Source organism: Suncus etruscus, chromosome 3, assembly GCF_024139225.1.
Source record: "Suncus etruscus isolate mSunEtr1 chromosome 3, mSunEtr1.pri.cur, whole genome shotgun sequence".
In the NCBI taxonomy this organism is placed as follows: domain Eukaryota; kingdom Metazoa; phylum Chordata; class Mammalia; order Eulipotyphla; family Soricidae; genus Suncus; species Suncus etruscus.
Genome location: NC_064850.1, coordinates 99,676,897 through 99,748,985, shown reverse-complemented (window position 1 = coordinate 99,748,985; position 72,089 = coordinate 99,676,897). Strand labels below are relative to the sequence as shown.

Genomic DNA, 72,089 nt, shown 5'->3' with positions numbered 1-72,089 from the left:
GCCATTCACTGAGTTTTTCAGTTGAGCTACCATGTTTTTCAGATCAGTTATTTCAGTTTTGAGTTTTCTGATTTCTGTCTTTGTGGTCTGTTCAGATCAATGTATCCTTTCTTTGAGTTCTATGAACATCCTCAATATTTCTATTCTAAACTCCTTATCTGAGAGATTAATCAGATTGTTGGAATTGTTTGAGTCATCAGGGCTATCATCTTCATTCTCTGCGCATAGTGTTTGCCTGCATGGTTTCCCTATTGTCACGCTTGTAGTGTGATTTTTTTCTACATGTTTTGTTGGGGTTCATTGGTTAAAAAGAGTGCGTGGCCGTAAAGTAAAGTGGAGCGACCATGCTCTTCTAAGGCCTCTAGGTAACAGGTTATTTTTTTTTGGGGGGGGGGGGCTTCTTAGCCCTCTGAGGAGAGCTTGAGGGAATCAGAAAAGAGACACAAGCAAAGCCAACATGTCCCTTCAACTTCTCAGAATCATCCCTGCACAGCAGGGAAGATCCTCCACAGACAAAGGTATCAGCTCTCTGCCTGGTGACCCTCACAGCCAGTCCTTACTCACAGTCTTTCTTGGCTTCTCAGCCTGAGCAGCTCCAGGGCACATTTTTTTTTGGGGGGGCTTCCTAGCCCCCTGAGGAGAGCTTGAGAGAATCAGAAAAGAGACACAAGCAAAGCCAACAGGTCCCTTCAAGTTCTCAGAGTCATCATGTTACTTAAATGAAAAATATATTAAAAAAATAAATAAAAGCTTAATAATATTTTGGAGAAAGGGTGTTCTACAGCAGTGCTAGGGAATCCTGGGACACTCCCAGGAATACTTAGTATAGCACTAAAACTTTCCTGGTTAGGTGCTAATGTCCAGGATTAGTGTGCTGTCCGGGCTCACCTATGCTGGGAATTGTTTGGTGTCAAGGATCAAACATGTATGTGCAGCAGCCCTTTTAGCTATCTCCCCCTACCCTTGCTGATGTTTTGTTGTTGTTGGTTTGGGATTTTGGGCCACACCTGATGACACTCAAAGTTTACTCCTGGCTATGCACTCAGAAATCGCTCTTGGATTAGGGAACTATATAGGATGCCAGCGACCAAATATAGGTCTGTCCCTGTGTCAGCCGCGTGAAAGGCAAGTGCCCTACCACTGCGCTACCATTCTGGCCCCTTCTTGTTGTTTATGTTTTTATAACCAGAAGTTGCTATAATAATTTAACTTGAATTTATATTAATTTGTTATGGTAAAGTTTTCATTCTATATTGTTTTCTTGATCTATCAGTCTCTAAGAACTTAGTGACTTTAATTAAGAATTTACAGATTTTTTCGATAAGTTAATATATGAGAATAACATATGTGTATGGAAAAAAAGTATGGTAATCAGAAGACAATGATATAAATACAAAATGAGAGGCAGAAAAAGAGGTCATAATTTGATCAGTGGTTTCGATAATCAGAAAGAGCTTCCACAATCTACATGGGAAGCTAAACACCATCAAATTGCAAATATTTCAGGATCACCTACTTTCAGCATGTTTGAAGATCATTGACATTGCCAGTAATTTTGACAATGACCTACAGACATAATTAGGTAAAACATGAATGTTCAGTAAAAGATGTCTGATCTAGAGTGAAATAAAAACATAATTTCTTAACCAGAAAGATTTTTTTAATTTTAATATATTAGGAAATGAACATTTTACTTTCCTTGTCTCTTAGTTTGTCTTCTTTACTGTAAATGATATTTGGGATGACACTCACCTTTTAAGAGTCAAGATGTAGAGATCCCTAAATTAGAAATAAGACATTTTTTCATTATTTATTTAAATAGAACATGAAGTACATGATAAATTTGAATTTCAAACTGGGTTTCCTTGGAAACTATATTATATAAAAGTATCCCTGTCTAGGTTGTAGATTTCTAATGCCAACAGTAGCACAGGAAGGTTTACAAATCCCATCATCTTGATCAAAGAGTAACTTGATTAGTGAATTTTGTGGTGGTTCCGGTGAGCTACTCCCATCTGAGCTTGGAGGTTGCTTCCTGCAGTGCTTGAAAATCAAGTGGTGCTAGGGAGATCAAATTAGGGTCAGTCACATGAGCCCTAGTTCCTGTACTAGTAATCTCTAACTATTCTAGGACCTCTAGGTTAGGAAACATGATGCCCATATGTTTTAGCTCATTTCCAAAAATTTCAAGTTAATTTTCACTTTTACTTTTGGGTTTTCTATTTCATTCCCTAAAACTTGAAATATAAATTTTACTATATATGTCAAACCAAAAATTAATGAGCACAAGCCATTAAAAAGAGACATATTTATATTGGTATTGGCGTTTCCAGTTTCCTGGAACAACATCTCTAAGGATGTTATTTATATTTTGAAAAATAGATAAAAGACTTCACAGAAAACTAATAAAGCTATCTTTTAGATAAGAGCTAACCCTTCTAAAACAAATAGAAATCATGTTATTTTTCACTTGTTATAAATTGGACTCTAAAAACTACTTTTCAAAGATATTTTATGAGACACCTACTCTTGTACACATCTTTATTTTTATTTTTGTAGACAGTAAATGTCTCTTATTTCATTTCACCCTATATTGCTTTGTGAATTTTTTCTTTCACTGGTGTTGAATATACCTTCTAAATGTAAAACTATTTCAAATTTTAACTTAATAGTAAACAGATGAATATGAATTAAAACAAATGATATGTGAAGCCGGAGCGATAACATAGTAGTAGGGCATTTGCCTTGCATGCAGCTGACCCAAGATGGCCCTGGGTTTGATCCCTGGCATCCCATATGGTCCCCCCAAGTCAGGAGCAATTTTTGAGCACATAGCCAGGAGTAACCGTTGAGCATTATGGGGTGTGGCCCAAAACGAACAAAACAAACAAAAACAATCAAAAAAAACCATGGGCATTAAAGGAATCAGAGGGAGATGTGGGTTAGTTTGTTCGTTTTTGCTTTTTTTTGTTCTTGAAGTCATACCTGATGGTTCTCAGGGATTACTATTTGCTCTCCACTCCTGGCTGTGCTCAGGGAAATGTATGTGATGCTGGAGACTGAACCTGTGCTGGCAACATGCAAAATAAACACCCTACCTGCTGTGTGATCACTCTGGCCCAATGTCTGAATTTCTTTGACTGTAAACATGATCATTAAATTAAGAGCTATTTCTGAGAAATTGGAAAGAAAGAGCAGCCTTTTTCTTTCTTCCTTTGCTCAAAAAAAAAAAAAAAGGAGTAAAAGCAATATCCTTATTATCAAAAGTCAATATCCTTATTGACTTTTGATTTGTTTTGGAACCATGTGTCTTGAATCTAACTAGTGATTGGAGCAAAAAAGCTGTGATTAACTAAAAGATCAGAATCTTCCAGTGAAACAAGCCTGCAGTGAAAATCTACCTCAATTTTGGACATGTTAAGATATGTATTAGTCATCTATGTAAAGTGTCAGGCATTCTGAATTTCTGAGTCTGAGTGAAGTCTGAAAAAGAGATGGATACATAATCATGAAAGTCTGGTTCCAGTTGGTACTATGTTAGTAGACTAGAGACTGTTAGTAGACTGGAACACTAGACAAAGCATTAAATTGTTCCTCTTTGTTGAAGTTAATCTTAACTTTCGAAGCAGTAAATTCAGACAAAAATCTCTGAATTACAACAGTTTCAAATTAATCTATTATAAAGATAAAATGCTGACTTTCAGTGTTTATGCAAAAGACATTGCCATAAGTTATTAAAAATATACTATATTTATAAAAAATAAACACATATGCTGTATTTATGATACCATATAGTTACTAGGTTTCTGTACGTCAAATTCATTCTCAATAGTCCAGTCAGTTCCTAAAACTCTATATCCTGAAATGTTAAAATGTCCATTTTTCCAAAATAACTATTTTATCATTTATCTATCACTCTTTTATACTATTTTATTTTCAGTGCAGCAAGCTGAAGCATCTGTCAAAGATATTCTTCCTACTGGTTTATCTGAATAAGGCATTAGAACAATTTTACAGATGGTAAAATGTTTTAGCATGTTCAAAATTAAAGGGCTGGAGAGATAGAACAACAGGTAGGGTGCTTGTTTTGCTTTGTCTAGCATCCCACATAGTCCCTTGTGCCCACCTGGATTGATCTGTGAGTAAAAAGTACCTGCAGAGCACCATTAGTTATAACCCCCCAAAGAATATCAAAATTAAAAATCTTATAAAACATTTGGCAAGAAAATTTGCTCAGTTTTGTGACAATTTCTTAAAATATCTAGAATTAATCAAAATTGAAATTCTCAGGATTTTTCAAATAATTTTAGATTATTCACATTATTATTCACATATAAGTTAACAAGTTTATACATTTTTTATTACGTGACAATGCTTCCTATGTAGCTTTAATGAAAACACTAATTGGACATGATTCAAATTGATCTCTCCATAAGAGGAAAATGTGAATATTATGTGAAGTCTTCACTCTTCCAATACCTTTCATACTTACTTTTCTTTTAAATAAACAAGACCCCTTTTCCTGAGAATTTTTATTTCTGGGAAGTTTTTACTCACTGGTATAAAAAGAATTAAAATAGACATAACTATATTCAATTAAACATTTAAGCAAAGTAGCATATACTTCTAAATTACAAATAAAATTTAGTTATTTTAAAACTTAAACTAAGGGTAGGAGTGATAGTATCATATTTTTCTTGCATGCAACTGACATGGCTTTGATCTTCGGAAATCTATATGGTCCCCAACCCTGCCGGAAGTAACCTGAGTTCAGAGCCATAGGTCAGTCCTGAACCAGGAGTAAGGCCTAAATTCTGGTGGGTGTATCCCAAAAAGAAAAACAGAACAAAACAACAACAACAACAACAACAAAAATGTGGCCAGAACAAAAGCACAGTAAGTAGGGTCCTTGCCTTGCATGCTGTCTCTATCTTGGTTCAGTCCTTCACACAACACATGATTCCTCAAGACCCACCAGAAATGATCCTGAGAGCAGAGCCAGAAGCCCTTATTGGCCCCCTAAAAACAAAAATGTGGAGTGGTAGCACAGCAGTAGCATTTGCATTGCATACTGCTGACCCAGGACTGACGTTGGTTCCATCCCTGGCATCCCATATGGTCCCCCAAGCCAGGAGCGATTTCTGAGCACATAGCTAGGAGTTACCTCTGAGCATTATTGGGTGTTGCCCCACATCCAACAAATAAACAAATAGATAAATAAAAAATATAGACTTAATAAAAGCCTATTAATAGAACTAGCAAAACAATTTTAGTGTTTGATTATTACTTTAGATACTATTATTTATATATATATTTATATTATATTTAATACTATTATTTTAGTATTATAATAGTTGTATTTTATGTAAAAAGCATTCCAGCATCTTAGTTAATACCAGCTAGTCAGATTCCCTCCACCAATTCCCAGTGTCTATATCCCCTCCCACAAACACCATCCTATTCTGACATAAAATAATTTTGATGACTTTCCAAACAAACCAATTAAAGATTATATAATCTGAGGGAAAAAAACTTACTAGTTTTTATAATGCCTTTTATATTTTTAGAAAAGAAAAGTTAAAATTTGATTTTACTTATATATATTCAGCTAGTAAAACTTAATTTTGCATTCAATTTTATAATCCTTATAACAATTTTTTTATTAAAACATAATCCTCAAACATTACTCTACATACATTATTTCCTTTGATTTTTCTTTTTTCTTTACCATTTCACAACCAACTTCTCAAGAGAGAATTCCCTCCTTTTCCCCAACCAAGATATCTCCATCTTACTTAAAATACATATCTATGCTTGACCATTTATTCCAGCAGACAGGGTGCTTGTCTTGCATGTGGCTGATATGGGATAGGTCTCTGGCATCCCACAGGGTCCCCAGAGCAGGAGTGATCTGAGTGCAAAGCCAGGAGTAACACTTGAATACTAGTGATTGTGGCCAAAAAAACAAACAAACAACAAAAATAATATTTATGCTGTATGTAAGTGTATATCCCTTCTTTAGGTTTTTAATATGTTTGCCAGGACTCACTCTTGACTCAGGGATCACTACTGGCAAGGATGGAGCCAAGGACCATATGGATGCTAGAAATCAAATCAAAGTTAGCACTTGCAAAGCAAGTGTTTTACCAGCTGTACTATCTCTCTGAGCACCTAGAATCCTAGTTTTTAACATTCCCATTATTACATTTTGCCAGTGCTATGACTTTAAGTTTATTAAGGTGGATTTAATCTGCTCTGAAATGGTCCATTACTCACTCTCATTAAGTAGCTTTATCTAATTAAGTCACCAAAAATGCAGAAATCATATATTCCTTGATATTTCTATCATTTGCTTTAATTTTTTATTGTTCAAGCTGGTTTACCTGACATTTAATTTATATATTCTTAGAAAAAGTAACTGTTTGATTTCCATATTAGTCAAAACCCCTCAAAACCAAGTTAATTGCTTTCCTTGTTTAGATAATGGAAGATAATTTTAATTAATGAACACAGGTAAGGTAAAAATTTTGCATTCAATTTTATGACTCTTGAGACTTGCATATTTCATACCAAATCATTAGATTATCCATCAGTATTCATTCATTCACCAAATTATCTCAGACCATAAACATTGTGATTTAGATAGTGTAACAATTTAACAATAACATCCCAAAGCAAAACAAAATTAGAGAAGACATTCAGACACAAAAAATTTATTCTCTCAATTTTCATTAAAAGTTTAAGTATCTATAAACAAAATTTAAAGATATCCATATAACCATGGTATTCATGGTTATTCCTGCCTCTGAAATCAGGAATTACTTCAGGGGGCCTCAGGAAAATTATATTGGATGCTAAGGATTGAACCCAGTTGGCCATGCCCTACCAACTATGCTCTAGCCCCTTGTAAAAGAACATATTTTAGCTACTAGTGCTTATAATAAAAATATGAGAATTTTCTTTGATATAATTTCAATAGTCTCATATAATTGTTTCAAGATGTTTTTCTTTAGTGTTGCTAATATCATGCCTTCATCTGTATGACAAAGATAATCTAAATCCAAATGGAATCTGGATCTTGACTTGGAAGATAAGCACTGCAGCTATTCAGTCATTTCATGCACAGAAGACAAATCTCAGGTATATAGAAGAGAGATCTCTTATCTTATTTTCTGTAGTTCCTGGACAAGATAAAGACCATTCCATCTTTTTCCCTTAGCTCTGAGCCTTTAAACTTACTAGCATGATTTTTGAAACTCAAGAGAGCCCTTCATGGCCACTGACATCTTAAGATTTAAACTGATATTAGGTGTCAAACAATTTGCTTTGCTAGCCACACTATTCCTATATTATTTTACTTTTTAATCATCTGCTCGTTTTTGCCAAGAAATTTATATTAAGGACCAGAGAAATAGTACAGAAGTTACAGGGCTTTGCTTTGATTTCCTGCACTACATATGGTCCCCAAAACATAGCAGGGTTAATCTCTGAGCACAGAGACATACATAATCCTTGAGCACTGATAAGAAAGGACCCTGCCCATAACATACAAAAAATTAGATAAAAATCTCCAATTATTTTCTCATAAGCCAAATAAATGTTTAGAAATTTCCCAACTTAATTGTGATCCAACAGAACAGTGAACATTAAAAAAAAAAAGAAGAGGGAGGCATATTTTTAGAAAAGGTTGTGTCATGTTGATCAATAAATTCTTTCACTAACTGATACCTTGAGACAAACGTCTGCTGTCACTGCAAATAAGAGTTCTGATTAAGGTGTCCATCCCCTTATCCTTTAAAGGAAAAGCTCTGGGGTTTTCTTGACATTGTCAACCTTTCCAAACCAGGCAGGTTTTCTGGTTTGAAATAATGAGCTCAACTCCTAATTTCTTCGGACAACTTCAAGCAGACCGTACAGTGATGGATCTCAGGGATTGAACCTGGATCAGCCACATGCAAGGCAAGTGACTGATTTACTTACTCTGATTTACTCTCTGGCCCCCATCACCCACTTTAATCTAGAACTATTATTTCCAGGTTTAAATAGGAGTAATAGTACAGCATTTTATTTCTATGATAATTGATTGAACATATTAGACCAACTGCATTCTTGAAATAAATCTTACATTGCAGAGCTATAAATTATTTTTTTATACTTGCTTTATGAATGTTGCTGATTCACTGTGCTGGTAGTAATTTCAAAAGAGAGGATCTTCCTGTTATTTTCCTTTTTTATGTCTTTTTCAGATTTTGGCAGTAAGTTTATGCTGGTCTCATAAGATTAGGCCATACTTTTATCTATTTCCTGGTAAATTTTATGTGAAATTGCATATTTTTTCAAAATATCACTAATAAAGGTTTTTTTTTGGACTGGAATACTTTCTGTGGAGAGACAGTTTTTCTTTTAATATTATATAACATAAAATTTATGGGGCTGGAGATGTAGTACAGCAGGTAGGACATTTGTTTTGCATGGTCCATCACTGCCCGGAGTAATTCCTGAGTGCATTGCCAGGAGTAATCCCTGGCCATCACCTGATACGAACCCCCCACCAAAAGAAGAGTTAAGAAGATATTCTGATTTTTTACTTATGTTCTTACTGATACCTTCATGATAAATTTTAAAACAAGAGATTTTAACTATCTGAAAAGCAATTCAATTTCCAGCTAATTAATAGGTTGGCAGAATGTTAAGAAGTAATGAAGTATAAAACCTGAATAAAACTCTTGGATTTTCCTTGGCTTAATTATGTAACAATATAGCAATATTATTATGAATATTATGAAAAATTATAAGCAGATACAGAAAATTGTATCATTAATATTGAATCACTTTGTTCAACTGTGTCTCTCTATATTTCTATATCAAGAACATGTAGTTTCTCTAACAGAATTTCTAACAGATTTCTTTAGACAAATTTCTAGCAGAATTTCTGAGCTCTAGGTTCTTTTTCTCCTTCATTCCTTCTTCCTTCCTTCCTTCCTTCCTTCCTTCCTTCCTTCCTTCCTTCCTTCCTTCCTTCCTTCCTTCCTTCCTTCCTTCCTTCCTTCCCTCCTGCCTTCCTTCCTTCCTTCCTTCCTTCCTTCCTTCCTTCCTTCCTTCCTTCCTTCCTTCCTTCCTCCCTCCCTCCCTTCCTCCCTCCCTCCCTTCCTTCCTTTCTTCCTTCCTTCCTTCCCTCCTGCGTCCCTTCCTTCCTGCCTACCTTTCTTCCTGCCTACCTCCCTTCCTTCCTACCACCTCTCTTCCTCCCTCCCTCCCTCCCTCCCTCCCTCCCTCCCTCCCTCCCTCCCTCCCTCCCTCCCTCCCTTCCTTCCTTCCTTCCTTCCTTCCTTCCTTCCTTCCTTCCTTCCTTCCTTCCTTCCTTCCTTCCTTCCTTCCTTCCTATTGAACCTAGGTTCACTGTCTGCAAAGCAAGAAATTGTCTTACTAGTAGTACTATTTCTACAGTCTTTCTAGTTCAATTTTTTTTGTGGGATAAGAACCAGTTTGTGCTCAGGGTTTACTCTTGGTCCTGAGCTTTTGGGGGTCTTCATTTTCAACATTTTGAGCATTTTGAGATTTTCTTTGTTTTTTTTTTTCTTTTTAAGCACAATTCTTTTGTACATTCCAATAAGTCCAACCTTTTTAAATTGTGCGATTTGTCTGAGTCTGTTGAGTAACCTAGCTCTACGAAATGGGATAACATGGTTAATCTCTACAGTTCTCACTTTCTTCTTTGTAAAATGATAATTGTGTTTTCTACCTCACAAAATTACAAAGGTTAAAATCATTTGGTTTCAGCACTCTATGGCATGATCATAAGCAACAGAGTATGGCCCATAATCTCAAATATCAAACAAACAAAAATATTTTAAGACACCATATAAAATATAGCCCTTTTCTCAGATCTTCCCTCAAACTATAAACTAAACTTCCCTTAAACTATAAACCTGAGAGGCATTCCAGATGCCTTCCTTTCTCTATCCTCTTCCCTAGAAAAGTCCTGGAGTTCACTGTCTTCTCCCCATTCAGACATTTATAAATCTTCCTCCTCATTCTCATATACATTAATTTTATTAATAATATTCTTATCTGTCTTTCTCAATGCTGTCCCAGAGAATTCCAACTCATTCACTCGGATAGCTTTATTTCAAAAATAAAAAATAAAGATGTCATTAACCTAGTGAAAAAATACTGATTGAGAATCACTACCAATAATTGAACACAACCTTTCTATTATCTGACCTTAATTCAATTCCTCTCTAGTTTCTGGAGTGGTTTCTGCCATTTCATTACCATAACCTCTATATCCATCATACTTAGATGCTTGCTGGATTCTAAACTCAATGAGCTGCTTTTTATAGTACAAGTTTTTCTCAAACTCATTCCACATTTAACTTTTTCTCTTCTTTCCTTCCTTCCTCTTTTCCCCAGCCTCTCCCTCCCTTCTTCCCTCCTCTCTTTCTTTTATTTATTTAATTTATTTGCATCAAGGATCATCCCTGGTGGTCTCAGGGGCCCACATGTGAGGATCAACCTGATTTAACAACACACATGGCAAATGTACAACCTACTGTACTATTGCTCTGGTCCTTCCTTATTCTTCATTTTCTAAAATTCATTTCCAAAAAACATGTCCTCTGAGTTACTCCCCCTTCTCTCCCTCATGGCACCATAAACAATAAGAGTATCCCCACTAACTCTGTGCAAATACATGCATATAGGTTTTATCTATCCCCTATAAATGGAGATTGCATTATAAGAACTGTATATCTACTACCAAGTGAATAATTAGTAAAATACATTTTGTAGTAAATAAAATGAATGTTCAATGACTTTCTTACTTATAAATCCTCATCATTTTCACTCCCTAAGGCATTAATCAAAAATAAAAACAACAAATTATTAACAGTTCTCATCAGTAACTCAAAGCAAATTAAAGGTTTGTTCCATTATTATTTTATTCATGTTTAGAAGTAAGTTTAACCATAATTTCTTTATCCTGAAACTATTCGTAAAGCAGAAAAAAAAAACCTGAAGGGAAAAACAGTAACGTCTAGAATACTAAGACTTTTCTTCTTATCCATTAGTTTTAAATTCTTTATATACACATATATATCAATTATATTCCCTCTAAGTAGTGCTTAGGATAAATCACATGTATACAATCTTACCTGATACCAATATAGAGATTAAACTTAATCAAAACAAAACTACAGTAACAAAAACTTGGGGGCTTGAGATAATATTAGTGATATGGTGCTTGCCTTGCACATGGCAGACCTGGATACAACCCCAACATACAATATGTCTGCTGAAAGTATTTCCTGAGTTCAGAGCCAGGAGCAACCCCTGAGCATTACAGGTGAGATTTCAAAACAAACAAACCTTTGATATATTATTCTTTAAAACGCGCTTGCACGTGATGTGTGTGTGTGTGTGTGTGTGTGTGTGTGTGTGTGTGTGTGTGTGTGTGTGTAGATAATATAGAAGGTGAGGCACACCTTTTGCAAGTAACTCAACTAGGTTTGATCTCTAGTGTTATACCTGGTTCGCTGAACTCCACCGTTAGTGACCCGTATGACAAAGTCATGTATGAGTCCTGAACACCACCAGGTGCCATTCCAAAACAAAACAAAATTGATAGCCATATTTTGTGATCATCTAAAGTCTAAATTTTTAATCAATTTTCATTAATCCTAAAAAAGACCAATTCTGTTATTTAATACTATAATGGAGAACAGTGAAAATACAGTGGGAAAGTGCTTGCTTTGCACAGGGCTGACTCAAATTCTATCCCAACACCCTCTAGGGTTCCTTGAGAACAACCAGGAGTGACTCAAGGGAAGAGCCACAGTAATCTCTGAACATCACCAATATGTGGCCCAAACACAAAACAAATTAAAAAAAAATTTTGTAAGTACTCTCAAAACTAGTACTTCCCCCAAATAAAAAACTACTTTTTACTTATCTTTAACCCCCTTTTCCAGGGACAATAATCTGAAAAATCCATGCCAAAGTAGACTTTTGATGCTCTGAGAAATATACCCAAGTCATTAAAGTTAAAAAATAATCAACATTAATCTGGAATAAACATATACAAGCTTTGGTTCTAGAAAGTTTCCCACAGGGTCTGGTCAGCAAGAAACACCAGAAACAGGTTCCCTGTCAATGTCGTTTAAATCCCTTTTGTTCTGGAAGTAGTGACAAATGCTGAGAGTGCTGGCTCTCTGGCAGGACAGTTTACTCTAATAAGAAAGTTTGATACAGTCTGTTAAAATAAAATATTTCAGGCATGACCATGATGTCAGTAGAACACAGAAAATTCAGCTCAGTCTTGTGTTCCATTACAGAAATAGAACTTTCCTGTTTTGGTTTTTGTCGGGGAATGAGGTTAGATATTAGGTGCTGGAGACAAGAAAGTAGGTAGTTGTCTGTTATTATTATTTTTTTTTTAGGTGACAAAAACCCCAGGGTTTTTAGGTGATTAAACCCAGGGCGTCATCCACATAAGGCTTGTATTATATCACTCCTCTATTTCCCTGTCTCCCAAATGTAACTTAGTGATTGCAGGGAGAAACACTGTTTTGACACACTAAGAAGTTTTGAACTACTCCCGTTCAGATAGCTTAGTATTTAGTTTGCTAACATTTGAGGAAGCCAAGAATATTAAACTAGTATGATTAAATTATCTTCTGTGATAAGAAAAATTTGTATTCTTTGCTTTCCATAATAAAAACAAACCATGCACCTAAAACTGTTATATACATTTGGGACTGGAGTGATAGCAATGAGTAGGACTTGGGTTGTATGCAGTAGATGTGTGTGTGTGTGTGTGTGTGTGTGTGTGTGTGTGTGTGTGTTTCATCCTCTTGCTCTCTGCCTAGACATGGTGATACCCAAGATATCTAAGGCAACAGAGCATTTTCATTCTAGATAAATGTGTTTACAGTATCAGAAAATTTTCTGGTTCATTTCTGTTTCATATGATTTGTCTTTGTTTTGAGGCCACACTCAGGAATGCTCAGGGATCACTTCTGAAAAGGCTAGAGGCCACATCCACAGTGTTCAGGAAGCTATTGTTCCTGGCTTTGTGCTTAGGGATCACTTACTTCTAGATCACTTACTTCAGGAAACCAGCCATATGCAGTGCTGGGTATGGAACCTAGGTCTGCCACATGCAAGGCCAGTGCCACACTCAATGTACTAATTCTCCAGCCCTCTGTCCTTTCCTTTCATTTGAATTATGTCCTGCTTATCATCTTAGTTATAAATTTCCTAGAGGGCAGACCCTTCATGAGCATTTCTGAAACATTTAAGAATATTAAATGCATATTCCCTTTATATTGATAACAATCATTCAAGTTTCCAATAGTCATTAAAAAAACAAATTGATATGTTTCAATAAATGGAATATGGATATGTCCTGAAATTATAATATTTCTAAAAAATATCGATTAGATTCCCTAGTACTATATGTTCCCAACTTATCTCTGGGGTTCTTATAGGCACTATTAGATGTGGGCCCCAAACAACAACAAATTGAAAACATAAAATAAATTGAAACAGTGTCTTATTTCAGAGATAGAATTTTAGCTTCTTAGCTCAATGTTTCAAAAAAATCATTTGTAAATATGACTTCAGGCTGATTGAAAATATTTCAAATTTGAGAAACATCTGTATGCTATACCTTCTCCAAAAAGATAAACATTACTGATTCTTTTCTCAGTTGCTCTGCTTTTCTCTTCAGATATTTTAAAGCAAGGTGAAAGTGATAGACATTCTCTCCTAAAAGAAACTGTACAACTTTCTCATTTTCTTTGTATCCTAGAGTACAGAGAAAGAAAGCAAAAACCACTCAGCTTGAGAGCCACAAGGTAAATTCCAAACCTAGTACAAAATATGTTAAGATTTCTCCCAGATCCCATGATCAGGTATATGCCTTCTTAGAGCTATCTCTGAGAAATGAGCACTAACATAAATTTCTGCCACCTTATGGTAAAATTTCACAAAGTGGGGCATAAGGGCACAGGGAGAGGTTCTATGAAGAAAAACATTACGTTGGGCTACAGAAATACTACTGAGCTTTTGGTGCTTGTCCTGTATAATACAAACACCAATTCAGTCCTTGGTAGTGATCTTTAAGCAAAGACAGGGAAAAGGCCTAAGCATAGCCAGGTGTGGTCCCAAATCCCTATGCGTACACACACACAGAAACACACATAGACACAAAGTATAATATATTCTATAAAATGCTACATTTTATAACATTTTAACATGTTATATTGAATCATATAAAACTGCCATTTTGTAAACACTTTCACATGCCTTAATAAATTATTGCATATTACTATAATTGATGCTTAGAGATATTTTCTTCTTCCCTTATTTTTCTATCACCTTGCTATAAAGGATAAACTCACTTGAATTATATTGCCAATAAGTATCCAGTTATTATACTTGGTATAATCAAAATGAGGCTGAAGAAAATTAATCATTTGCTTTGGATGTATCAGTAAAAAGACAGCTTGCATAATTGAGCTCAAGAGTGCCAAGGCATATCTGTGTGAAAACACTGCATGATGTCTACTCAAACAAGTATTTGTAGGAGTGGTGGCTGGAGAAGAGAGCAAACCCTTTCGAGTAAGTATTTCTGTATGGTATGGAGAAAAGAGTAAAAGATTTCAAGAGCTATTGTAACAGGCCTATACACTCAATGAAAATATATTATTTATTTTGTTTTGGGGCCCTACCTAGCTCTGTGCTCAAGGATCACTCCTGAAAAAGATCTGGGGACCATAAGTGATGCAGGAGATTGAACATAGGTAAGCCATATCCAAGTACCCTACATGTTGTACTCTTTCAGGCCCTAGAGAGAATATTGTAGAAAATCATCTCGTCCATACAATATTACAGATTACTATCCTCTAGCATATTTTAGTATGAATTCTCTGATAAGCATTAATTCCTCTGCATTAGTAGTACTACTATCAAGTAGGTGGAAACATCCTAGCCTCAACATGACTAAGAAGGCTTTATCACATAAGGTCAGTTTGGTTTTTAGGGCAGTGTTCTCCAATCTTTTTCTGCAGTGGACTGGAACTTCTGTATAGTAGTTCTGCATACTCACAACTATATCCTGTCAGTAGATCAGTGGTTTTAACACTATCTACACTGTGGACTGGCAGTACCCTATAAACCTGTAGCCAAAGAACACAGGCTCAGGAATATTGCTATGAAATGAAATACAAAATAAGCCAATGTTACACTACTTCTCATTTCATCAACCTTATGAATAGAAATAAAATAACTTATGTATGCATGCCAGTTTAAATCTTTCATATGTATGTTTTATATAGTCACCCATGTGAATTAATTTGTGTACATAAATATCAATACATAGTTATATATGTACACACATAAGCATAATTTTTTGCTTGAAGAACAAATTTTGGTATTTTTCATTGGCTATTTTCAAGATTTTATCATTTGATACAAAAATTTGTACTTCCTTTGCAGGATACCAAGTAATTGGGCATGTCTAATCCAGCAATGATAACAATTTAGGTCGAGTACACACAGAATCAGAAAATAAAATGTAATTTCATCGCTGTTTGTAGCTCAAAACAAGCACCTTTGTCTAATAGATGATATTAAAAACATATTTCTCAACTTTAATTTCAGGCACACTATTGTAATTGCTTGGTTTTCTGAAACATAATTGCTGCATAAATTTAGAATTAGATTAGGTGAAAATACATGTGAAGAAAGGCTTTTGAAATATTGGCAATTGGTAAACAATTTGGAAACAAATGTTTCCAAATGTTGCTTTTTCACCCTGAATGCATTAGATCATACTGTTGCTGCAACATTACCTGACAATGAATTCTAATTTTCTTTTTTATTTCCAAGCTTGTATTCTATTAAAAGCAACTAATTTTTTTTATAGTGAGACCTCAGACCTTATTATTTTTACTGATATAAAATGCCAGTTTTTATGAATGCATATTGTGAAAACACATGACAACTGTCACCCTTTCTTAAAAGGATCTAAAATTTGAAACATACTAATCAGTTCTCCCTAACACTTAATTATAAAAGTATATGACTATATGGCTATGCATATAGCTCAAAGGCAGAACATATGTAAAGCCCTAGGTTTGATACCCTGGGCACACACAAAAAAACGATAGCACAGTGGTAGGGCGTTTGCCTGGCATGCGGCTGCCCAGGACAGACTCAGTTCGATACTTGGCATCCCATATAGTCTCCCAAAGCTAGGAGCGAGTTCTGAGCGCGTAGCCAGGAGTAATCCCTAAGCATCACCAGATGTGGCCCCCAAACAAACAAACAAAAAAGTACATGACTACTTTTGAAATAGTCTGAGCATGCAAAGAATGTATCATAAGAATTTTCTCCAGTTTAACTTAGGAACTTTGCCAAATTAATAAGGTTTGGTTGAAAAGGGAAAGTGACAATGCCTTTTCCTCTTCTTAATGTGTCATTGGATGAACTAAGTATCATATCTTTCTACAAAAGAACTAAACAAAAGAGATATTTTGCAAAAGAACAAGAGGCAATAAATAGTTAAATGTTTCCTTGAAAACTTAAGATTAAATGCCAATGCTAACCATTAAATGGAAAATATATAATCAACACACTATGTGATCATGAAGGAACCATATTTTTAAAAAATAAAGACAATAATAAATTTTTTAGTCCTTGGGAATTAAAAGCACTTATAACACCCTTTGTAAGTTATAGGATATTTCAATTCAGATATTATTCATTATCTTACTCATCAAATATTCTGAATGTTTGGACTGTGTTTACTGACTCTAAGGAGCCAAACAAAAATGTAGTTCAAGAGTGGGTATTTGAGGTAAGTACCAACTAAAGAATGGAAGTGAGAACAAAGAGAAAAAAAAATTCCTCATACTCCCAAACAATATTGACCTCTGAACACAGGCCATCATTTCAATGCTTATATGCAATTACCTCTGTGTCTAATGACATTAACAAAGATTTGGAAGTGCAGTTAGCATCTAGTATATTACTGAAAAGATGATATTATATGGCTTAATAACATGATTTTTAAAGAAATGACCTTAATAAATTCTGAAAGTATACATTCTTTCCCAAGTTTCCATCAAAAGATCAATCCAGTTCTTTCAATATCTGTTTTTAATTAGTGGATGATCAAATTATCAGGAATCTTATAATATTATCTGTAAAGACAAGTAGAAAAGACAGAACCTTAATAAAACAAACCCTTTAGCTTAAGAAATAATTTTCACTTCACCACTTTTACAACTGTAGATGCACAAAAGCTTTACCCACAATTATAAACATGTCAACTCTCAGAAGTGAGTAAAATGTTAAATATTCACCTTTATACAGCTGTCAGATAAAAAATTTAAGGCCACACAATTTTTAAAATAAACGTTAAGGTTAGCTAATAAAAATAGTAACATTTTTCTTTTCTAAATCAGACAACTGAATTCTTTTTTTTTAAATTCCAAAAGACATGTAGTTGGCAAAATAAGAGCTGAGAAGTGAGAATCCCTGAATACAAGTTAACTGACCATGGATGGTTACACATTTTTGTCACCCCTATTAGTCCTTTACATCCCCGATACTCCTAACTCCCAGAAATTCCAGAATGAATGACCAAGAATTTGGAATTTATGTGCCTGAAATCTATACAGATTACAAATACTTAACTGCATTTAATTCTATTCTACATTGCAAATAAACTGACAATCTGTGATAAACTTTTATATGTGGCAATTGTTTTCCCAATAATATAGTATTGTGTTAACATCATTTATGTGTCACATTGGGGGGGGTGTTTGGGGACATACCTAGCTAGCAATGCTCAAGGATCATTCCTGTCAGTGATAAAGGGATCAAACTGAGGCTGACTGTGTCTAAGGCAAGGGCCTTAACTATATATTATACTATATCTCCTGCCCCTTTTTATCACACTTTAGATACATACCTTGAATTCGCTTTCCAGATTTCATCTACTGAGTTCAAGTCTTGTTATAAAGTACCAGAACGTGCATTTTAACAAGCTTTGCAAAATTTGAACAATTATGATAGTTAATTTTCTAGGTGCTATGACATTTCTAAAAACCTCTACCAAATATAAAACAAATTGGACTTAAGTATATAGCAACTTACAGAAAGATCAAATGGTGTCATTCAACACTTTCTGTAAACAATATTTACTGTCAATCCAGTGTACTCTAGTACAGAGGTCAATCCAGTGTACTCTAGTACAGAGGTTGAAATGTGATTCTAACAAAAGTGACCTAAAAGTGATTCTAGCAGCTTACTGATACCAGAATTGGATGTAAACATCATACTCAGCACATATTTTAGGAGTAGGAAGTCTCCCTAATGGAGACTATTTGGGCTATCCTAGTAGTGTTCAGAAAGTCACAAAGTGTTGATTAAATAAATATAAGACATATAAGACAGACGCTCAGGATCTTTGAGTTATCTCCTTGGCCTACTCCATGTTTCTGTAGAATTGGAGTCTTTTAGTGCTTTTAATTTCATGTTATTTTGGCAACAACTAAATGTGCTCAGATGTACCTGCTGGCTCTGTATCCAGGGATAATCCTGGCAGTGCTTGCTTGGGAAACCATCTGCATTGCTATTGGATAAAACCAGGATTAACTATCTACAAAGCAAGAACCTTAAACCCTGTGTCAGGCCCCAATTTCAATTATATTTTATTAACCAAAAAGGAATGTACATAATACAAACTATTGAGGCAACTCCTAAAAAGAAGCTGTAAAAAGATAACAAGAAGTAACTTCAAAGGCAACATAATAGTCAAGGGGTGCCAGGGTAAGAGCTTTGCAAATTACTTGCTAGAGTCTCAGTTCATGATGTGATTAAATGGAGCTTTAAGATAATCAGAACCTACAGGCTTGTAATCCTCTGCCAATAGCCCATGGGAGGGTAGAAATAAAACAAGGATTGCTGAATCATTCCCAAGCCTCAGATAGCTAACTGTGGTTCACTGTGAGGACTTAAGAATTCAGTGTTCAGGCCCAAAGAATGCTGTGGATTCCCAGGCTACCAGAATGATGCCTGGGGGACCATGTGGTGCTGAGGATTGAGCCAGTTTGCACACAAGGCATGCTTTTAAAGTCCCATAATATCTCTGTGCTGCCATATACTATTTTCTAGTAGTGTTAAGAAAAGAATTATTCAAAAGCACCAATTTAGGACAAAGTGTGGAATAAAAGAACCCTAACTAAGGGGACTGACTGACTTCACTAGAACTTTAATTTCTCTACATTAGAAAGTGAGAACCAGGGCCTGGAGAGATAGCATAGTGGCATTTGCCTTGCAAGCAGCCGATCCAGGACCAAAGGTGATTGGTTCGAATCCCGGTGTCCCATATGGTCCCCCGTGCCTGCCAGGAGCTATTTCTTAGCAGACAGCCAGGAGTAACCCCTGAGCAATGCTGGGTGTGGCCCAAAAACCAAAAAACCAAAAAACAAACAAACAAAAAAAAGAAAATGAGAACCAGCTTTATGCTATTGATTAAACCTTCCATTTACATCTAACTATGTAAAAATAATAGTTATATACTAGAGAGACGAGAGAGAGTATCATGACCAAGGCATCTGCCTTACAAGAGCTAGACCCTAGTGTGATGCCTGGTATCACAAGGCTAAAGGAACACCAGGAATGACCTGAACACAAAGCCAAGAGGAAGTTCTGCACACTGGTAGAAATGGTTCCAAAACCAAAATAAGAACAAAGCAGAAACCACCACAAAGCACTTCAGTCAGGAATGGGCGGAATTTAGTAAGAGATATGGAAGTGAGTTTGTCTCCTACTATGAAGTTAAATATTTAGTTTTGTGAGCCAACATTTTATTGTCAATTATTCTTGCATCCTCTTAAATGGTTAAAATAGTAGAGTCTACTGAACAGAACCCCAATAATAAAGTCGGCACTGTTAATGGGAAGTTTGCTACAAATAAACAAACTGTATTAACTTTAATTGTAGCTACAGCTTTTGTAATGTATCCCAGCACAGAGCTAGAACTTCTGAGTGACACCATGTATAGCCCCCAAACAAAAGCAAAATTAGGACATTTAAATTCAGTCACAAATAACATTTATTATCAAAATAATCTTCCAAATTATAAGTTTATAAAAATAAGTTTATCTGACTCTACATAAGACTTCAATGTAGGATAATAGGATATTTTTATCCTATTTCAGATATGCTAGGAAGAGAATAATGTACTCAGTATATTTTAACCATTGTAAAAGTGTTGCTCATGATCCTTTAATTATACCAATGTATATTATTTCATTGAACAGAAATGGATCCATAGTTTTAACTATAATATAGTGATCTCTTCCTCCAGGAACTTGAAGTGAAATTCTCACGGAAATACAATTTCACAAATGTTACAAATATATACCAATATACAACTAGAGTAGTCTGTCATTTAGTATTTTAACATTGTTTTTAAAATCTAGCTCCATGCTACTTTCTTAAAAAATAAAAAAGCAAACAAGCCTGTCCCAAATAATATAAAAACTCTACATTTCTCTAGAAATGCATACACAGATCTAATAGTAAGGCCCAAAATGAGAATTACTGTCTCCGGAAGATGGAGGCGGGGGTGGAGGGGGAGGTGGTGGGGGAAGGGAGTAGGATAAAGGAAGCAGCCCATGAGGGGCCAGGTTAGATGAGGGCCAGCCCAGGTTCCCAGATGCAGGTGGATAAGGTGGTGGCACAGGCGGCGGAGGGAAGGGGAAGCTCTGCATGTCGAACACTGGAGGAGGAAAGGGATATTGTGGCAGCAAGGGGTTATCTGGACTTTGAGTCGGATATCCAGCAGTGTCCTGAGATACCATATGTTCCGAGTTATAAAACTGCTGAGGTGGGGGCCGAACACGGCAGGATTGAGGGTATCTGCCTCGGGAAAAGCCTCGTGAGAATTCTCGATTGCGAAATCCTTTTGGAGGCTCTGAAGTTGAGCCATGAGCGTTCCAGTTTTGGTGGACTTCAGAATCATCTTCACCTGGGTGGAGGGGGAGAAAAGCACAAGGTTCATTTTAATACACCTAAATCTGCTGCAAATTTCTATTTTCAACCTCTAGTGTAAGTTTTATGATGTAAAAGGCATAAAATCACTGCTCTTAAGTGAATCTAACAGGTCAGTGGTTCAGGAAAAAGTCTCAATGGACAGAAAACTTGCATATGATAGCCACTAATTCCTGTTAAAACCACAGAGAAAAATCAAGCACAATTCCCAAGGAAGGAGCCTGAAATATTCCGCTTCCCAAGCTGTACCGAAATGCCTCAGGGTAGGTAGTGACAGAGCCTTGCCACATGGGGAATCTCAACTTCTGCTTCCCTCAGGTCAGCAATATTCTTCCAGCTCCCACAAGTAGGGGAAACAGAGGCACTAGTGAAAAGGGGCAAGCCTATCAGCACCAGGGTAGAACTAACCAGGCTCAGGAAAAGAGAAACCTCAAGAAAAACAAACGGCAGTTGGGTATAAGCACACAAGAAACTCACTAAGACTGCAAGGCTCTTCCCTTAAAGTATCAGCTGGGAAACACTCTAAATTACAGAGAAAGCCCCATTAGGAATGGTCTATGAAAAAGCCCTATTAAACCAACTTCAGAGGAAAACAGGGAAGACCTTTTACAAAGAGGATTCAAGATCAATGCTGCCTGGAGCAAGAAAGAGCCCATGAAAACTCAGGAAAGAGCCAAGAGACCAAAAAGAGGCTCTGACTCAGAAAAAGGAGTCTTTGAGTTGACGGGTGCTCTTTTTTGGATCTCTCCTTTCTAAAGAAGTCCACATTCTTTCTGAAACATGGCTTTGCTCTCTCCCTTTTCATGTTTCTCTAAATAAAACTACTTTACTTCTCTATGTAACTCCTCCAGAATGTTATTCTGAGGCCCTGGAAACCAGAGTAGAGAGAGACGAGGACTATACTTTTCCCTCCAAAGAGGGATCATGTGATCCAGCTTAAGCCCAAGGCTCCCTCAGGCCCTGTGAACATGCAGACCTGAGGTGCACCTCAACCATGAATGGTTGGGCAGAGCTGACTGTGCCATGCAGGTGTTCATAATCCCCTAGGCTAAGGTACTTCTAGAAAGACACTCTCCACACTGACTCTACTTCATTGCTCCAGCCACTGCCATTATAAATCACCTAAAACATTTGGGGAGCCATGTCTCCCACCTCCATTAGCTCTAGCAAATAGTCCTCTATGCCAAACAAAGATTCCCAAGTCAATGTAATCCTGGGTTTTATAACATATTACCCAAATGTTCAGGCTTCAATTCAAAAAATAAAAACAAGACTTTTTGTCATTAAAAATAAAAAAAGATTTCAAACTGTATGAAAAAAAAACTATTAAGATGAGATCAAACCTAAGTAACAAAGATACTGAAATTATCTGGGTTCAGAGATTTAACACATTAGATGGTATGCTTGCCTTGCACTCAACCAATCTGGGCTCTATCCCTGGCACTAGATAGTAAAGTCCCGAGCCCCGCTAGGAGTAATTTCTGAATTTAAAGCCAGGAGCAAGACCTCAAAATAACCCCCAAATCTATAAACTACTATAATGATATAAAATCTAAAAATACTTTATAAAAATCTATAAAATATATGCAAAATTCAGCAAAGGAAAAATCAATGACACCTGATCAAAATGAAGACAGACAGATACTTCTACAGAGAATATATAAATGGCCTATAAGCATATGAGAACTTGCTCATCCTCTTTAGAATTAAAAAAACAATGTCATCCTTACCCAGAATAGCACCAGCAACACAGTATGACACCATACATTTTTGTATGGGCACAGTAAAAAAAAAAGAGGGAAACCATAGACACAGAAACAAGATCTTATCTTCTAGGGATAAGAAGTCACTTTTTATAACAGAAGGGTGCCTCCCATCCTGAACATGTGTCATGTGGATACAACCAGATCCCAAGAGATTGGACAGTGTTAGTCCAATTGGAAACCCCAGGTCCCCAACGTAGAAATGATACAGCTCGGGGCAACACCACCAGGAACTAAGCTCCACTGGGAGATTTATAACACTACTCTGGCACCCATTGTGCCAGTTTTGATATGACAACAAGGAAAGGAAAACTTGACCTAAGACCAGGCTGTCCTATCACATCACCTAACACTAAATGGAAATGAGAAGAGATATTGTCCTTTGAATTGTGAAAAATAAGAGTTCCAACAACAGAAAACTGACTTTGACAACCGTGACTGAACAAAGCCTACCTTGGGACTAATAAGAAAAACCCTACCCTAGGCTGTAGTCCAGGACACATAAAAAACAACAACAACAACAACAACAACAAGATGTCTTTTTGCAGAGGTCCAACTTGGACAACAGAGACTGAGCAGAACCTTTGGATCCATAATATCCTAGGCATCGGCTTAGGGACTAAACAAAAACAGGAAGCAAGTGTTACAGAAGACTGAACACCACAACAACGATGGATAGGAACCTCTAGAACCTAGAGACTCTATCCTAGACCCTGACCTATAATCTGCACAAATACCAAGATCGCTAGCTACAGTGCCTTGATTTTCTCACAACCGAGAGGAAACTTTCCTGGCATCACAAAAAAGCCCTTGGGATGGGGTAATGAGTATATATGGAGCCAGGGGTTGATCCCATGATGGTATGCTTCAAAGATGGAGAAACCCTGAATCTCTTAGGCCACGGGAATTCCCTTTCTTCCCCAATGCTTACTGTGCCTATGCAAAAAAAAAAAAAAAAGTGGGGGGAACGCCAAACCCTACCACTCCAGCACCCATACTTTTTCTTGGTTTGTTTTGATTTGTTAGTTTTTTTTTTTTTTTGTTTTTTTTGGGCCACACCCGTTGATGCTCAGGGGTTACTCCTGGCTATGCGCTCAGAAGTTGCTCCTGGCTTGGGGGACCATATGGGACGCCGGGGGATCGAACTGTGGTCCGTCCAAGGCTAGCGCAGGCAAGGCAGGCACCTTACCTCTTGCGCCACCGCCCGGCCCCGATTTGTTAGTTTTTGACTTTATTTTCCTTCCCTTTTTTCTTCCACTTTTCTCATTCTTTTTCACTCTTGTGGTTATTATGTAGAGATTTATTTTTATTTTTATTTGCCGGGTCTTTTTTCTTCCATTTTTCTTTTCTTTTTTTTTTCTCTCTCTCTCTTTTCTTTTTTTGGTAGTTGTCACCAATTTTTTTTCTCCCCTTTTTCTTATCCTTTTTATCTCCAATGATGGTGGAATAGATGCTCAATCTACAACAAGCTGTAAAGTGGAGACCAGTAGCACTAGCATACTGGGGGGTAGAGGAGAGAGATATGGGATGCATACTGGGAACAGGGGCGGGGGAAGGACAGCACTGGTGGTGGGAATGTCCCTCATTCATTGTCATCATGTACCATAAATGATACAGTGAAAGATTTGTAATGCACTTTGGTCACAATAAAAAAAGAAAAGAAAATAATATACCCCCCCCCTCCAAAATGTAAAAGTCTAACAAATAATAGATAATTAGTTGGGTATATATACACAATATTCAATGCAGCCACAAGAACAAAAGGGAAAAAAGGGAATGTAGATCACTTGCGTGGAGGCTACAGAGTGAAATAAGCCAGAGGCAGAATGGCAAATGTCAGGTAATCTTACTCATTTGTATATTCACTAGTATATAGAGAAAAACAAATCAAGTTTCTGGACAGTGCCAATTACTGATCAATCCAGAGCACTGAATTACAGACCCTAGAATACCACATTTGTGTCAAGGGGTGGGAGAATGATAAGGTGGACTGGAAGTTGCACAAGAACATAGATGGGTATAGGGCATAGAGATGTTGGCGAAGTGAGGTAATGGTATGCACCAAAGCCCTACAAATTAACAAAGAGTTGGGGGGTGGGGGGAGGAGACAGGTGGAAGAATTACTCAACCAGAGTGACACTGGGACACTGTAAATACACAGTTAAACTTATTACTGAACTCCAAAATTAAACTTAAGAATAATGTAAAAAAGAAAATGGACCATTATTTCACACCATATAAAAGTGAACTCAAACTAATTTAATGGCCTACTAAATTCATAAGATCTATGTAAGAAAATCATAGGCAGAAGCCTCTCTATTATACTCACTTTAAAGGTGTTTCCCATGATCTGACACCTCTAGCAATAAAAAAAAGCAAAAATTAATTAAACTACATCAAACTATAATGTTTCTGCATAGGGCCTGAGTGACAGTACACTAAATAGGTAGGGTACTTGCCTTGCACATGGCCAGCTTGGATTTAATTTTTGACATCCATTTGGTTTCCTGAGCTCTTCCAAGAGTATTCGCAAGTGTAGAGCCAGTAATAACCCTGAGCATTGCTGGGTTAATTGCAAAAGGCTCTGCATTTAAAAGAAACTGTTCCTTTATTTTAAAGACACTTTTAATGAATGAGAGAAAATATAGCATACATCTAACAAAGGGCTAATAGCTAAGATCCATGAAGAATACACAGAATTCAGCCACAACATCACAACCAATCTTACTAAAACTGGGTAGAACAACTAAGACTTCCCAAAAGATGACCAAAAGGGATATGAAAAAAAAAGTCCATCATCACTAGTTGTCAAAACAATGCAAATTGTACCAGTGCAGATGGCTCAACTCCAAAAAGACAGAAACAAGAACTGGTAGGTGTTGGAACCTCCTTTGATAGGGTTCCTGAACACTGTGGCAGATAGAAGCCCCCTAGAGCTACTGTTCCAGGGATTCTCCTTGAGGAGATAGCATTGGAGTCACCACTCCAGAGTAAGGGAAGGATAGAAGAAAGAGGGATACCTTCTCCATATGGTTTGTCGTTTCTTTCAGGCTTGACTCTCACAGAGCTCAGGTTAAAGAAATGCCTATTGATCCTACAGCCATTACTATCACCCATTGTGATGTTCCCTAGACATCCCTAAGCCCCAGGGTTTATGTTTAACATTTCCCTGATGCCTCACATCACCCTGGCTAACCTTCTTTTATATCTTTTAGATCTCTGTCACCCTGCACATATCCCAGTTTCTCTTGCCCTATATCAACACTGTTAGATTGGGAATAAAGTGTCTCTTTCCCAGTCATCAGATGGAGGAACATTCTCAGTCCCAAATGCACCAGGAGGACAGAAGTTGAGTATCACTGGCTTAATGGGCCAATCCAGATGGGGATTCAAAAGGAAAAAAGGAATTGTAATTCAATGCTGAGACTGCAAACTGGCTGTTTCAAACAATATGGAAAGTTGTTAATAACTTTAAAAATAGAACTACTATAAGATCTAGTAACTCTGCACCTTGTATGAGAAAAGCTATGTGCATACCTGTGTATATTGCAATATACTGTCACCATGCGCCCAATGAGAGGAAATAAATTTTGGGAGGGCTGAGGACAGAATAGAGCCCTCTTCAAAACAGAGTGTAAACCTGTGTGTATTTTACACACAATGACCTGAGTTCAATCCCTGGCAACCCATAAGGGTGTCCCCTCCAGACCTCTTGAACACAGCCTGGTGTGACCTTAAAGACAAATAAATACAGAAATAAAGAAAATTTGGGCTACAAAGATAATATCAAAGCTATAACACTTCCTTGCATGTGGAGGCTGAGTCTGAACCGTGGAATTACAGAGGGCTGATTGCAGCTCTAGTGGCCTACAGGGACCCAAGAGGTGGCCTTGGATGTGCCCAGCAAACTCAGCAGCAAGTATGCTCTACAGGTAGCTCTGGGACACTGAGAATTCCTCAGTAAATACTACAAATACGAAAAAGAGAAACTATTGGCCAATATACTTTGTGATTATAGATGCAAAAGGCCTTAGCAAAATATGAACATAATTGATATATCTAAAACAAATTACCCAGTCTCACTAACTTGATGTATTCCATAAATTCAAGGCTAATACAATATTCTGAAGCCAAAGTATTTTACCTTATTAGCAAACTGATAAAGAAAAATCATGTAGTATTAAAGAGAAAACATAATTTAAAAATACTCATTCATAATTTACCAGATTTAATTTAAAAAGAGAGATGGAAATATCCTCAACCTGATAAGAAATATTTATAAAAATGTTTATTCTAATGGTAAAACATTGTTTTCGCCCACTGTTAGGAACAAAGTATGTTTATTTAACATAGTACTAGGAGTTGTAAGCGAAAGGAAATGGAAATTAAAATTAAAAAAAAACACATAGATTAGATGAGGGGAATATTGGAGGGTTTGGGGTGGGAGAGGAGTAACACTGCCCTTAACAGTAACTAATATGTAATTGTCATTAAGTGTAAAATATCAGGAGGCCTGCTTGAACAGTACAGTAGAAAGAGGTTTGCCTTACAAATGACTGACTCAGTTTTAATCCCCAGCAACCCATTTGGTTCCCTGAGCCTGAAAAGAGAGATACCTGAGTTCAAAACCAGGAGTAGGCAAAACCCCTGAGAATGGTGGCTCAAAAAAAAAAAACAAAAAACAAAAAACAAAACAAAAAAAACCCAAGTCTAAAATATCAGGTGGAAAGCTCTTAGAACGCTAGTATTAGTGGTAAGAACTCCTACAATTATAGACTATAGTAAGATCATAAGATTGAAACTAAGCATAGAAATAACAATTCTATCTCTGTAGTCTAGAAATAAACAAAGATTTAGAATTTTAAGTGCATCATTATTAAGAATAATTTTAATAAAATAATTCGTTGTTTATTTTTACTTATTTACCTGGTTCTTGTTTGAATTTTTTCCTGCCTTGAACCTGAGCTTTTTTCTTCTGTTTGGCTTCTTTTTCCTTTTCATCATCACTAAAATCTAAGGCCTTGCAGGAAGAAAAAAAAAAAAAAAAAGATTTATATGTCATAAATTTTCTAACGCAACAGTATATGTAGCTGGAAGTGTGAATAGAATAAAGCAACTATTTGACACTAACTTTGAAAATAAGATACCTGTTTCAATACTTACTATATTTCATTGTTAACTAAGCTGGATGGTAGAAAAAAAAGGTTTTACTGATATATGTCTCTGATGATTAGATTAACACACATCAGTAATTAAGATAAAAACACAATTTATGGGGAAACTTCAGATAAGTCTAAAATGACAGTATTAACAATGTCAAATACAAATATTTCCTAGTTAAATTTCTAATTTTCAGTTGAAGACTAGTTTATCATACATAAACTTGATGCCAGATGTTAAAAGAAATAGTAGTTAGAACTAAGCAATAAAAAGTGAACCATCAGATCTAACACACAGTAGAAAATTTATGCCTTTCAAAAAATTGCATATACTTATGATATAACTTCACAGTTTTTTATATTACAGGCTTTTAACAAGACTGTATTTTTATTTTTTTGTTTTTTTGAGCCACACTCAGCAATTCTCTAGGGAATACACCATCTCTGTATTTAAGGATCACCCCTGGCAGGTTCAGGGGACCATATGAGATTGCTGATGCTCGAAAATGAATCAACCATGTAGAAGGCCAAGTGCCCTTGATACTGTATACTATCTCTCTGGGCCAGCTATTCATTTTTTTTTAACAATAAAATATCAAATACCATAAGCACCATATTAAAAAAGTAAAGAAAGAATAGAGAAAAACATGGACATATTATCTAAATAAAATTCTAAACAAAAGCTTTCATAAACAGATTGATACAAGATTCAACTGGTAAGGAGAAGAATTACATGTAAAAGACTTGCAATTCAGTGTAATAACCAATTAAATGAAACAAAACTTGTAAGGGGGCAAGCATATGCATAAGTGCACATACATGCAGTTTCTAAAAATTCAGATATATAAAATATTATTAATATTAGAAATTAAAGTTAATTTTCAAAGAAAATTTATCAAACTACTTTGGGGCATAAAAGGAATCATGCTAATGTGGAATTAAGAAAAATATTTCAAATTCAATGATATTTAGAAAATAAAGATGTAGGTAAGATTTTGTTCTGCCTAGATTAAAAGCATTGAAAATTGACCTTGTACTTGCTGCTCCACATTCAGAGGGAAACTTGTCCTGGGCTATTCCAAACCCCATCGGGTAGGTTCCAACAGCCTCCACAGGGGCCTACACCATACTAAGGGCTAGCACTACAGATCCTGCCTAACCTTCTGCTGCTACTTCATCATTCCATCATAGGCAGAGAATAAAAAGAGTCAGCTTTAGCCTAATCCAGCAACATCTTCTAGGAGGAGTAACTACATACATTCACCACCTCCTAACACAGCAAGAACACTAGAGAAACAACAGGAAAAACACAGAGAAGACTCCCAAGTTCAATGACTGAGAACAATGTCATCAAAGGCAAACAACATTAATCAGCTCAGTAAATCCGCAAACACTCTTCAGTGATACTATGATGAAAGTAAGAGTCAAAATGAAAACAAATAACTATAATCAGAAATGAAAAGCAAAGCAGATCATATTTAAAAGAAAAAACTCAGTAGAAGTTCTAAATAGTAGGATAGCAGAAGCTGGTGAAAGATCAAGAGGCTTCAAAGGGATAGGGAGAACATTTCAAGAAAACAACAAAAGGGAAAAATAGTCTGAAAAGAAATGAAGAGAATACCAGAGAATCTGGGATGAGTTGAAGAGAAACAATATGAAAATCATCAGAGTCCCTGAAAAAAATGAAGGTTAATATGGTGAAGAAACAATAATGTAAAAAAATCATCAATACATATATTTCCATGAGTTGATAATTATAGGTATCAAGATACAAGAGGTCTGAAGGACCCTGGTGAAAAGAGACCCAATTAGGAAAACTCCAAGATACACTACTCGAAATGAATATCCAAAGATAAAAACTAAATACTGAAAGCAGCAGGTACAAAAAAGGAACTTACATACAAAGGAAAGCCAGTAAGACAAAAAAGTAGATCTATCAAATGAGACTTAAAAGCTGGAAGGAGATAGAGGGATATAGTCCAAAAACTTCACAAAAAGAACACTCACCAAATTACTCTACCTGGCGAATTTATCATTCAGCTTTAAGGACAGGCAACAATTTAGGGAATTTATAGCCTTGAAACCAGTTTTTCAAAAAGCTTTGAAAGAGCTTCTTAAAGGACAGGAGATTTTCCAACATATGGCACTGTGTATGGCACTTAATAATGGTACATAAGGTTTTCTTCTACTAGACTACAAAAGGCTAAAAACATGTAGCAATCTGGCATCTGAGCAACAATAAAGCAGGGAGGGTGTTTTCTTTGCAAGTGGACAATCACTCCCAGCATCTCATATAGCAGTGAGTACTGCCAGGAGTAAGTCTGAGTGCAGAGGCAGGAGTAACTGCTGAGCACAACCAGATGTGGCCCCAAAACAAAAACCAAAAACCAAAACAACATACATCAATCAAACATCTACTTCTATCAAAAATTCTATTTGTATTCTTTAGGTTTTATTAGAGGAAATAATATGCAATAAAGTTGTTATGTGCCCGTCAAGGGGGGGAAGGCTGGTATGTAAGAGGGAATCTGGAGAGACTGATACAGAAAAGGTGACACTGGTGGTAGGAATGGTGTTGTATCATTGTGTACCCAAACACCTTGGCACCATTAATGTATTTAGGCATCTAAAATAAATCTAATAAGTTGAAAAACAGAGATATTTATAAGATGAGGCCTGTGGAGTGTCAAGTAATTAAGAAATTGGGAAAGAACAGAGTAAATAATAAGTTAATTTAAAAAATAATAGAAATTATGTTTCTATCACAAAATGTTAAGAAACAATTCCTTAACAGATGAACAGAATTTTAATATTCTACTTGTAAAACGTAAGTGCAGAGCATGCATTCATAAAAACATTTATGATTTATCATTAGCTAATCCAGCTAAGACATTATATTCTAGGGGCTGGGAAGGTGGCGCTAGAGGTAAGGTGTCTACCTTACAAGCGCTAGCGTAGGATGGACCGCGGGTTCGATCCCCCGGCATCCCATATGGTCCCCCCAAGCCAGGGGCAATTTCTGAGCACATAGCCAGGAGTAACCCCTGAGCGTCAAACGGGTATGGCCCAAAAACCAAAAAAAAAAAAACAAAAAAAAACCAATGTATTCTAGATAGTATCTTCCATAAATTCGCCATTAATTACTAAATATTTAAGGATATTTATATTTTATTAAAATATTTTATTTAAAATATTAAATATTTTTTATACTTAAGAAAGTTCAAGAGATATAATAGTTCTCTAAGAGAGTGGAATAGAGTATATAGATTTAATACTATAGCAGGCAGTATTACATAACCTCCTATGGTCAAATATGATTTTAAGATTAAGTCCTACAGTCCTTTCTAAAGTATTAACTATCTAAAAAGGCATAATCTTACCTCTGGTGGTGGTTCCTGATCATTCTTCCAAGATGCATCTGATCCTCTATCTCTATGGGAAAAATAAATAAATAAATAAATAACCATTAAGGTTCTGATACACACTTAATAGTAAGAAATAACAATGAGAGAAACTTGATAACTCGTATCAGGAATGAAAAAGGAGAGATCACTACTGATATGACAGAGATTCAAAGGGTAATCAGAAACTACTTTGAAAAACTCTACGCCACTAAAAATGAGAACCTGGAAGAAATGGATAAATTCTTGGACTCTTATAATCTTCCACGGTTGAAGGAAGAGGATGTAGCATATCTAAACACCCCCATCACCATTGATGAAATTAAAACAGTAATCAAATGTCTGCCGAAAAACAAAAGCCCAGGTCCAGATGGATTCACTAATGAATTCTATCAAACTTTCCAAGAGGAACTACTGCCAATCTTGGCAAGACTCTTTCATGAAATTGAACAAACAGAAACACTTCCAAATAGCTATTATGAAGCCAACATCACCTTGATACCTAAACCAGACAGAGATGCTACCAAAAAAGAAAATTACAGACCAATATCACTGATGAATGCAGATGCAAAGATCCTCAACAAAATCCTGGCAAATAGGATTCAATGCCTCGTTAAGAAGATCATCCACTACGATCAAGTAGGTTTCATCCCAGGAATGCAAGGCTGGTTTAACATCCGTAAATCTATCAACATAATACACAACATCAATAACAAGAAAAATAAAAACCACATGATCATATCAATAGATGCAGAGAAAGCATTTGATAAGGTCCAACACCCATTCTTGATCAAAACTCTCAGCAAGATGGGAATGGAGGGAACCTTTCTCAATATAGTGAAGGCCATCTACCACAAGCCAGTGGCAAATATTATCCTCAATGGAGAAAAAATGAAAGCCTTCCCTCTAAATTCTGGCACAAGACAAGGCTGTCCTCTCTCACCACTCCTATTCAACATAGCACTGGAAGTACTTGCTATAGCGATTAGGCAAGAAAAGGATATCAAGGGAATCCAGATAGGAAAGGAAGAAGTCAAGCTCTCACTGTTTGCAGATGACATGATACTCTACTTAGAAAACCCTAAAGACTCTATCAAAAAGCTCCTAGAAACAATAGACTCATATAGCAAGGTGGCAGGCTACAAAATTAACACACAAAAATCAATGGCCTTTCTATACACCAATAGTAATAAGGATGAAATGGACATTAAGAAAACAACCCCATTCACAATAGTGCCACACAAACTCAAATATCTTGGAATCAACTTGACTAAATATGTGAAGGACCTATACAAAGAAAACTATAAAACTCTGCTCCAAGAAACAAGAGAGGACACACGGAAATGGAAACGTATACCCTGCTCATAGATTGGCAGGATTAACATCATCAAAATGGCAATACTCCCCAAGGCATTATACAGATTTAATGCGATCCCTCTAAAGATACCCATGACATTCTTCAAAGAAGTGGATCAGACACTTTTGAAATTCATTTGGAACAATAAACACCCTCGAATAGCTAAAGCAATCATTGGGAAAAAGAATATGGGAGGAATTACTTTCCCCAACTTTAAACTTTACTACAAAGCAACAGTTATCAAAACAGCATGGTATTGGAATAAGGATAGGTCCTCAGATCAGTGGAATAGGCTTGAATACTCAGAAAATGTTCCCCAGATATACAACCACCTAATTTTTGATAAAGGAGCAGGAAATCCTAAATGGAGCAGGGAAAGCCTCTTCAACAAGTGGTGTTGGCACAATTGGATAGCCACTTGCAAAAAATTGAACTTAGACCCCCAGCTAACATCATGTACGAAGGTAAAATCCAAATGGATTAAAGACCTCGATATCAGCCCCCAAACCATAAGATATATAGAACAGCACATAGGCAAAACACTCCAGGACATTACAGGCATCTTCAAGGAGGAAACTGCACTCTCCAAGCAAGTGAAAGCAGAGATTAACAGATGGGAATATATTAAGCTGAGGAGCTTCTGCACCTCAAAGGAAAAAGTGCCCAGGATACAAGAGCCACCCACAGAGTGGGAGAAACTATTCACCCAATACCCATCAGATAAGGGGCTAATCTCCAAAATATACAAGGCACTGACAGAACTTTACAAGAAAAAAACATCTAACCCCATCAAAAAATGGGGAGAAGAAATGAACAGACACTTTGACAAAGAAGAAATACACATGGCCAAAAGACACATGAAAAAATGTTCCACATCACTAATCATCAGGGAGATGCAAATCAAAACAACGATGAGATACCACCTCACACCCCAGAGAATGGCACACATCACAAAGAATGAGAATAAACGGTGTTGGCGGGGATGTGGAGAGAAAGGAACTCTTATCCACTGCTGGTGGGAATGCTGTCTAGTTCAACCTTTATGGAAAGCGATATGGAGATTCCTCCAAAAACTGGAAATCGAGCTCCCATACGATCCAGCTATACCACTCCTAGGAATATACCCTAGGAACACAAAAATACAATACAAAAACCCCTTCCTTACACCTATATTCATTGCAGCACTATTTACCATAGCAAGACTCTGGAAACAACCAAGATGCCCTTCAACAGACGAATGGCTAAAGAAACTGTGGTACATATACACAATGGAATATTATGCAGCTGTCAGGAGAGATGAAGTCATGAAATTTTCCTATACATGGATGTACACGGAATCTATTATGCTGAGTGAAATAAGTCAGAGAGAGAGAGAAAAACGCAGAATGGTCTCACTCATCTATGGGTTTTAAGAAAAATGAAAGACACCCTTGTAATAATAATTTTCAGACACAAAAGAGAAAAGAGCTGGAAGTTCCAGCTCAACTCAGGAAGCTCACCACAAAGAGTGATGAGTTTAGTTAGAGAAATAACCACATTTTGAACTGTCCTAATAATGAGAATGTATGAGGAAAATGGAGAGCCTGTCTAGAGTACAGGCGGGGGTCGGGTGGGGCGAAGGGAGACTTGGGACATTGGTGATGGGAATGTTGCACTGGTGATGGGTGGTGTTCTTTACATGACTGAAACCCAAACACAATCATGTATGTAATTAAGGTGTTTAAATAAATTAAAAAAAAATAAATATAATAATAAAAAAATAAAATAAAAAAAAAGAAATAACAATGGGGAGGAAAAAAAAGAAATAACAATGGAATAATTTAGCATTCTTAAGAGACACAATGGAGGGGCCAGGCAGATAGTGCAGCAGGTAGGGTGGTTGTCTTGTGTGTTACAGATCAAGTTTGTTTCACAGAACAACTTACAGTCTCTGAAGACCACCAAGAGTGTTCCCTAAAACAGAGCCAAGAGTAAGCCCTGAGCACATGGGCCCCCATATGCAAAAGACACATGGGGACAGCAAACTTACTGATTACAACTATGTACCAGAACTTGATACAACAGTTTTCAGGGACACATATTTGCTCCTTCTATAAATTTATTATTAATAAAGAACCTCAAATTTATTTTTTGTTGCTTGTAAATTATAAGTTTTTTTTTAAAAAAGCTGCTAAATCTATAAATGTAATCCAATAAAAAAAAGCAATGAAACTCAATTCAGAAAATTTAATCCCAAAATGTATTATTTGTGGTAATAGCATGTGTTAAATCCAAATGTGCTTATCATGTTATTTTTAGAGAAAAGATAAATAATTGCTATCTATAAAACCTAATAACAAATTATAGCTTTTAGAGATGCTCTTAGGAAAATCAATTCTTTGAAATACAACTATCAGTTAGCTATGATAATCACCATCACTGATCAATCTTCCTATAGTATCAATATAAGAGAAAAAAAGTAAATAAAGTACTTACTGCTTAAGTTTTTCTGTGAATATATATTGGGTGAAGTCTTTCATTGATGGAGCAAAATACATGGTTTCCTTTATTTTGATACCTTTACTCTCAATATGCTCTGAGGAATTAAACCGTAACACATAAAATGGATGTGCAACAGGTCCAAAAATCTCAAATATCTATAAAGTAGAATAAGTTAAAAACATTTAATACATAAAACAACTTGAAAAGTTATTTAAAAACATTGTTAATTTATTCCTTTTAAGGATAATTTTCATCAAGGTTAGACCAATAAGTTTATTTATATTTAAGTAATTTGTTTATATCTATGTGGTTCTTACTGATTATCAAAGATTATGGCATACCTTCTGCTTGTATATTTAAAATAACTTTAACAAGTTTGTTGTTAAAATTCAAATCACTTGAAATGTCAATGATTCAAATTATGAGGCTTTGCTTTCATTAGTCAACATTTAAGTTGTAAGCATGAAGAACGAAATTTAGTATCTTTTAAGAAATAAATTGCTCTATTTCATTTAGTCCTTTGATATTTTCTAATTTCTACTACAAATAGATCATTTTTGACATTTTCATAGATTAATACTTATGAAATTATACAGGAAAACTTTCTAATTTCAAAAGTAGATTTTTTTAACTATAGGTTACTTATTTCTCAATAACCAAAATTGCCAGTCTTTACCCTTGAAATAAAATAAATGCTTTTAGCACATATACATTATTTCTAAATGATCTTACTCATTCTTTTCAAACAAGATACCTAAATCCGAAATAAACAGATGGGAATACATGAAGCTGAGAAGCTTATGGACCTCAAAAGAAATAGTGACAGGATACAAGAGCCACCCACCCTGTGGGAGAAACTATTCACCCAATACCCATCAGATAAGGGGTTAATATCCAAAATATACTGGGCACTGATAGAACTTTACAAGAAAAAAACATCTAATTCCATCAAAAAATGGGGAGAAGAAATGAACAGACACTTTGATAAAAAAGAAATGCAAATGGCCGAAAGGCACATGAAAAACTGCTCATCACTGATCATCAGGGAGATGCAAATCAAAACAATGATGAGATACCATCTCACACTACAGAAATTGGCACACACCACAAAGAATGAGAATAATCAGTGCTGACGGGGATATGGAGAGAAAGGAACTCTTATCCACTGCTGGTGGGAATGCCGTTTAGTCCAACCTCTATGGAAAGCGATATGGAGATTCCTCTAAAAACTGGAAATTGAGCTCCCATTCGACCCAGCTATTCCATTCCTAGGGATATACCCTAGGAACACAAGAATACAATACAAAAACCTCTTCCTCATACCTATATTTATTGCAGCACTATTCACAATAGCCAGGTTCTGGAAACAACCAAGATGCCCTTCAATAGACAAATGACTAAAGAAACGGTGGTGTACATATACACAATGGAATATTATGCAGCCGTCAGGAGAGATGAAGTCATGAAATTTTCCTATACATGGATGTACATGGAGTCTATCATGCTGAGTGAAATAAGTCAGAGGGAGAGAGAGAGACGCAGAATAGTCTCACTCATCTATGGGTTTTAAGAAAAATAAAAGTCATTTTTGCAACAAACCTTAGAGACAATGAGAGAAGGGCTGGAACTTCCAGCTCACTTCATCAAGCTCACCACAAAGAGTGGTGAGTTGCAGTTATAGAAATAACTACACTGAGAACTACCATAATCATGTGAATGAATGAGGGAACTGGAAAGCCTATCTGGAGTACAGGTGGGGGTGGGGTGCGATGGAGGGAGATTTGGGGCATTGGTGGTGGGAATGTTGCACTGGTGAAGGGGGGTGTTCTTTACATGACTGAAACCTAATCACAATCATATTTGTAATCAAGATGTTTAAATAAAAAAAATTTAAAAAAAAGAAAATATGTCACCACAAACTGATTTTAGTGTATTGATTGTTTTTGTTAATTCCTTTTACCATTCCTTTAAATTTTTTTGTGCAAGGGATATAAAATTTGTTATCTGCCTGCCAAGGGAGAAGGCTGGGGTAGGAGGGAACTTGGAGACATTGGTGGGGGAAGGAGCATTGTTGGCAGGATTAGTGTTGGAACATTGTATGCCTGAAACAACTATATTATGGATAATTGTGTAAATCACAGTGTCTTAATAAAAACTTAAAAATAAAAAATAAACAAGATACCTAAATCCTAGAAAGAAAACCTTCTCTAATGATACACAAGCATATTATAAAACAAGACTACAGATAGTAACCACAGGTTTTTCCAGACTGTTTTCTGTTATTAAACATTTTCCATCAAGCCAAACTGTACAGTCTTCTATTGTTCTCCTTTATTTTATTTGGTGGAATGTGGCCTAAAAGTGCTAACGTCTAGCAATGAGGTACTGCACACAGGCTCAGAGGAGGGAGCTATAGTTATCAGGTCCTAAGGACTCAGGTACTCTGGACTAAACCTAGGGCCTCTAGCACTTCATGTCTCAGAGCTACCATCTCCATGGTACATTGCTTTCTTTTGCTCTTTCTTTTGGATGAAAGTGGAATATGCCATACCCAGCATTGCTCAGCAATGACTCCTGGCTCTATATTCAGGATTCAATCCTGGCAAGTGCACAGGGAACCAATCATATGTGATGCCAGGGACAAAATTCAGGTCAGCTACATGCAAGGAAAGAGCTCTACCCACTGTAATATCTCTCCAATCCCCCATTGCTCTCTTGTTTTTTTTGTTTTGTTTTTTTTTTAATATATATATCTTTATTTAAACAGCTTGATTACAAATATGATTGTAGTTGGGTTTCAATCGTGTAAAGAATGCCACCCTTCACCAGTGCAACATTCCCATCACCAATGTCACAGATGTTCCTCCTCCCAACCCCACCCTCACCTGTACTCTAGACAGGCTTCTACTTCCCTCGTTCATTCACATTGTTATGATAGTTCTCAATGTAGTTATTTCTCTAACAACACTTAACACTCTTTGTGGTGAGTTTCATGTAGTGAGCTAGACTTTCCAGCCCTCCTCTCTTTTGTCTCTGAGAATTACTGCAAAAATGTCTTTTATTTTTCTTAAAACCCATAGATGAATGAGACTATTCTGCGTTTTTCTCTCTCCTTGACCTATTTCACTCAGCATAATAGATTCCATATACATTTTGTATAGGAAAATTTCATGACTTCATCTCTCCTGATGGCTGCTTAATATTCCATTGTATATATGTACCACAGTTTCTTTAGCCATTCATCTGTTGAAGGACATCTTGGCTGTTTCCAGAGTATGGTTATTGTACATAGCACTGCAAGGAATATAGGTGTGAGGAAGGGACTTTTGTATTGTATCTTTATGTTCCTAGGGTATTTCCCTAGGAGTAGTATAGCTTTATTGTATAGGAGCTCAATTTCCAATTTTTGGAGGAATCTCCATATAGCTTTCCATAAAGGTTGAACTAGGCGGCATTCCCACCAGCAGTGAATAAGAGTTCCTTTCTCTCTACATCCCCACCAGCACTGCTTATTGCCATTCTTTGTGATGTGCGCCAATCTATGTGGTGTGAAATGGTACCTCATCATTGTTTTGATTTGCATCTCCCTGATGATTAATTATGTGGAGCACCATTTTTCATGTGCCATTTCCTCTTTGACAAAGTGTCCATTTCTTTTCCCCATTTTTTGATGGGGTTAGATGTTTTTTTCTTGTAAAGTTCTGTCAGTGCCTTGTATATTTTGGATATTAGCCCCTTATGTGATGGGTATTGGGTGAATAGTTTCTTCCACTCAGTGGGTGGCTCTTGAATCCCTGGGCACTATTTCCTTTGAGGTGCAGAAGCTTCTCAGCTTAATATAGTCCCATCTGTTCATCTGTGCTTCCACTTTTTGAGGAGTGCTGTTTCCTCCTTAAAGATGCCTTTAGACTCAATGCCATGGTCTCTTGTAAAACCTTAATTTGCATCATATTTTTCAAGGATATAAGTATTTTTCATAAATGTGATTTTGGTAGCTATAAGAGACTTTATAGATCTAGTCCAGTTTAATAATATTTTACCCTTTGGTCCAGGACCCCAGACTGAGCTGCCAGGATCAGACACGGGCATGCAGTGGTACTCAGGCTTAAGATGAAGATAGAGTTCAAACTTGCTTTAGGCACATTTTAAGCTACACAGTCATCTTTCTGCCACATTTTTACCAGGGCTTGCAAAGAGCTAAACTGTAAGGATCAAACTAGCAAATGCAGGCAGCATATGATTTGAGCTGGCAGAATCATACTTGCCAGGCAGCTGAGCTTAAGCCATTGAGCCAGAATATGAGTCCCTGCATATCTTAGTTACTTGTCTTATATTCTGTTTCATTTGGGTAGTCTCTAATTCATTCAGTAGAAATGATGCCATAATCAACATGCTTATAAGTTCTCCAGAGTTCAAAGACTCTGTAGGAAAATAATACTAATTCTGCATGGAGTTATTAAATTGATACTATTATGAGCATTGTAAATTACAAAGTAACTTTTCCAATAACTTGATTCATATAAATTTACAGCATTAAAAGTATGTTTGATTATATCCTCAACTGTTCATTTATTATAGTAAATGTTCTCATTTTATCTTCTCATATCCCATTTCTTCTGGAGATCTGATTAAAACAATTCTCAAAGCAATTAAAATGTTAATGTATTCTATAATAGCATCAACTGTATCAGAAACTTAAGCTACTTTTCCTAAATTCAAAAGCAAACAATTTACAGAAGTAACAAGAATTTTCTATGAAAAGAGTTGGGTAAAAAATGGTAAAGCACTTCCTATCAGAATCTCAAAGGATAGAAGGTAGATGTGGGGTGTGTGTGTGTGTGTGTGTGTGTGTGTGTGTGTGTGTGTGTGTGTGTGTGTGTGTGTGTGTGTGTGTGTGTGTGTGTAATGCGTGTGTATGCATGTGTGTGTGTCTGTGTGTTGCAGCACTATGCTTACCTTTTTAAACTCTTAACTCATAACCAATTTTACTTTTAAGACTTGAAAACAATGTGCAATATTTTTCACTTCACTGATAAATATGGACAAATTTGGTTAAATAGGACAGAGATTAAAAAATGTTAAAACGTTATGTGAGGCCAGGAGTGTGTGACTCAGTGGTAAAACATAGCTTTGCAAGTGTGAGAACTGAATTTGATTTTCAGCAGTGTGACTAACAACCCAGAGCTCTAAGATCTGAGCACTGAGCAAGGAGTAAGCCTACTCACAGCCAAATGTGGGCAAAAAACAACAGGAGTTGGAGATAAAGTACAAAGGGGCAAGATGCTGCCTTGCATGTGACCATCATCACACGTAATTGATTCTATGGTGACAGAAGCAGGATTAAGTCCTGAGACCAATGGGTGTTGTCACAAAACAAAACAAAAATAAATAAATAAAAATCAATTAATTAAAGAAATAATTTAGAGAATGTTTAACCAAAGTGAAGACTTTTCCTGTACCACCTCTCTCTAAAACAAATTTTCTTCCAAAAACTCTCCTTCACAATCATATTCAATAACTGCCAGAAAATAGAAGTCCTAGACTCCAATTAATTTTGCCTCTTCTCCTTGGCAATCCCAAGTGCCTCATTTCTCTTTGATATATTAGTCTCTGACTCTAAAATAGTACAAGATGGCATAACCAAGATAAAATATGATCTCTTTTAATTGTATAAAAATAAAACTGCATGATAGAAGAGATAAAATGGAAGGTTATGTGTGACAACACAAATTTTAAACAAATGCTATTTCCTGACTATATAGCTTTTCCTAGAGCAAAAAATGGAAAAACATTTTTTGCTTCACTGGGAAAAACTAAAAAATACAGAAAGTTATTTCTCTTAATAAGAATTTTATATTTTATTTTGTTTTCAAGATTTTATTTAACAATATAATTTACAAAGGGCAGAGCTATGTAAAATGGGAGAATTAAATCTTGCTTTTCTGCCAGAAAATGAAGACTATATTTTCTTCAGATAAATGCTCAGAATCCTATTTTTTTTTGGGGGGGGGGGGAGGTTGTTGGGCCACACCTGGTGACGCTCAGGGGTTATTCCTGGCTATGTGTTCAGAAATTGCTTTTGGCTTGGGGGACCATCTGGGACACTGGGGGATCGAACCACAGTCCATCCTAAGACAGCAAGTGCAAGGCAAAAGCCCTATTACCTCTCTGGCCCCCAGAATTCTTATTTGCTGGGTAAAAAGTGTGGTGTTCCATGTTAAGGGTGGACAAGATGTAAGGTTATATTCTTTATAAAGATGTTGATAGAGTAGCAAACTTAGGGGCACAAGGAATCTCTGCAGCAAAGAGTTCCTACTTTTCAAGCATGGGTTGATGGGTATGAATTCCAGTTGACCCATATTGGCTGAGCTAAATTCCTTCAGCTTGGCTGTGTGGGCCCCTCGTGCTGCAACAGAAACTGCACTCTCAGGCATGATGCTAGGAACAAGTAAAGATGCTAAAGCACCACAAATATGTATGCAAGTATGTATGTAAGTAGAGGAGCAAATCTCTGCTAATGCTATAACTGAAGCACATGGATTGCTTCCTTGAATTACACATCCTTGGGCAAGCAGTGTAGCCATGTTCACAAGCACCACAACCAGATGTGCAACCCTGGAGAGCATCATGAGCAAGAGTGTACAACCCTCAAATCTTTACAACTACTTAGATGAAAAGTGAAGAGGAGATAAGTAAAAATACAAGAGCCCTAATCTTAGATGAATTCTAAAGTACACATATTCGTAATTCCACAGGGCAGACTGGAACTTCACTGCTAACATGGAAACTCCTTTTCATTTCCACCTAAGTCTTGGTAAGACCTGAAAGTTTTGAAAGTCACAACTCAAAAGTAACTTAAATCAAAACAAGTTAAGAATTACTATATTATAAAAAGTGTCTTGTACTAAACTCTTAAGTAACTTGAGTGTAGGAAACTGTGTCTTCTGTGTGGCATTGCCCAGAAAAGTACATGGCATTTGGAGAAACTGAATGAATACTCAATGACTCAAGAAATAAGTAAAACATAGCATTAAATCAATTTACAGACTGAGTTGATATAATGAAGAAAATAAAGAGCCTGAAATCTCAAGAACTCTAAAATGCTCATTTATCAAAATTAGTCAATTATTTTATGACAAACTTCAGTTAAGAAAATTAATCAACAAAGAAACAGCACAAATCATAGGATTTGAAATTTTTACAAACCTTTCCTGCTGCATGTCGATCACTTTTAAAAATTACAGTGTCCTCATTAACTGGAGGAAGGTTAGTTTTAGATTCAATTATAACTGAAAAATGAAGCAAAACATTATTTCAATTCTTAATCAGAACTTTAATAAAAATTCTGTTTTAATATTCTGAAAAATTTGTAAATGGTAAAGTGGGAAAATATGCACTAGTACAAGATCTTTACTTCCAATCTGGACAGTTCTGAGGAAGTTTCTTCTGTGTCTTTTCTGTTTGTTTTAGGGCCACATCTGGCTGTGCTCACTGTCTATACTCAGAACTCACTAAGAGCAGTGCACAGGGGACCATATAGTATGCAGAGGATAGAACCTGTTTTGGGTGTGTGTAAGGCAAGCACCCTACCCATTGTATTATCTTTCTGGCCCCAGTATTTAACAAGTCTTTTCTATCTTCCAAAAATAAAAGATTAAAGAAAAACTAGTGCTTGTAAAAGAATCTCAAGAGTACAAAATCACCAAATATCTTTTCACTTTTAGGTTCTGATTTGAAATTTTACGTACTTTTTTGTCCTATGTTTATTTTTTTTTTTTTTCACTATTTGGGCCAAATTTCATTAGATTAAATTTTAGGCTTCCTAAATAAGGTAGTATGCAATAGTAGTCCATTTTGATTTTCATTCATTAAATCTTTCTTCCCACTAGTAGAAGAGGAATGAGAAATGAAAGGAGTTACCCAAGTAAGTCAATGAATTTTCCTTATAATGACCAAAAGGGGCTGTAGAGTTAAGACAGGGATTATGTAAGGCAGCATCTGCCTGACATTTAATCCACCACTATTAGATTTCAGCAACAAGAAGGAAAGAAAATAGGAAAAAGAAAAGATAAAAGGAGTAGGGAATTGGGAAAGGGAGAAAAGATTATTTTTAAAAAAAACAATAGGCACTCTGGTGCTGCATGTGATACTAGAATGATGCAACCATGATAAGTATGATTAACAAGATTGTAAATCTTGTACCTCAAAAACTAATTTCAGCTTAGTGAAACCCATATCACAACTCAAGCCCACAAAAGTATAAAATTAACTGATATGTGGGGGGTGAAGTGTGGATGACTAAGTGGGGGGAGACTAAGACATACCAGCAGCAGTACTCAGAGAACCATGTGGCAATAAAAACTGCAAGACAGGCCTTCAGCATGCTTACAGTCTACTGACCCAACTCTCCAGACCAATTTGTGTCATTTTAAGCAACTAAATTGATAATAATTTTAACAGAGATAGAAAGTGAAAATAGTAAATAAAATTCTATAAAATCTTCAGTTAACACATAAATAATTTTTACTAATGATCTAATTATATCAAAGAAAATTCACTAGTCATACAAAGTCTGATCTAATTATCAGTGCTTGTTTGGATATGAATGGTAATTTTACTAACAAAATTTTCTACATACCTAATTGTTCAATAATACTTGAAACCATTCCAAGAGGCTTTAATTCAATATCTTCAGGCAGGATAATAGTAAGTTCTTCAACAGATGGAAGTTCCTGAAACATATAATAGGATTGATTACACTCACTCTAGCTTCAATGATTTAACTTTAAAATAGAGGAACAGAGCTTCCCTTTTAGTGCTCTACACATTTCTGAAGCTAAGCATTGTTCTTACCTTCTCTTTCTGCTGTCCTTTTTATTACATGACAACATTGTGCCCAACTCAATTATCTACCTACATGTCAGGAACAGAGATTCTTATCCAGCAGAGTAAGAATCTAAGCCAAAAGAACTATTCTAGATTTTCCAAACACATTTAAACAAATACGATCAACATACAGTTAAGAAACCCAAATTAAAAGGAAAATGTCTACAATAATTTTCAGAGGCATTTCATATAAAAAGAAACATTTTTTTTTTATCTCTATGACTTTTCCACAGAAGAAGAGGCTCTGAGCAGTCTGGATTGTCTTAATTTAAATGGCTGTGATCACTTTCTTCCTGGGATTATGTGAATAAAGATATTTGGTCTCTTTAGGTAAAAACATAAAATTCCCTAGAAAGAACTTTGGCTTCGGTCCAGAAGGTATAAAGGCATTATCTCAAATCTTTTCTCTCTAGGTAAAAATCTAAATATCTTGGGGCTGAAGCAATAGCACAGCGGATAGAATGTATGCCTTGTATATGGTCAACCCAGGTTCATTCCTGGCATCCTATATAATCCTGAGCCTGCCAGGAGTGATTCCTGAGGGCACAGCCACTGGTGTGACCCCAAAACAAAAAAACAAAACAAAAAAAAACACAAATAAACTGAAACCACTAAATATCTTGGGGGTCAGAAAAATAGCTCAAAGAAATGGTGTCGACACAGGATCATGGGATGCAACCTTGGAGACCACTGCCTACTCTGATCCTACATCACCATCCAAGCCAGGCCCAAGCACTGAACCAGCAGGCAGTCACTGCTGGGAATGCATAGCAGGGAATAGTCCCTAAACTAGCAGCACCATGAAGAAAAATCTAATAATACTATTGAAATTAGGCTTTACATTAAATCAAACTGCTGGAGTCAGATAGATTCTATAATATATGAGATATGTAGCCCACCCAGGATTGATCCCTGGCATTCTACCTGGTACCCCAAATGCTACCTGGAATGGCTTTTGAACACAGAGCTTCTGATACTCTTATTTAAAACAAAACAAAAAAGAAATAAACAACCCTCCTTATGCCAAATCACGCTTACCCTTATAAATGAGCCATGTCTATTGCCATGGAAATGGCCTGACTTCACAACTAATATCAGAAGAGATGCCAAACAAAGCCAGTTATAATCACTGGTGCATGAGTTTGGTGGCTGAAAACTCTGGGGACCCCAAAGGGGAAGATTCCCTACCCTGCCTAAGTCACAGCAGCTATGCCACACCCCACAGTCATCACCATACAAATGGCCCAGCTTCACTGCTTCATGACTAATCTCAAGCCAAGCCAATGAAAATTCCAGGTACACACTAGTACATAATCTCAGAGCTAAAAACATGGTTTCAGAGGAAGGAGGTCAAGGTAAGAAGTGTCCAAGTTTTACAGATTCTGGAGTTCCTTATTCCACTTTCAAATTCCACAGTAAAAGCACAGAAAATGGGAAAGTAGCATAGAAGCCAGCCAAGCTCAATAAGAAAAAGCAGTAACACAAAAGGCTCAGCAAGCAAAAGCTCAGTAAATCCTCAGGCAATGACTTTAATAACCTCAATGTGAGATATAACAATTTTCACACATTTTCTTTTACTGAAGTATTCTTGGATAAAGCATAAGCCATTTTGTTGTAACAAGCAATATAAATTATTCTGTGCCTATAAGGGGGCAGGCTTGGGGGAGGTAGAAAACAGGGAATGTTAGTGAAGGGAAGGTCAGACTGGTAACAGAGTTCATATTGGAACAATGAATGCCTGAACCAAATAACAATATTATACACAGCTTGGTAAACAACAGTGTTTAAAGCTTAAAATTTTTAATTAAATTTAGAAATATTTTTGTAATTTCCCTATTGAATATTTGCCTATTTAGTCCATTTGCTAACTATTCTTATGAAGAAAGGCAGCGCTTCACTTTATCTTTATTCACGTAATCAGATCAGTTATCCCAACATGTTAAGTAATCTATTTGTTCTCCAAATTATTTGATAGGCAAATTTCAACATAAACTAGTGTATATTATATTGAAATCTCTTGATTGGCCGTGGCAAACTGGGCAAAATGAGAACCCATCGTTGGATGTCATTTTCTCTCCCTTAATTACTAAGTGACAGTACTGCATGACATCATAACCTAGAGTAATCACTCTTCAACAAATTATATGACTGCTTTTCTTCTAAATACTACACTACTGAACAAATATTTATCTGCTGTTTCCCCACACAGACTTAGACATATTAGTCTCTCTTACTGCCATAGTAGCCATTTGTTTGGTATATAAATTTATTAAATAAACAGACTTAACTTTCATCTGTCTAAGTAAAACAAAAGCCTCAGAAGGGATCAGTCTTTTCCCATGAAAGCAAAAATCAGGAAATGAAAATAAAATTTTGGGGGCTGGAGCCAGCTCAATGGGGGTGACCATAAGTTTTGCTTACAGGAACCTTAGGTTCAACTGTCGCACTGCTAATATCCTGGGCACTGTAAGCCCCAAACCCGCACATATAGAGAAAATATAATTTCCCAAATTCAAAAGAGAATCTTTAAAAAATAAAAAAAAACCCTTAACAAAACCTTGTTTTTCTTAAAAGTAGGTCTCCAAGTTTCACAGTTTAGTATTGACGAATAGTTAAGCCAGGATATAGCAGCAAACATCATTATAATTATTAAATTAATCTCTGCTCCTGATAATACAGTAGCAGCTGCCTCACAGTAAAATAATTTAAAAAAGCTTCTCAGTCTCATAATCTGTTTTAAAAGACATAAAAATTAGTCACTTCACTTTTCTATAAGGAAAATATGTGTATGTTTGGGAGACAAGCAAACAAATAACGTATATACACTCCAAATAAACAACACATATACACTCCAAATCTAAAGATGAAGGGTGAAGAAAGGATATTGAGGGATACTATCACTTTCACATTGCATTGAATATATAATATATAAGTAAAAGTATGAAACATAGTGATGATATATTACAGAAGATGTTGTAAACTAGAAAGATCTACTTCATTATTTAATAAGCAAAAACCAAGTGTAATGAAAATAAAAAGACAAGAAGGCTGTAGGTTAAGATTAAAGGGTGAACCTGGATTACCTTCTAAGCCCATGGAAGAGTGGGTGGAAAGAATGCCTGATTACTAACTAGACCAGAGGTCCTGAAACTGTGGCCCCTGGCCCAATGTGGCCTGCTGAGGACATTTACCTGGCCAATCAGTTATTTTGCTACCATTGCCTATCCTGCTTAGCTGCTACCTTACCCTGGCCCACAGTGCGCATGTGTGAAATGTGCGACACACTCTCCATCTCCCCCGCTTCTGTATGCCTCTCAACTCCTCCTCTCAATCTCAGGTAGGGGTCCTCAAACTATGGCCTGCCAAAAGCAGGCCCAAAGCTCCCATTGAAATACTGGTAAAACTGTTGATTTAACTTTACTTATTCTTCATTTTAAGTATTGCATTTGTTCCCATTTTGTTTTTTTACTTGAAAATCAGATATGTGCAGTGTGCATAGGAATTCATTCATAGTTTTACTTTAAACTATAGTCTGGCTCTCCAATTGTCTGAAGGACAGAGAACTGGCCCCTGTTTAAGAAATTTGAGAACCCCTGTGTAGAATGAAGCCCAGCTATCAACCCCAAACATAGGTAGCTCCCCCAACTTCCTCCTTCCTTAAATCTCTTCCTTTGATATGTAAAAGCTCACTAGATAGATACTTTTGTCTCACCCTCAACCTTCCCCCTCCTGATGGATGAGTATTGGTATAATGAAGAAAAGCCAGTTTTGGCTTGGTGCTCAGAGATACCATTAAGCTCATACTGGCTCCATGGTTCTCTTTTGACTGGCTTGGCTTACTATTTCTTTGCCATTACCCTGATTCTTCAGACTTGTCTGCCTAAGGGGTTAGAAATACAGTAAGTTGGTCTCACAACATTTTATTTTTACTCCCCTGCACCAGACAATGACTGCATTTGGCTAGTTAAAAATTAAGGGGCCAGAGAGACAGTACAGCAAGTAAGGTATTTGTCTGGCATGCAGCTGACCCAGATATTTCTCCTGGAACCACAAGTGATCCCAAAGTATAGAGCCAAAAGTAAGCTCTAAACACTGCCAGATGTGACTCAAATACCAATACCAAAACCAAAAGGATTTACATTGTTAGTGTAGCCCTCAGTCACACTAGTCATATTTCAAGTGCTCAACATCTATAGTAATAAAAGACCATGGCCATAGATTCCATCATTGCAGGAAGAGCAGTTTTACATTCTCAAACATTTAAAGAGCACTTCCTTAGAGAGAGCAAGACTGGGGCCCAAGAAATAGCACAGAGGTAGGCATTTGCCTTGCATGCTGCCAACCTGGTACAGACCTGGATTCTATCCCCACCATCCCTGCACCAGTGGGTGTGGCCCAAAACAAAACCAAGCAAAAACCAAGCAAAATCAGAGAGAGAAAACAAGACCCAATAGCACCATTCTATCTCAGTCATTAATACAAATAAAAATTTATATATTATTTAAAGTATAATTTTGAGTATACTATACTTACAAAAGAAGATTTGTGACTAAGCTCTATTTTCATAATTGTTATTTCCTCAAGTTAAAATAAAACTGAAAACCTCCTTTGGATGCACAGTATTTGTGATCATTTATTGATTGAATATGAAAAAACTAGCAAGAATTGATATGGGAGACCAGAAAGATAGTACAGCTATTAGAGCATTTGCTTGAACATAGTCACACTGGGTTAGATCCCTGGCATCCCATAATCCTGTATGGTCCCCTGAGCTGGCGGCCAGGTATAATCCCTAAAACAGAAGACAAACTAAAAAGTTTATCTGGATATATGTATTTAGAACTTCTACGTAATCACAAGAACAGGAAAATAGAAAAGAAAAAAAAAATTCATCCACAACATCAGTAGAAGTCACCTGGAAACAAAAAATCCCAGACATCACATTTGGCAAACTACTGAAGTTCACAGACATACAAGAAAATTCACACAGATTCTATACTATACAATTCCAAGTCATAGGCTTTAAGAAACAATATGACAATATGACAATATGATTGAAGAAAAACAAACATTATTTTTCCTTCAGTTTTTAGGACACACTGGTGGTACTAAGGGCTAACTCCTGGCTCTGCACTTGGGGATCACACCTGGAAGAGTTCAGAGAGCTTCAGATCACACCCTGGTCTGTCATGTATTAAGCAAGTGTCTTATTTGCTGTACTATTTCTCCAGCAGAATTTAATTTCTGAGAGCATGCATTAGATACATTTATCCTTTATCATGACAAAATAGTCTAGCTAACTATTGAGAAACCAAATTTTATTGGGTAGTACAGAAGATCAAATACCACTTTGCTATAATAAACACATCTCCACAGTTTTGTAACATGGAACAGACAAATATAACAAAAATAAAAGAGGTGCTATGCTAACTATAAGCTAAAGAATATAGTTGGCGATTGTTTTTATGTCTTCTATTTCTCCATTTACAATACCTCAGATAAGCTACTTTCTGGGTTATTCATTTTGTTATCTATAAGGCTTTGAGCTCAGTGATCACTCTTCATATTGCTCAGGGGACTATATATGGGGAATGAATCCAGCACAGCAGTGTACAGGCAACCTCATTGCCTGAAGCACTATATCTCTAGCCTCCAAAATAAATCTCACATATAATTATTGGTAAGTTTTCCTTCATAAATTAGAGACTCCTTATGTTATGAATCTCATGCACTTTTTACTTAGGTCTGAGTATACCAATACTGTCTATGATTCTGGCAATGCAAAAATGTTACTTAAGGTCAAAAGTTGACACATAATAAATAGACTTAATCCATTCTCTTTTCAATTATGTTTTACCAGCTACATGAAAAAATATATAGATTTTTTCAACATGGCTTTTTCACTGCTCCAGAGATCTTACTTTCCAATCATATCTGAAAAGTGAATGCTCACCTAATAGCATCAAATCATCAGCTAATAATAACTGTGTAGTATGAGAAAAGTGATTAGTTTTACTCTACTTTACTTTTAAAGAATTTTCTCCTCCTAAATTAGTTTCAAAAAGCTTTAGTTCCCATCTGTAATGCTTAATTCTTTCCTTCACATTCTCTTCTACCCAATAATATATTGGTTTTTGGGCCACACTCATGATGCTCAGGAGTTACTCCTGGCTATGCTCCTGGATTGGGGGACCACATGAGACACCACTAGCTCGAGCAAGGCAGATGCCTTACCACTTGCGCCACAGCTCCGGCCCTTATTCTATATTTCTTATTAAAAATCCATCTCCAATTTCTTTAGGTAAATAATACTTAGAAAATCATCAACTTATTTATTATTTTAAATGACTTTTACTAGTAAGCATTCTAAATGCTCAAGTAGTCAAGGCCATTATAAAGTGTGAATGCCATCTTCTCCAAGGCTATTTTCAACTTATCAAGACCTCAGATTTTTGTGTTGAAAGTCATATATAACCATTTTTGGCTGTTAAATCTAATTTATAATAGGGTTGATTTGCCGGTGTTATATGTTATTCGTTTTAATGTTTTGCCTACCTGAGCAACCTTATTGGCCACAGATTATAATTTGTAGGGCTGAGGAGATAGTACATGAAAAAGATGCATGTAGCCAAACTAAGTTGAACCTGTAGCACCACATATAGCTTCCAGTACTGTCAGGCATAATATAATCCTTGAGCATAACATAGTGTGGTTCCAACTAAGTTAAATGGAAATAAGTAAGTTAAATGGATAAATAAATAAAAGAAAATAAGAGAGTTTGTAACATAGACAGATAAAAATTACTTTTTCAAGGTGCCTGAATGATGGTGTAGCACTAGGGTGCATGCTTTGCACTTGGCTGACCTGGTTCAATCCCCCAACGTCCCCAAAGCCCCACCTGAAATAAATTTTGTTCATTACAAAATGTGGACAAAATACTCCCCACTCATATACACAAAAAAGAATTGCGTTTTCATGGATAGTTCAGAAAAGAGATTAAGAACTCACATTTCCTTGATGCCATTAAGAACTCACAATTCTTTGATAGTTTTGAATATCCAATATAATAATCATTGTAATTTTCAAGTGTTCCATATACTTTATTATTCTTTTAAATTATATGAAGTTACTTTCTTCATCATTCTTTCTCATATGCAAAACTATACATCATTTATTTTTATCACCACAAACATAACTATAATTTCCTAATGTCATGTAAACTTTTCAGGTTCTCAAAAGAGAAATAAGCTATAATAAAATCATTATAGGAGTCAGACAGAGAGTACAAGTGGACAAGATTCTTGCCTTATCTGGGTTCATCATTATCCCCTGACCTTTGTGAAATGTTAACTCCCGTGTTAAGAGCCATGATCAATCCCTGACTACAACTGGGTGTGGCCCAGAAGCAAAAACAACAACAAAAAAATTACAAAATTTCTAAATCTAAATGTTTAATTACATTTAATTTAATTTATTTGACAGGGGTTCAGGAAATAAATTAATGAGAAAAAATTCAAGAACCTGATTTTCCCAATTCAATAAAAAAAACGAATAAACCCTGTTATAATTCATAAGCTATTATATGCATTATATGCATTACAACATTTACTGTGTAGGTTATATATAAATCTCCTCAGCATTAAAGAAGGCTTATGTTTAAAACGATAATTCCACTTGGTTAAATTTAATGTCATGTATTACATAATTGTGACATTCTGAATACAGCCAACTAACACTTTCTTTTTCAATGCCTCCATGGTTGACTAATCCCTCTTTTTTCTCACTTGAAAAAAACATAATCCCCCATCTTTAAAAAAAAATCAAGTTATAACAAAATCCTATCACCCCAAGAAGTAAAGCTGGTGAGCTAGAACAGGGGGAAGGCACTTGCCTTGCATGTGGCCGATCCTGATTTGATCCCTGGCACCCCATACAGCGTACCCAGACTTCACAACTGCTGTGCTGAGCTGAGCACAGAGCCAGGATTAAGCAAAAGCAGGTTGTAGTAAAATGACACTTAAAAGTAATGGGTTTCAACCTTTTACAAGTGTAAACCACAGCAGTCCTCAGTCTATTAGCTGACAACTGCCTAAAAGAAACCCTGAGAATATCCAAGTGGGCTGAAAACAATAGCAGAGGCCACTAAACCAGTGTGGTCAGTACTAACAGTTGCTTTTGATCTTAAAGACTACCTACCAAATAAATTATAGCAAATGCCCTTTCCTCACAGCCACAAGAGTCTAACGTTTTCCTTACCAAGCATTTGTTCCCTCTATAGCGTAACCATTAATACTAACTGAACAGCATCTCCTTCTAAAATTAAAATGGACAGAAGCCTCCTTTTCCTGCCACACTGGCTGCTATTGTGGCTGCTACCACCCCCCACCCTCCTCAAAATACAAGCATGTTCACACTTCCCGGTGCGTGGCTCTTAGATGTGGCTATCCTTATGATTGCACACTCTTTCTCTCAAGTACAAGCCTTCCTGCATGCTCTCCCACACAGAGGGATGACTAAGTATTTCAGAACCAAGCAATTCAAAGTATCCATGCAGATACCCATTCCACAAACCTCCATGATTTATTAAGAGCTGTGCACCAGGCCTCAAGCAACTCAATACATGTCTCCCCTGGTGTTTTTCACATTTCACCCTGCCAGCCCAACAGAGAAACATTCACTGAACAAAGCAAGAGGCAAAATTCTAAAAATACTGAGATCATGTGGCCAGACCAGCTTTGATATTCAGGGCCAAGGGTTTTCTTCCCTCAAACTTCAGAAGTCAAGTCAGGAAGGATAAACTCAGAGCTGTTAAAATGGAGGGTGGACTAGAAACTCACCCTCTTGTCACTAGTAGCAGAGGGGTTTAAATGATTAGGAATTTTTTAAGTTGACGTCCTAAAACTACACAATATAAAGTAAAATAAATAGCTGGCCAATAATTCTAAATTAAAAATACTGAAGACCAACAAGGTAGGACAGGGCTTAAGGCACCCAACCCAGTCATTGGGGCAGGACAGGGTCTCTTGAGCTTCATGAAATGTAGCTCTGGCAGCACTGCAGGGCCCTTACACTGAACCACCCATCTAGTTGGCCAAGTACCTCTGGGAATGGCTCATTGGCCTTGGTGCACCTCCTGGAAGAATTAACACTAAATTATATTAAATGAACAATAAGTAGCAGCATCCTGAGGGATGGCTCCATGCCTACTTTGCAAGTGTAAAGTCACGAGTCCAATCCCCAGTGCTACCCACGGACAGTGAGCACAGTCCAGGTGAGACTGCCTAGGACAGACCATCTCCTCTGCAATGCACTGCAACCAGGGTAGATAGTCTTCGGAGCACAGAAGTTGTGTGCAAACCCCAGCTAAAGTGCTTCTGCTAGAGATATGCCAGTTCTGTGGCTAGGAGTGCTGGTGGGTGCCCACTGCAGCAACTTTCCTGATGCAGCAATGCTAAAATGGACAGGGGTGTGTGGGTGGTGGTGGTGGGGGGGGGGTAGGAATAGTGGTGGTAGGGCAGAGGTATTGGGAGTGGGTGGGGGACTAATGGGGGTGGTGATGGTGGTATGTAACAAATAAGGGAATAAACATATACCAAAATTACCAAGGTCCTTTATAATTCAATTTTATACTGCAAGAGAGTATAAAGGAGAAAGGTTGAACCAGAGGGGAAGAAACAAGTCTCAGCAATTTCAGAAGCTACCCAAAGTTGGGAGAATCTTCACATAAAAAGAACACAGAGGGATATTCAGGCCTCAAGTTTAAAAACACGAATCTTAATGAAATTGCAAATAAATCCAGATTTTCAATTTGTGGAGCAGAAATGAGACATGAAATTTCTTATTACAAGCAAAGAAAAAGAACATTGGTAGAAAGCAGTGTGAATCTACACTGGCTTTTAAATTATTTTTGTCTTACATAAAATTATTTTGTTGATTTAAGTGTCAATTGCAATTAACTGTTGTGTATGTAAACATTTTATGGGATTATTATGTTACTGACCCTACCCTGATTGGTGATTGTGCCCTACCCTAGGAGTGACCTGGCATTCTGCCCCCACCCTAGGGTGGTACCTGATTCTGCTTCCACCATTGGGTGGTATCTGATCCCACCATTGGATGGTACCTGATTCTGGGAGATAAAAACAAGGGTCTGTGGAAGGCAAGGGGCTTTTTGGCTGAAACTGAGGCTGAGATTTTGGACTTCAGTCTTGTTCACCGAATAAAGCTAATATTTCCACAAGCCTAACTGTCTGCAAGCTGTTTACCCGCCGTTTCACCTCAGAATCATCAGCTGGACGGGGTGGCAGACGTGTGCTCCGAACTGGAGGGGAAAGACCTCATCCTCCACCCCTCCATCAGTTAACCTCTTCAGGGGCGGACTTGCAACATTAATTAATTGCAATTAGTTAAAGGAAAAAAAAACCTACAGCAACAGAAGCACATATAGAGATGGGGACAATAAATGTGTATTGTTGTTGTTGTTATTATTATTATTATTATTATTATTATTATTATTTTGAAATTCTCAGGACACACCTCTTAGGTCATGAGATTTCAGCTTGAGCACCCTGGCCTCTAAGATGGCTTCCAGATTAAGAAGAAAAAAGCTGCTTTTTTCAAACTCAACCCATCTAATGCCAATATCTAGTATCTTACAATGAACATTAATTTTTGTTGCTATAATAAAAAAATGTTTTATGCCCTGGCCTAGCAGGTGGCAAGGCCTTAAAATCAATCGCTGGACCTGAAGGCCACCTGAGTATCAGCTGGAAGGAACCTATTTAAAACAAAACATAACTGGCAGGAGTTTCTAAATTTATGATATGAATTCAGGCCAAAAAACTGTCATCCACTTCAGAACATGCAAATGAGTACTGCCATCCACTTCAAAAATGCAAATTAAGTGAGCAAATCTAGGTACTTACGTTAAGAAGTAACTCATCTTTTGTTTTGAGGGGAAAAGTCTTATTTTCCTTCTCAACTTGTAAATTATCTTCCCCATCTGATAGTGCTAGAGGAAGTGGCATAGGCATACGGGAGGACGAAGATGATGAAGATGATGAAGTAGATGAGGAGCTTGAACTATCGGAATCTGTTTCACTGCAGGAAAAAAAGGTTAAAACTTGGTAAAGCATTATTCAAATGGTGTTAAGATTTTTCAAATAGTTAATAACTGCCTTGATATGAATAAAAGTAAGGACTGAAAACATGACTGTATGTCTCTGAGAAGCTTACAACTAACTATAAGTTGAGGAATAAGGGAGAGTGGTCCTAGATGAGAAAGAAAACTTTTTATCCAATCAAAATCAGAATTCTCTCCCTTTTTCGATATTCCAAAATATTCAATAATTTTTATATTCAAGAACGATATTAGGCCGGAGTGGTGGCACAAGCAGTAAGGCATCTGCCTTGCCCGCACTAGCCTAGGACAGACTGCAGTTTGATCCCCCAGCATCCCATGTGGTCCCCCAAGCCAGGAGCAATTTCTGAGTGCACAGCCAGGAGTAACCCCTGGATGTGGCCCAAAACAAACGACCAAAAAAAAAAGATATTCAAGGATCTGTCATCTTTAATCTACTGACTATCTGAAACTGTTATAAGACATGTCTAACACAACAGTTTTACAAATGACACAGGCATCTTAAATAATCATGTAATAAAAATAACAAAAGAACTATGGACAAGGCATCTCTAACTAGTAACCAACACAAGATCACTTCTTTGCCAATAAAAAGCTGTCCTCAGACAACATATGAACTCTTCAGTGTCACCAACAATGTCAGCCATTCTACTTTCTGAAAATTCATTTAGTGCATTACTGTTCTGTTATTTCCTCAAAGTCCTCTATCACCATTACACCAAGTCTAGTGGACTTGTTCTCTGCTATCATTAAAAAACTAGTAACATTTGACATGGTCTCCCATGCACTTCCTCAGAAACCTTTTTGGCATTCACTAAGTTTATCTAGGTATTCCACCCTCAAGTAACAACTTCTGTCTGCATTGTTTTAAATACCTTTATGAGTGACTGAAAATATATAACAACCGGGCCAGTGAGGTGGCGCTAGAGGTAAGGTGTCTGCCTTGCAAGCACTAGCCAAGGATGGACCGCAGTTCAATCCCCCTGCGTCCCATATGGTCCCCCCAAGCCAGGGGCAATTTCTGAGCACTTAGTCAGGAGTAGCCCCTGAGCATCAAAGGTGTGGCCCGAAAAACAAACAAACAAAAAAAAAAGAAAAGAAAAGAAAATATATAACACCTTAATGCATTCTTTATTTATAATTGATTTTGTGTGGTGGCATACAGGGGTTATTTCTGACTCTGCGCTCAGAAATCAGTCCTGGCTCAAGGGGACTATATGGCATGCTAGGAAACAAACCTGTGTCTGTCCTGGATCAGCCGAGTGCAAAGCAAATGCCCTACCACTGTGCTAATACTCAGGCCCTTAATGCATTATTTAAATCCTGTTTAAAATCAAAAGGTTTAAATATACCCTTTTACCAACTAAAAACATCTGAATACAAAAAGAGTATTATGTGAACTTAGTTAAGACATTAGAAGTCCTAGAGAGGAGTCAGAGCAGGGTGCTTGCCTTTCATAGGACTAACTTGGGTTTCATCACTGGCACCACACATGATCCCCAAAGCCTGCCAGGAGTACAGAGGCAGAAGGAAGCCCTGAGCACAGCCAAGTGTAGCCCCAAAATTAAACAAGGGTAGGGGCAAGCTAAAAGGAAAGGGGAAAGGGAAACAGGTTAGAAAAACCAAAGTAAAAACAAAAGGAAGGGAATCAGGGAATCAGAAAGTTCAACTGGTCTAAACACATTTTCTACTCTGACACCACCCCCTTTCCAGCTCAACCCACTACTAAGAGTAATCCAAACTGCTGGATGTAGCCACTTAAAAATGAAAACATAAAAGGAGGCAGAGAGATAGTACAGTGGGTAGGAAGTTGCCTTACATGTGGCCAACCAGGGTTCAATCACAGAATCTTATATGGTTAGTGAAGTAAATTCTTGAAAGCTAGGAGTAACCCTTGAACTTCAGTAGATCTGACCCCAAAATCAAAATTCAAAGACCAAAACAAAACAGAAAGCAATTAACAATGAAAAGAAATCTGGGATAGTTTTACTGTACTTGATAAGGAATAGTGATTACATTAAAAAATTAGTCTAACTTTATAAAAAATAAAAATCCCAGGAAACAAGAAAAGAAAACTAAGCAATTATCTCTGATAATGACTTGAATATTTAAATATATTTCTAATTTATAACACAATTGCAAGTCAACCATCAAATAACCCAACTGAAAATAGGCAATAGGCCTGAATAGGTATTTTTGTTATAGATATAGGCCTACAGGTATATACATTTTAAAAAAAATCACACTAAGCATTATAGAAATGCAAATTAAAATCACCATGAGATACCAACCCTCAGCAGTTAAAAGGACCACTATTAAAAAGACAAAAGATAAAAAATGCTGGCCTGGATGTATGAGAAAAGAGCTTCTTTTCTTTTATTGAGACTATAAAATGGTATGACCTACAGTCTGGAAGAGCATCAAAACCTTAAAAACAAACCTCTGGGGGTAGGGGGCTCCAATAATCTTACTTTTGAAATTTGAGCAGAGAAATAAAAACAGCAACAGGAGGATCTGGGAGTCATCTGAAAGGGATGGGGGGTGCATGCTCTGCATTTCAGAACCCACTGTGTGATCATTGCACTTCAAGTTTCTCCCCATAGAGATAGGAGTGGCCCCCAAGCTCAAAGTTCCTACCCCAACAAATTCGTAGAAAAATAATCAGATTTATGGTTACCAGTGGCAGAAGATGAAGACAATTGCAGAAAGCTACTGTACAGATAAACTTCCAGGTAAAGGCACTCTAGGAATGTAACATAAGAGCATGACTAGAGTCATGCACCATATACAGGAATGTTACTAAAAGAGTCAAGTAAGTCAAGAGGCAAATCTAAGTTCTTTCCTTACAGAGACTTTTTTCCTTCTCTTGGAATATGATAAACTTATTGTGATAAATATTTGACTCTATGGTCAATCAATCTTGTTATATACATGGCACAGAGATGTAATCGCTTAATAATGTTGAATTTTGTAAAATACCTGATCAAATTAGAAACGTGTAATAAAGTTACTGGCAGAGTTACTGGCAGGGGCCATTACTGAGATTTGTTTTACAATTCTCAGGTTAACAAATAAAGTTGGGACCAAAAAAATAGTACAGCAGATAGGGCTTCTGGCTTGCCAGCCATTAAATCCCTGGCACCCCAGGTGGTTCCCAGACCCACCATGTGTGATCCAAGTTCAGAGCCCTAAGCACAACTGGTATGAGGTAAAAGAAAAAAGATACATATGATTATCAAAGTATTAGAAATTAAATTAGGAAATGAGTACATATAATTCACTGTATTACCTGTCCTAACTTTTTCTTTACAAGTATGAATTCAGCTAGTAAAAAGTTAAGTTTTATCCACAACCTAATGATAACTGAAGTTTAACATCTCCATTTTGGCATCCTGCTGGTGGGTCTGGTGTAACAGAACTGCAAGTACAAAATATATTGGCACTAAAAAATTAAAAATGAAATTGCTTATTTACATTTCCAGCCCAGAACTGTCATCTGAATTTAATTAGACTCATTATGCTATTGGCTCAGCTGGCATCTCAGCTGGCTGTCAGAGAAAACTTAGTTGTTACCTTGTCTTAGAAGTCCAGAGCCCCCACACCACTTAACAGTATCTCTTTGCTAAGCACAGTAGCATCTGATTGCAAGTCTGTTGCAAGTCTGGTCAAAGTGATTTCAATCCAGACAACCATGGTTACATTATCATTGTCTACACATGCAACTGTTTCCAACTAGCTCGGTTCCACTCTCGATTACTGTCTCTCAAGAACTTAGTACAAATCCTCTATAGCAATTAGAATTCATGCGAACCCCTAGAAAACACCTTGCTTTAAATTCTTCAAAAGCGTCTCTTCACTTTTAGAATTAAAACTCTCAGAACAGACTTGGGCTATACATATCAACGCCTCGCTTATTCCTTACAGATAATGTTCACCAACTCAAATTTACTTTTTGTTTACTTGTATCTTTGATCCCTCTCACTAAGAATGTAGGGCAAGCTAAAATAACATACTCAATGCTTCTACCATCAAAGCTTCATATTCAGAAGAAACCCCAGCGTTTCGTGGGTAGAACTTACATAATCTTACAAAACAGCCAGCCATAAACAAATGCCTGGCTTAGTTTATATTCAAGCGCGGGGGGGGGGGGGAGGCCTCAAGGGTTTTACAAATGAACAACAAAAGAAAAAAAACAACCAGCATCAAACAGCAATTTAAAGTAAAAAAAAAATCCCTTAATATTCAGTCCTATGAGAGAAAGAGAGGAGGGAGGGAGGGAAAGAGAGAGAGAAGAGAGAAGACAGAAGAGAGAAGAGAGAAGAGAGAAGAGAGAGGTGGAGCGCCCCGATGATTCAACTCTAATCCCCCCACGCGATTTGCGGGGAACCAGGAAGGGGCGGCCCCAGCTCCAGGGCTACACGTGCGCCCCAAGTTTCTCTCCAGCCTCCCGCCCGGCCCACGCGCGCATCCTCCCGGGCATCCCCCCACTCGGGCTTGGTGGACACAGGCCTCTGGCCCGGTGGGCACCGACCCGACCTGTCTGAATCGGAATCGGAGTCCGAGGTCTCCCAGGACTCGCCGGTGCGCGCCAGGAGCGGGGCGCCGGGGCCCATGACGCAGTTGCCGCCGGGCACGACTTCTGCCAGCGGCATGGGGTGTTGCTCGGGGTTGGGCGCCGGCGGCGGCAACTGCTCCCGGGGAAGCTGCGCTGGGGTGGCCTGCCCGGTGTCCGGGGCCTCCCGATCGGCCGCCAGCGGCGCGGTTGGCTCTGGGTGAGGGATCGAGTCCGGGGTCGGCGCCGCTTGGCCTCGGTCCTGCTCCACGCCGAAGCCGTGGAATTCCAGCGAATCCAGCTGCGCCGTAGCGGCCTCCACTCCCGCCATGGGGGTCAACGCGCGAGATCTCGGCCGGATCACAAACTAGGAGGAGAAACAAGCCCGCGGACGCCTCGGCAGAGCGCGGGGACGGGTGGGTGCGAGGCCGGGCTTCAGCTCTCAGCCCCACCTTGGCGCTTGGCTCCGGTACCTGCACGCGGAGCCACCTGGAGACACGCCCCCGCCGTGTACTAGGCGGCACTTCCGGGAGAGCGTCGGTCGCGGTGTGACGTCATCACGCTCTAGGGGGGCGGAGCCAACCCGTATACTCTTATAAGGCCGAGTCAGTGTCACACTGTCCCAAGTTTCAGAGCTTTCAGTCCAATGGGTGTTGAGTCTCTCTAATTGTCTGTTTTCTACAGAGAAAGCTGGAGGTCTCTGCGCATGAAAGTCTTTAACAGACGTGTCTCGGCACTTCACACGTTGACCACTCGTCTAAAAATATATTAAAACTAAAATAAATAAATAAAAATAAATTAGAACTGACCCATTTATACTTCTAGCAGCCTTGGAATCAAGAGTAATAATGGTGAACAGAATGTTGCTTTTTTGTTGATTTGGGGGTGTGATATTGTGATTACAGTGCTTCATAAAAAGGGTGGGATGAGATAAAAATAATGTAATAACTTTGCCTGGAAATCGTTATTCCAGATCAAGTATATAAGTTTGAGACAAGCAACAAGCTGTATGGATTGAAGTAGAGACCAGAATGGTCTGTTTTCTATTGTAACTTTAGGTGGAAGCAAAAGCAAAAGAAGAATGATTACTTAGGTACATGACAAAAAACTGTGCCACAGATTTTATTTTGTGGTCTGCACAGTAATAAACAGACCTTAATAAAAATTTAAGACAAGTCTTTGGTTTGAAGGAGTTTAAAATCTGAGTGAAGCCTAAGTTAAGTTCTATTTTTTTTTGTTAACCAATTGCACAGAAGAAAATTGAAGTGCAATAAAATGTCTAATTGGACTGGAGAGTTAGGTAAATAGTTAGGGCACTTCCTTTGTATACTGCTGACCTAGGTTCAATTCCTGGCATTCCACATGATCCCAGAGCTGAGAACTGCTTAGTATGGCCCAAATTTCAAAAATAAACTTTTTTTTGGGGGGGGGGGGGTTGGGTCACACCCGGCAGCGTCCAGGAGCTAGTCCTGGCTCTATGCTCAGAAGTCGCTCCTGGAAGGCACGGGGGACCATATTGGATGCCGGGATTCAAACCACAGTCCTTCTGCATCTAAGGCAAACATCTTACCACTGTGCTATCTCTCCGGCCCTAAATAACTTATTTTTTAACTTCTAATCAATGAAGCTAGAAACAACTTTTATTACCAATAAGAACAGTCTAATTGGTTGTTAGTTGTGCTGGTGAATTTGAAGGAGAAAAGTAAAGTAGCTTGAAAATGCCAATAAGTATTTTAAAATAAGAGACTGGAACTTGGGGCAGAGAGCAAGTACAGCAGGAAAGGCCTTTGCATTACATTCAGCCTACCAGGCTCAATTCAACACCATATATCTTCTTCCTCAAGCACCTCCAGGAATGATCCCTGAATATAGACCCAGGAGTAAGCCCTGAACACAGCCAGGGTGGCCCCAGAACAATCAAACTATAAAGAGAAACTTGAATTTGATGAAAAAGCTAAGACCAGAGGATAGATTTGGGGACAGTTCAAACACTTAATTTAATAATCTATTTATCCATTTAACACTACCTTACGCTATGCACTACAACCAGGGGTCGGCAAACTTAAAGACAGAAAGAGCAACTTGAACTGATTTCTGAAGGAATATCAAAACCTGGGAGAAGTAAAAATCAATGCAACATTTAAAACAAATATAGTGCATACATTGTTTCTTAGCTTCATGCTATATACAGGATCGTGCAGTTAGCTGTTGATCTGAAGAAAAAAAAACTTTTTCACTTAACAATGTGAAATATATTAATAGCCAATTAAAATATTTAAGTGATACCGCTCCCCACCCCACCCCCTGCTATCAACCCTATGTAAGAGCCATGGCAAAGTTTCAAAAGAGCCACAGGCTGCTGACCCTGGCATTTCACCATGAACAGGACCCTTCAGTTTATGTTTGCTCACAAGGAGTTAACAGTTAATAGAAGCAAAAAGCTATAAAGTCAGTGATAAATATATTGGTAGGTGTTATAGATGAAAAAGAATAGACACTTTAGGAAATAAAGTAAAATCAGTGTTAAATGTGTTGGTAGGTATTATAAGTGAAGAAAGTGTTACTCTAGAAGAATATTTATGGGTCTACTCAAGAGAGTAGAGAACACTAAAAAAGGTAAGGAAGGCTTTAGAATGATTTAAACTAGGCTTTTAAAGAGTATCACATATATGTTAATTTGAGAAAGAAAAACTTCATAGAAAAGTTCAATAACAAGTATCATGTCATTTCCTGCTTAAATTCCTAAAAATTTCATCATTCTTAGAATGAATCCAAGTCCCCAAACTCTTCCAGCTACACTTTTCCTCTGTTGCCACTTTCCCCTACCTTTTGCTTGCCTGTCCTTCAACATTAACTGTTGGATTACTGATCCTACCCTAATCAATAATTGTGCCCTACCCTAGGCTGTGACCTGGTAATAATATATTGGATTATTTCTTACTTGGCATTCTGCTCCCACCCTAGGGTGGTACCTGATTCTTGTGTATAAAAGCAAGGGTATGTGGAAGGCTAGGGCTTTTGCTAGGGCTTATTCTGGGGCTTTTTCTTCAGCCTTATCCACTGAATAAAACTGATATCTTCTGAAGCCTGACTTCATGTGAGTTTTCTACTCGCCGCTCTCCTGAACCCATATACCCGCCGCCTGAACAGGTTGGCACACGCATGGTCCGAGCTGGAGGAGAAAGACCTCATCCTCCATCCCACCATCATCCAGCCCTATCAAGGGCTAATATTCAACAGTTAACTTTATTAAATCTTTACATATCAACTTCTGGGGTAGATGAGATAGTACTTTCTTTAGGGTACTTACCTTGTACAAGTCCCACACAAATTCAATTCCCAGCATCCACATGTTCCCCCGAACCTTGCCTGGAGTGATTCCTGAGTGCAGTCAGGCAAAGTCCTGAGCACAACCACGTAGGCTGAGCACAACAAACAAACTACATGGTACCTAAGTATTTTTCATTTTTATATTTTTTCTTTTTGTTTTATATTAGTATGATTCTTTTTTTTTTTTTACTCAGCTGCTTCTCAGCTAGATAGGTTGTGTGTGTGTGTGTGTGTGTGTGTGTTTTTTAGGCTAGTCAAGTGAAGCTGTGGGAGTGGAGAAGGAACAAAGAAATCTGTAACTGGCTGTGATTAATTGTAAACACCACTGCAATTGGACCAGCAAGATAGGGTTTTTTCAACACCATTCTGGCCCATTCATTGTGGGTTTTAAAATTATCTTTACTTTTTCGACTTAACTGCATAAATATCTTTTATATTTATTTACTTATATATTGTCTCTAATTTACATCTTATGAATCCAAGTCACTTGACTAATTTATATGTGTTTAACAGTACACAAAATGTTAACAAATCCTGAAAGATTTTATTTATTTATTTTAGGTTTTGGGGCCACACCTGGCTGGTGCTCAGGAGTTACTCCTGCCTCTGTGCTCAGAAATTTCTCCTGGCATTCTAGGGGGACCATATGGGATGCCAGGAATCTGTCCTGGGTCTGTCCCTGGTCAGTCACAAGCAAAGCAAATGCCCTATCACTGTGCTATTGTTCTGGCCCCCCTGAAAGATTTTTGAAATGGAAAAGCAAATAGAGAAAATGAGCAACAGAGTTTGCTGAAACAATCACAGTAAAGAAGAAATTACTTATAGTTTATTAGCAAAGTAAACAAATCAACTAAACTTAAGTAATTCATGCAATTTAAATAAATCTAATGTTATTTAAGAAAGGTTGTTCCAACAGTAAAAATCTTTTTTTAATTTTTTGGTAGAGTTTGCCTCTGTGTTTCAGGATAAGAATAGATCTACCTCTCCCTAGCTCTAAACTAGGTCACTATTTTGCAATCGAAACTTTCTCTAAGTGCTTGAATGTTTTAAAATATCTTGAATTTACTTCATTCCAGAACTTGCCTCTCTTCTGCATTATTTTGAATAGCTACTAAACTTAGCCCAAAATATTTAACCTAAGGTTAAAAGAAAAAAAAAAAAAAAGAAACCTTGAACAAATAAGTTATGCTTTTAGATTACTTGAAACATTTTTCTTGAATTAAATTTCAAAATAAAAGTCATTACAAGGCAAGTACTGACTCCATGGTAGAGTACTTGCCTCGCAAGTTTGTGGCCAGGGTTCTAGTAGGCCCCTGAGCACCTTTGGTGGAAGCTTCTGAGAAGGGACCTAAGATTGGGCCTCAGCACAGCTAGTTTTGACTCCAAAACAAAATAAAACAAAGTCTTATTACATCGCAAAGAAAATATGTAAAAATGCTCACTGTATTCTTTAAAGCACAACCAACAAAGTTGGGTCATTTTTTTTTTCTTGTTCTTTTTTTGGAGGGATAGGGCATTTGGGCCTCCTCACCCATCTGCACTCCTGGCTCTCTAAAAAGGAATCACTCCTGGTTTTGCAGTACCGGAGACTGATCTAGAATTGGGTAATATAAGGCAAGTTCCTAAAAACCAGATGTGATCCAAAACCCAAAAATTAAAACAAATTTATTTGTTGAACCAGAAGGATGGCATGAGTGTTGAAACCTGTGCTTTGCCTATGATAACACAAGTTTCAATTTCTGGCCCCCAAGCACTTTATGCTGTGATTCCCCCACAGCCCAGAACCATTAAAAGTTGTCCAAAATGAGCCTGGAGAGATAACACAGTGGCGGCATTTGCCTTGCAAGCAGCCGATCCAGGACCAAAGGTGGTTGGTTCGAATCCCGGTGTCCCATATGGTCCCCTGTGCCTGCCAGGAGCTATTTCTGAGCAGACAGCCAGGAGTAACCCCTGAGCAACGCCGGGTGTGGCCCAAAAACCAAAAAAAAAAAAAGAAAAAAAAGTTGCCCAAAATAAAAGAAATTAAAAAAAAAATGAACAGGGCCAGAGAGATAGCATGGAGGTAAGGCATTTGCCTTGCATGCAGAAGGATGGCGGTTCGAATCCCGACATTCCATATGGTCCCCCAAGCCTGCCAGGAGCGATTTCTGAGAGTAGAGCCAGGAGTAATTCCTGAGCGCTGTCAGGTATGAAAAAAAAATAAACAGACACCAAAATTTTCAAGTTTATTTGTCTCTGCCTATTACAAAGATTGTGAAAATCACACACATACATACACAAAAATACTACTACCTATCAATGTAATTTCTACTCATTTACTCTGTTTTGCTACTCAAATTTCATGGTGGCTGAACAATTTGAAATCATGTAATAATGGGTTAAAAAGGCAGAAGTTTGGGTTTCATATTGGATACCAAGGATTGAACCCAGGTCAGCCGTGTACAAGGCAGATACCCTACCTGCTATTGCTCCAGTCCCCTAATGTTAATTACTTTTAAATTGAAAGCTTTTTCTAGCAGAAAACTGTTGATTCTAGTTCATATACTGACTATATAGGTAAGTCTGTTCATTCTCAAAAGTCTATATTTCTGGGGCCGGAGCAGTGGCACAAGCAGTAAGGCTTCTGCCTTGCCTGTTCTAGCCTAGGACTGATCCCTAAGCCAGGAGTGCGTAGTCAGGAGTAACCCCTGAGCATCACCAGGTGTGGCACAAAACCCAAAAAATAAATAAATAAAGTCTATTTTTCTGTTGTAACTATTCCTGTAGGCTGTTTTTAATCTTTTGTGATCTTTTTACTACCATCAAACACTCACGAGATTACAAACTCCCTCACATTTTTTTCTCAAGATTTATTGAACACATTTACACATATGATTTTTTGTTCTCAAATCTTAACCAAGGGAGTCTTTCAACTCTAGGTTTCCTTCAGGTATGCTTTGGATTTGGCCTTCTCAGAAAGGTTTTTCTTTATTTCATGTCAGTGTTTTCATTTTCATTTAAAATAAGTATCTCTGTGAGAAACTGTGAGTGCTGCCTGTGTGTGTTTGTCTCCTCTCATGTCTCCTAAACCTCTTGGGAGTGGGCTGAAAAGGGCCCAGAAAATTCGCTCTCCCAGAGGCTCCAGAAGAGCACTTAGCTCCGCTTCGCTACACGGCTGTACGCTCTTTCTAAGGAAAGAATGCCACTGCAACAAGAAGAAAAAAATCACACTAAGAACTGAGCTGGATCACTGAAGCCCAGCATCTCTCCCTGGACTGTCTTCTCTGCTGCGTGCTCGGGCCTAAGATTTGATCCTGTGTGAGGCTTCATCCACGAAGGGCTCCCCTTCCTTGAAGGCAAGTTGACCCACCCAGAAAGGGCTGAGCCAGAGGAGCGTGGCCACGCACATCATTTAGGCAATGAATACCACCACAACACATAGAAAAATCCACAATACAAGTGTGACAATGGGGAAACAACACAGGGCAGCATCAGACATACAGAATGAAGATGACAATTTTGATGACCAGAAAATGGCCAACCACCTAATCAATGTCTCAGATAAGGAGTTTAGACAAGAAATATGGAAGATGCTCAAAGAACTCAAAGAAACCATGGATCGAGTTGAACAGAACACTAATAAGAACCAAGAACATATGAAGATAGAAATCACAAAACTACAAACTGAAATAACAGGTCAAATAATAGGCCTGAAAAACTCAGTAAACGAATTGAATGGCAAAATAGATATGCTCTCCAACAGGCTAACAGAAGCTGAGAATAGAATGGGTGCTGTGGAAGATGAGATAAATAACACCACCATACAGCGGGAGAGAACAGAAAAAAAACTTAAAGCAAATGAACAGACAATGGAAAAATTAGTCAAAGAATGGGAACAGATGAAAATAGAAGTCTATGATAAGCTCAACAGAAACAACTTAAGAATCATTGGAGTCCCAGAGACCCAGGAAGAAAATCTCCAGAAAGAATCAGTGGTCAAGAACATCATTAAAGAGAAACTTCCAGAGCTAAAGAATATATGTGATCAAATTCTGCATGCCCAAAGAGGACCAACCAAAAAAAACCCCAGAAAAAATATCCCAAGACACATCCTAGTCACAACGACAAATCCCACAGATAGAGACAGAATTCTGAAAGCAGCAAGATCAAAAACGGAAATTACATTAAAGGGAACATTCCTGAGATTTACAGCAGACCTGTCATCGGAAACACTCAAGGCCAAAAAGCAGTGGTGAGACATAGTGACAAAACTCAATGAAATAAATGCTTCACCTAGAATACTGTACCCAGCAAAACTCACTTTCCAGTTTGACAGAAGAATACATGGTTTCACAGACAAAAAGCAGCTCAGAAACTTTACAGACTCAAAATCAGTCTTAAAAGAAAAACTGAAAGACCTAATTTAAGACAAGACTGACCAAAAGACACACTAAATTTTGATATAAATATGGCACTAACTCCCAGGACAATTCTTTCTCTCAATGTCAATGGACTAAATGCACCAGTTAAGAGACACAGAGTGGCTAAATGGACCAAAAAACTCAATCCAACCTTCTGCTGCCTACAAGAAACACACCTGAATAGTTAGAACAAACATAGACTCAAAATAAAAGGCTGAAGGAAAATTATCGAAGCAAACAACACCCATAAAAAAGCTGGAGTGGCCATACTAATATCAGATGATGCAAACTTTATACTCAGGAAAGTTGTAAGGGACAAAGATGGACATTTTGTATTAATCAAGGGATATGTACAGCAGGAAGAAATCACTCTCCTAAACATATATACAGCAAATGAGGGGCCAGCAAAATATTTAATACAATTGTTGACAAATCTGGAAAATAATATCAATAACACAATAATTGTGGGGGACCTCAACACGGCTTTGTCCACACTGGATCGGTCAACCAAACTGAAACCCAACAAGAATATAGTTGACCTGAGAAGAGAAAAGAAAGAAAGAGGCCTAGTAGATATATATAGGACACTTCATTCCCAGAAATCTGGATACATATTTTTCGCCAATGTACATGGGACATTCTCCAGGATAGATTACATGCTGGCACATAAAACATACCTCCATAATATCAAGAGGATAGAAAGTTTGCAGGCTACCTTAGCTGACCACAAGGCTCTGAAATTATATGTGAATTCCAAAGGGACACATGTAAAATGGGAATCTTTTGTTTACTTCTTGGGCTAGGAATTTTGTGATTCCCTTATTAATACTAGATACTACTCTTTTTTGTGTGTGTGTGTTTTGGGTCACACCCGACAATGCTCAGGAGAAACCCCTGACTTCATGCTCAGAAATTGCTCCTGGCAGGCATGGGGAACCATATGGGAAGCCGGATTCAAACTGATGACCTTCTGCATGAAAGGCAAACACCTTACCTTCTTGCTATCTCTCCAGCACCTAGATACTGCTCTTAAAGAAGTAAAAAATATATGAAATAAAGTCTTCTGAATTTAAGTGTTTTTGAGTATTGAAGCCAATGTGTTTCTCGGTCTCTTTCCAATACTTTCCTCTTCTCAACTTGATTCTTGGAACCCATCCTACTAGTGGTCCCTCATATGTGTGTTTTTCACCTGTGCTCTTGTGGGATATCTTGGCAGCAAACAGGAAGAGTTTCTGGTAAGAAGCACAGTTGTAGACTTTTTAGTAGTTGCAACACAAATTATTTTTTACCCTTGAAAAAATTCACCAAGGTCAGAGAGATAGCATAGACATAAGAGAGTTATCTCCATGTGGCTAACTCAGTTCAATTCCTGCCAAAATATATGAATCCACATACACTGCCAAGTTCAATACCTGAACACAGAGCCAAGAGTAATCCTGAGTACAGCTGGATGTTGCTCCCAAACCAATATTAATCGATCCTTGATATGACTTTATTCTCTGTTCTTATTACTAGAAATCTGTTTTTATGGCAGGTATTGAACAACAACAATATTGTGGCCCATATGCATCTGTTCTTTGAGTATCTCCAGGAAAGCAAATTCTAGAGACCAAATTATAAAGTTAACTCTTTCCTGGAGGAAAAAAAATTAAAAGAATCAACTTCTATAAATAGTGTTTCAGTTCCTCTTCATTCACATATTCACAATCTGACGATACTAGGAGGTGGAGTCTTTGATAGATGATTACCACATGAGGAAAAAGTCCTCCTTAATGATATTAGTTCTCTTACTAAAGGAAGCATAGGCAGCTCCCCACTATTCTGTCATGTAAAAATTATAATGAGAATTCAGCAGCCTGCAAACAAGAAGAGAGTTCTTTACTAAATCTGATCATTCTGATACTATGATCTCAACCTTCAGGTCTCCAGAAACAAAATTTTCTTGCTTATAAGACAATTCCACTTCCTTTGTTATAGCAGTCTAGACTAAAATGCTCGCTAAGATTCATGGCATAGTTATAAAATGATAGTTTAATTGAATTTTTTGAATAGAATTGTTGCATTCAATGAAGTCATGAAATTTTAAAGAAAATGCCAAAAAGTATTATTATAAAAACCTAACCCCATCACTTAAATAAATATTAGGAATATTAAAAAGCAGAAGAGATAGAGGATTATAAAGAAGGTTTTTAAAGAGTAAACTGAGAGATGATTTTGATTTTTCACTCTCTTCTTCAATCTGCCTTAATTCTCCTGCCATCTCTGACAGCTTAGAAAGGACCCAAACCAAACCAAAACAAATATTAATAAAATCCTAGAAGGAAGAGAATAGCAGGGCTGGACTGAAGAGCAAAGGAAGGTCCCCCACTCCACAATTTGTAGGCAGCTCTGAGACTTCACCTGAAGAAAAGTGAATTTTTTTGGGGGGGTCACATTCAGAAGCGCTCAGGGGTGACTCCTGACTCAGATATTGCTCCTGGCAGGCTCAGGAGACCATACGGGATACTGAGATTTGAATCACCATTTTTCTGCATGCAATGCAAATGCTTATCTCCATGCTCTCTCTTCGGCCCCAAAAGTGAAATTTTTATGCTAAAGTAAAATGGTGGAGAATTAATTCTAGACCAAGCTTCATTTCTGAGTTACAATTGTATTTACTATATTGAAAGACTTTCTCTTGGGGAGTGAACAGAAAAGTCAAAGGGATTGATTTTTTAGACAGAGAGGGAGGACTATTGTATTATTTAACTGGTTGTAGATGTGAGTGAAGCTGCTTTTCAATGGTTGTGATCTGCCATGTTCAAAGCATTACTTGCAATAGTCATAGCCCTCAGAATTTCCCAGCTATCTGCAGATTAAAATCTGAAAACCTCTTCATTGCAGAGTACTCTTTTATAGCTAAGACCAAGAACTTCTCAAAGTCTCACCGAAAAAGCCATCTTCTTTGCAAGTTCAGGATCACTGAAACAAAGACAAGTGGAAGCAAATTTGTAAAACAAGGTTCTTAACCTAAGCCATAGACCAGGGTTCTCAGTCTCAATGTTTTTCTACCAAACATTTCTCACACTGTTTATCTTCACACTTAGTGATGCTTAACAGTGGGATACAGTCTTACTTCTCTGGCTCAAACCCCTTAGCTTCAATGCTGGCTAGATTAAGCAGCCAACTAGCACAGCAAGGGTTTCAGAACTCCTAAAGCTCATTCCATACCAAGCAGAGCTGTGTTTAAGGTGGATACAAGTGGGACTGTAGCCTCCTGGTAAATCACTTTCTGTAATAGTCTCTAAGTTCCTATTTTTTTTCCCCAAGAGGGGATGCACCGTTCCTGGAAGTAATGCAATACCAGCTCAATGCGTGGAGTGGAGGAAGCAAGCACCTGTTCCAACTCCTGGCTCCAAAAATTCATTTAATATATTGTCCTCAGATAGAGGACGTATCAGATATTAAGCTTAATAGCACAGATACTACACTTGATCTTAGACAAAAGGCTGAGAAGTGATTCTAAGTTCCTTTTAAATGAATCTCTAAGGCATATTTAACTGCAAAACCCATAACATATTCTATATTCATCTTTATTTATTCTCCTGGTAACTAAGAAATTTTCCCCAGTCACATTTGACCAAACATTCTATGAATTAGAATGTATTTGTTATTTTTCACTCTCCAAAATGTTACTTCAGACTACCAAAATCAGCACTTGAATACCTCTGTTAACTATTCTAGCATCTGAATTAAATCCCATAGGATGAGGGCCCCCAAATAGTATCAAGAGGCAGAGACATAGTGCAACAGGTAAGCACTTGCCTCACATGAAGCTGATCTCGGTTTAATCCCTGGTATCACATATGACCTGCTGATGACCACCAGGAATTATCTCTAAGGACAGAGCCAGGAGTAAATTCTAAGAACTGCTAGGATGATACCAAAACAAAACCAAACAAAAAATACTAAAAGACATCAAAATTTCCAGTAATTTTTCAATGATCATACTTTAATTAAGCTGAATTAAAAAAAGAAATATGTTAAAAATAAGTTTATATCAACTACTAAAACTTTTTTAATTTTTATCTGTCTAAAGCCATGATTTAAATTCCTTTTCCATACACTTTAATGTATATGCCAATTCTGAGTATTTTTCTTTATAGTTAATAATTCAATCTTAAAGTTACTAAAATTGATTTTACTTTCAAGAAAAATATTAAAGTAGTTTCAATTTAATAAATCAAGACAAATGTTAAACAGAAGTCAGTCAATAGAGGATTTCTGAACCCAACATTCAAAATGTAGCAGCTGTTATCATTTCCAATTTGAGAAAGAAGCAATAAAAGATGTTTTGTTTGTTTGTTGCGTTAGAGAAAAGTGTCTTTTCATACTGACTTGTTGAAATTCACTGATTATTGAGGAATAGTTCAGGGAGGAAATACTTTATTATTTACTGTGTCATGTGTCAGTCTTGTTCAGTTTTCTGAAATGAATATTTAGATAATGAATGCAATCAGTGGGCTATTGTCTGCATTTCCCATGAGAAAGGTGTTATTTAAATACTAGAGT

The 72,089-nt window shown here is 37.2% G+C and overlaps 1 protein-coding gene and 1 non-coding gene across 2 annotated transcripts; both read right to left on the bottom strand.

The window, feature by feature from the left end:
* Window positions 1-20,380: 20,380 nt before the first annotated feature.
* On the bottom strand, window positions 20,381-60,267 carry NAF1 (nuclear assembly factor 1 ribonucleoprotein). The gene is made up of 8 exons (XM_049770267.1): window positions 59,793-60,267; window positions 55,042-55,216; window positions 43,869-43,962; window positions 42,437-42,519; window positions 35,225-35,385; window positions 31,372-31,423; window positions 27,759-27,852; window positions 20,381-21,046 (listed from the first exon to the last, which is right to left on the bottom strand). Exons 1-8 carry the CDS (start codon window positions 60,137-60,139, stop codon window positions 20,592-20,594), a joined length of 1,461 nt encoding a protein of 486 aa, XP_049626224.1. The 5' UTR covers window positions 60,140-60,267; the 3' UTR covers window positions 20,381-20,591.
* A 10,580-nt stretch (window positions 60,268-70,847) lies between these two features.
* Window positions 70,848-71,038, bottom strand: LOC126005407 (U2 spliceosomal RNA). Its single transcript, XR_007494510.1, has one exon. It is a non-coding gene; the product is annotated as a U2 spliceosomal RNA (small nuclear RNA).
* Between the last annotated feature and the right edge of the window lie 1,051 nt (window positions 71,039-72,089).

Coding starts and splice junctions, on each gene's coding strand:
- NAF1 (XM_049770267.1), bottom strand. CDS start 60,139: ATGGCGGGAGTGGAGGCCGCTACGGCGCAGCTGGATTCGCTGGAATTC. Junction 35,386..42,436: donor ATCGACATGCAGCAGGAAAG/GTTTGTAAAAAT, acceptor TCTACTTTATAG/ATATTTGAGATTTTTGGACC. Junction 21,047..27,758: donor AAAATTCAAACAAGAACCAG/GTAAATAAGTAA, acceptor CCCTCCACCCAG/GTGAAGATGATTCTGAAGTC.